General features: G+C 46.4%; 2 protein-coding genes and 1 long non-coding RNA gene across 3 annotated transcripts in view; all 3 read right to left on the bottom strand.

Annotated features, from left to right (window-relative positions):
* Positions 1-32,964: 32,964 nt before the first annotated feature.
* Positions 32,965-36,254, bottom strand: LOC114909711 (cyclin-dependent kinase 6-like). The gene is made up of 6 exons (XM_029249528.1): positions 35,979-36,254; positions 35,203-35,335; positions 34,310-34,477; positions 33,978-34,087; positions 33,832-33,882; positions 32,965-33,625 (listed from the first exon to the last, which is right to left on the bottom strand). The coding sequence occupies exons 1-6, from the start codon at positions 36,191-36,193 to the stop codon at positions 33,454-33,456; spliced, it is 849 nt and encodes a 282-aa protein (XP_029105361.1). The 5' UTR covers positions 36,194-36,254; the 3' UTR covers positions 32,965-33,453.
* A 23,971-nt stretch (positions 36,255-60,225) lies between these two features.
* LOC114909704 (uncharacterized) lies at positions 60,226-65,784 on the bottom strand. The gene is made up of 3 exons (XR_003797368.1): positions 65,024-65,784; positions 64,793-64,930; positions 60,226-60,694 (listed from the first exon to the last, which is right to left on the bottom strand). It is a non-coding gene; the product is annotated as an uncharacterized LOC114909704 (long non-coding RNA).
* A 707-nt stretch (positions 65,785-66,491) lies between these two features.
* LOC114909705 (plexin-B2-like) overlaps positions 66,492-72,089 on the bottom strand; it is a 6,121-nt gene continuing 523 nt past the window's right edge. The window contains exons 2-13 of the mRNA XM_029249527.1: positions 72,065-72,089; positions 71,751-71,897; positions 71,341-71,497; positions 71,067-71,155; positions 70,820-70,904; positions 70,584-70,735; positions 69,828-69,985; positions 68,526-68,673; positions 68,325-68,389; positions 68,140-68,215; positions 67,698-67,772; positions 66,492-67,585 (exon numbers count right to left, since the gene is read on the bottom strand). The exon at positions 72,065-72,089 is cut by the window's right edge and continues 42 nt beyond it. Coding sequence (XP_029105360.1) covers positions 67,481-67,585; positions 67,698-67,772; positions 68,140-68,215; positions 68,325-68,389; positions 68,526-68,673; positions 69,828-69,985; positions 70,584-70,735; positions 70,820-70,904; positions 71,067-71,155; positions 71,341-71,497; positions 71,751-71,897; positions 72,065-72,089 — 1,282 coding nt within the window. The 3' untranslated portion in view covers positions 66,492-67,480. The remainder of the gene's footprint in view (positions 67,586-67,697; positions 67,773-68,139; positions 68,216-68,324; positions 68,390-68,525; positions 68,674-69,827; positions 69,986-70,583; positions 70,736-70,819; positions 70,905-71,066; positions 71,156-71,340; positions 71,498-71,750; positions 71,898-72,064) is intronic.

A 72,089-nucleotide genomic window follows, 5' to 3' on the forward strand; every position in this document is an offset into this window, starting at 1 on the left:
TCAGTGTAACAATTCACTCACATCCCTGCTTCTCTCAACACATTGATGACATTACCTGGCCCTGCAGATACATTTATTCACTTAGCAGATGCTTTTCTCCAAAGCAACTTACAATGAACTCTGTGTAGTGTTACTAGGCCACACACCTAATTCACCACTGTGATGTACACTGCTAGATACACTACTACAATAGGGCGCTGATCCATACATCAGTGAAACACACTCTCTCTGGGTGTCATTCATACACTGTGGGGAAACCTGAACAGCATGTCTTTGGACTGTGGGAGGAAACCCACACAGACACGGGGAGAACATGCAAACTCCACAGAGACTGAGCGGGGATCGAACGCTGTTTTTCTCACACCACCCACGCACTGTGAAACAGCAGCACTACTTGTTGTGCCACCATGCTGCCATAATGCACCCCTCTGTCACAACAAACTACACAACTCCTTGTCCAGGCCATGGTCCAGGCCATTTTATGCCTCGGCGACTGCAACTCTGTCCTGTCTGGCCTTCCAACCTCTGTCATCAAATATTTCCAGCTGATACAGAATGCTGCTGCACAAGTCATGTCTCACCTGCCTAAGCGTTTCCATGTATCTCTCCTCCTTTTCTCTCTACAGTATCTTCTTGACGCTGCCCACATAAAATTCAAGACTCTGGTTGCAGGCTACAAAATGAATATTGGATCTGCTCCCTAATATCTAGACTTAAACACTTGGTAAACCCTAACCAGATGGTTCTGCTCCTCCACCTCTGCCCACTTGGTGGTCCCACACACAAAAGTCCAAAACCAAATGCAGATTTTTGCTTCTGTCTCAATGTGCTGCACTGACCTCTCCCTCTCACTCAGAACTGCTGAATCTCTCTCTACATTTAAGAAGAGTCTCAAAACTCCGCTCTTGCGGACTCACTTCTCCCCAATTTGCTTGATAAATATGTACGATGTTACCCAGCCATCCATTTGCAATATGCACTTGTCCTGGTCAGGAGTCTATCCCAGAAGATGCAAGGCTGAGTGGGGTACACCCTGGACAGGATACTAGTCCATCATAGAGTAATCACACACGCATTTCCTCACACTCGACAGGCAATTTTAACACCAGCAGTTTACCTGACCTGTGTGTCTTTGAACTGTAGGAAGAAACCAGGGCCCTCAGAGGAAACCCAAGCAGTTGCAGTGAGAAGATGCAAATTCCACACAGACTGAGCAGAGATCAAATCCACATTCTCTTGCACCACCCAGGTGCTGTGAGGCAGCAGTGCTATTTGCTGTGCCACCATGCTGCCCTGTACAATGTGATATTTTAAATATTAAAAAAGAAACCTCTGTATGAAGCTACTCATATAATCTGTATAGATTTATACAGTGGTAAGAGACAAACTGACTGTACTCAAGAGTCACGTTTCTACATCTAGATCTCTCCTGTTGGTGTAATGCACTTCTGTATTGTTCTTGGAGATGTACGTCGCTTTGGAAAATCTGTGAAATGAAAAAATGGAAATTTAATGTCCATTCTGTCCTTGGGGGTCTGAGGGGAAGGGTAAGAGATGTTTACTTAGGAATTCTCTCACTCACACACCTATAAATAAAGAGGCAACTGACAGGTTCTCTGTGAGAGGGTAGGTGGACCAGCAGTTTTTTTTTTTTTTTTTTTTTTTTTTCCCCTGTGGATCTGTATTGCTAGACTTTGGATTTCTAGTCTCTCTCTCTCTCTTTCTTTTCTTCTTTCTTTCTCTGTTTCTTAATTCACTCAAAGTTTTCTTGTCACACAAACCACAAGCACCTCCCAGAGGTGAGACCATCACACCTGAACAACATTTAGACAGAGCATAAATAGGAGAGGTCTACAATGGGAAGCTGTGGAATGTCATCAGAACTTAAATGCCTTATCTCATGCTTCCTTGATAAACGAAACCCTTTGAGACCCAGGAATCCATCCAATTCTGTCTTTTGACTACGGCCTTGTCTCAGTGTATCCCAACCAGTTCAGTTTATGACCACGTTTTATCGGGCCCAGTGCTTTCTGTCCTGACTTTGACCCTGCCTGTCCCATGACCACAAATTTTGTCCAACCCTGAAGATCCCATTCCCAGTTTTGACCCAACATGTCCCCGACCACGATCTTGCCCATGCCTGCTATGACCTTTCTAGTATCGACCTCATTTCTGTTCCAAGACTTCAAGCTGACTCTACTCTTGTCCAATAAAAACTCAGCAATTGGATCCATCCTCGTATAAGCCTGCAAATATATTGCAAAATATATTACATGATTAGCAGATTTACATGCAATAATACACAGGGAAAGATGTTCAACCCCTCGTGCCAAAATCAAGGGGGGCTGGACACTAAAAATCACCCCACATCATGCGCAAGCACCATCCTCCTTGCCGGGAGCCACCATGAGCACTTCGTTGCGGTTGTCAAGTGGGCACCTTCTTTTGTTGATGTTTCATTGAATTGAGCCCATGACACCTCCAGAAGGCTCAACGGTGGGATCTGGTATCCCAGACCCACCCCCCTCCATGCCCGCAGTGCCATCCCAGTGAATCCACCCACCAAAGGACCTCCCACCCCAGCCATACATTAACCACCAACAAACCAACCAACACACCACATCAGCATATGGAGGTGACAACAAAACTCGAACCATTTGATGTTCACATAGGCTAGTACTCCCCACTCAAGTGTGCTTCCCCCAAACACAGTTCATGCTTCGCGGTCATCATGTGGTGTAAGGACGACGATGACGTCTGTCCAGGATGTGGTCAGGTCAGGGGCAATAGACACGTTCGAATTGAACTGTCGCCGCCGTTCTCCGGTGATGAGACGCAGAGCTTTCTATGCTGGGCGTGTCAGTTCAAGGTCGCGGTCAGGGCGCTCACGGAGGGAGACGGCGGTGCTTCGTATAATTACGAATTGGCGAGGATTTTACCAACGTGTTTGAGCAACGCAGCCTTTCTTTCTTCTGTGGGACAGCCTCCCTGCTACAGTTCAGACTGATTACAAGGCTGTGAAAGAAAGACTTAAAAAGACTTTTGGCCAGAAACAGTTTATGGATCACTTCAGAGCCAGTCTATCAGCCTGCCCTCGTGCTCCACGAGAGAGTTTGGTGGTGTATGCTGCCAAGATCTGCAGGTTGGTGGACGAGGCTTTTCCTGATTATGGAGATAATGCTCAAAGGGAAGAGAAATTCCTGGCGGGTCTGGATCCAGTGCTTCAAGCGAAATGTTATGAACAAGGCTCGACGGATTTGGAGGAGGCTGTGATAATTGCAGGTCGATGTGAGAATGTGAGAGATGCAGTGAACACTGATTACAGGTCTCTCAGTGCTGCTCACTGTGACAGTGCTGGGGGCCAGTTGCTGCTGTTCACTCTGTGGCTAATGATGGAGGTCTGTACAGAGCAATAGACAGACTGACAGAGGAAATGAGGGACATGAAAACAGAGCTGAGACGCATGGGTGACAAAAACCGAAGACTGAAGGCCAGAGTGAGTTCTGGTGGTATGGACGAGTGGGGTGGAGGCCGCTCTCTGTCGAATGGTTTGCACCAATGCTGCGGTGGCTGCGGATGCCATTCGCTTACTTTTGATGGAGTGCAGAGAGGTCGTTCACCGGAGAGGAGGATGTTTCAGCACAGAGATGATTGTGAGTCATTTGGGGGAATTCGGGATCATAATGACTCATATACTGCTCGATCTCCTGCTAAACGCAGCCCCAGCCCAAGCTCTCACAGGCGGAACAGCTATGAGGAGGATCGGAAGAAGCGTGGGGTGCATTTTATGTCTCCTAGCGGACAGGGCTGTCACGGTGGGCGGGGAAACGGTCTGTAGCTGATGTTGCGGCCCAAACACCAGCTGTGCTGCCCAAGGGCCCTCAAACTGACACCACTAATGACAGTAATTCAATATCAGAGGACATTAAGGATGAGGTGGGCACTAGCCAGGAACTGCTGGTGTCATATGTGAAAGGAGTAATTGAAGGTGTGGCGGTTCCAGTATTGGTGGACTCTGGTTCCAGCGTACCTCTCATGAGCGCAGATTTTCGCATGTCAATTTCTGCACTTTGTAACCGCCCATTAAGAAAGGACTATGTGGCGGCCCGTGCCGTGAATGGACAGATGCTGGATACTTTGGGCACCATTACAGTTACATTCCAGCTGGGGACGAGCTCATGGTAGCATGCCTTTCATGTCATAAGAGAGACCACACAGACTGTGTTGTTGGGGTGGGACTTTCTGTTGAAAATCATGCTTTGTTGGACATCAGCAATGCACAGCTGCGGCTCTGGGACATTTCTGTTCCTCTTCTTACTAGCAAAGACTTTGTTCCAGTGTGAGGTAATGTGTCTCTGGCCACAACTACGAACTTAAGACCCCTCAGCGAGTCAATTGTGCCAGTTCAGCTTTGTGTACCCAACACGGCTCAGTTGCCGAGTGACTTTGTTGGTTATTTAGAGCCGAATGTACCCGATTCTGCCAGTCTAGTGGTTGCTCACACTGTCACCGAAGTGCGCAACGGACTGACGAGGACCCGGATTTTGAATCCTACCGGACAGGACATCACATTGAGACAAGGAATGCACCTGGGTGAGTTTTACTCAGTCAGTGAGTCTGACGTCCAGCCTCTCCTGCATGCTCCAGTTGGCGTGGCAGTCACATCCTCCTCTAGAATAGGGTCTCCTGTATTGCTGGAGGAGTCACCTGTTTCTGTATCCGAAAGGGCTGCACTTGCTGTTTAAGTACAATGATGTCTTTAGCTCCTCTAAACGGAATGTTGGTTGATGCACCCTGGTGAAGCATTACACCAGAACTGGGGAGCAGGCTCCTATCAAACAGCATGCATATCATACATCTCCTGAGAAACGTGTTGAAATAGAGAGACAAGTAGCTGACCTGTTAGCTGACGGTATCATTGAGGAGAGCTGTAGTCCCTGGGCCTCGCCTGTTGTGCTTGTGAGAAAGAAATGTGGTACTTGGCGATTCTGTGTGGACTACAGGCGCTTGAACAGTGTGACTTAAGGACTCTCAGCCTCTGCCCCGTGTGGATGATACCCTGGATGCGTTGGCAGGCTCTGTATAGTTCAGCACATTGGACTTTTCTAACAGCTATTGGCAGGTGGAAGTTGCCGAGGAGGACAGAGAAAAAAACAGCATTTACAACTGGGCAGAGGCTCTATCAGTGGCATTCCATGCCGATGGGCCTGTCAAACTCTCCCGCCACATTCCAGCGTTTAATGGAGCTAGTGCTCAGAGGGCTCCCTTGGCATGTCTGCATGGTATATCTCAACGACATTTTGATTTACAGCAAGACGTTTGAGGAACACCTGTCTAGTCTAAATGAGGTGTTTGCAAGAATTCAGTCTGCAGGTTTGAAATTGAATTCGAAAAAGTGCCACCTTGCGCAAGATCATGTGGTTTTTCTTGGACATGTCGTCTCTTGGCAGGGTCTCCAACCTGACCCCAAGAACATTGAGAAAGTGAGGGACTGTCTCCTTCTGAGGTCAGGGCATTCGTGGGGCTCTGTTCTTATTATCGACGGTTCGTGAAAGACTTTTCAAAGCATGCTGCTCCACTTAATCAGCTTGTTGGAAAGAACATTCCTTTTGTATGGATGACTGAGTGTGGAATTGCATTTGACTATTTGAAAACGGTGCTGTCTTCTGCCCCAATTGTGCCATTGCCCAATTTCAGTGTCCCTTTTAAAATCTACGCTGATGCCTCTAAATGGGCTGTTGGTGCAGTGCTCGCCCAGGACAAAGATGGACTTGAGCATGTGGTTGCGTATGCCAGCCGGGCATTGAACCCTGCGCAGAGGCGTTGGTCCAGTTTTGATCATGAGCTGTGGACCATTGTGTGGGCAATAAGAGAATTCCGGCACTACATTGGACTTGCTTCATTTACTATGATCATGGACCATCGACCACTCTTGGCGCTTCGGCGTATGTTTGTTGATGACGACCCTACAGGCAGGTGAGGCAGATGAATTCTGGAGCTGGATCCTCTTAATTGGACTATTGTACGTAAGAAGGGCCATCAACACAAAAACGTGGACGCACTTTCTTGTCGCCCTGTGACACCTGGCGTGGATGACATAGAGCCCAGCGGCAAGGAAGTGTTGGAGGTGAATGTGGTGAGCTCTCAGCGGGCGAATGTTGACATTCTGAGTGCCTCTGAGGTGGCAGACCCTTCAGAGGAAGTGACTGTTGCAAAGACACAGGGGAGTTCAGACAGCATGTTTCCCCTACATGCTTTATCACACAATGCCTCTGACATCAGGGCTATGCAGGAGGCTGACCCTGATATTAACGCCGTGTTGAGCTGGGTGGAGCAGTCACACAGGCCATCCAGGAAACAGTTAAAGGGAGCCTTTCGGTGCTTACGTTTGGACTGATTTTAACCATCTTGCGATCATTGATGGACTGTTGTGTCGCTCTGTTGTCTGTTCACTCACGGGTAATCCTATCACCCAAATAATCATTCCTTCGGCACTAGTACTGGCCATTCTTTCACAGCTGCATGGTGCTCCAGCCTCTGCCCATTTCTCCTCTGAGCGTGTGTGGGGGCAGGCGAGACGATTATGCTACTGGCCTTCCATGTTCAGAGACATAAAAACATGGTGTGAGCAGTGTAGGGCATGTCAGACTCGCTGGAGTCCTGTTCCAAACCACCAAGCACCTATGGGTGGGTTCCAGACAGTATGGCCATTTGAGAGGGTGGCTATGGACATCTTGGAGCTGCCGGTGACCACCAAAGGGAGTCGGTATGTGCTGGTAATCAAGGACTATTTCACCAAATTTGTCAACTTGTATGCTCTGCCTAACCAATCTGCGCAGACAGTTGCACATTGCCTGTTTGAGGACAATATATTGGTTCATGGCATTCCGGAGACTTTGCACTCTGACCAGGGCCGTCAGTTCAAAGCAGAGGTGGTTCAGACCCTTTGCCGGCTGCTGGGAATTAAGAAGACGCGTATCACTCCCTACCATCTGAAATCGGATGGGATGAATGTTTTAATAGGACTCTAGTGGATCAACTGGCTAAGACTCTCTTGACCTATGGTGGGGAATGGGACGATTATGTGAAGCATGTGGCTTTCGCTTACAACACCATGCCCCACTCATTTCACACCATACTTTTTGACCCATGGACGAGAAGCACTGGTCTCTGCTGAGATATTGATTCCCGCTCGTGCTCTGAACTTACAGATGTCCGGGTCTCATGCTGAGTTTGTTTCCTCAGTGTTAACAAAATTGAACTCTGCGTTCTGTAGTGCACGGAGGCACAGTGAGGAAGCTCATGAGCGTCAGAAACTGTACCATGACAAAGGACTGCGGCACCAGCCCTATGCTGTGGGTGCCATGGTGTGGCTCAGCAACCCAGTGGAGAGCCGCATGAAGCTGGCACCCCATTGGAAGGGATTGTATGAGATTGTGCAGGTTATGGATTTGGGTGGTGAATCTGGGCTGATTTATCATATTACTAATCCATTTGACTCTGAGGAGAGAGGGCAGGTAGTGCATTATAATAGACTGAGGCCTTATACACTGCCTGTTTCTCCCCTGTTGTGAAGCCATGTGTGGCATTCCTGAATCATTGCCAAGTTCCCCATCTCTTGTGTCATGTCTGGGGGTGCAGAGTGCATTTCTCCCCAGGAAGAACTGAGCACTTCACCTGAGACGAACTGTTCATCTGAGAGGCCTGCTGGGTTAGACCCGCGTGTGAGTCGGACGGGGAGGATTTTGAAACCGCCTGGCTATCTGAGTGACTTTTTGACTTACTAAATTCCTAGTGACTCTGTTTTTGGGTTCCCCTCCTAATTAATTTAGAATGAAAAAAAAAATTTGTGATGGCAAGTGTTCTGTTGCAGGGCTGTTGTGATTTCATTGCCTTCTGTTGTATACTTCCTGTTTTCCTTGAGCTTTTGTGGTTGTTTGTTTATGTTTTTTTTTTCTGGGGTTATTGTTCTTGAATAAACGTGGACGTTTCTTCTGGACAGAGGGGACATATGTAAAAGATTTAATTTTGAATGTGGTGACACTAGGAGACTGTTCACTAGTGGTACATATGTGTGTATGATGAGTCTTTTCTCCCCTCGGGGTTTGCTATAGGCTGGACTCTGTACATGCACACTGGAGTGCATCAGCAAGTCTTCTTGTAAGTTATACACGTGTGGCATCCAATAAAGATTTTGAAGATGTTGGAAACCAACCCGGACGGGTACCATTTATTATTTTCTGGAGCCCTAAGGGTCTAGGCGAACCCGACAAGAACGCTCGGTTACACTACTAACTTCCAGTCTTGAACTTCACCCCACTTAAAACTTGTACCGCCGCGTCCATGCGCGTGACATGCAACGCTCTCCCCCTCCCGCACAAAAGAAATTACCTTATTTCTCCCGCAACGCGGGAGAGAATTGACTTCAACCCGCTTGTTCTCCAACAAATATGTCAAGGATTTTAGCACTTCATTATGCCTCCAAGTATATCTTCCCTGAGATGAACTAACCTTACATGCAGACAAAATATGCCTCAAAGAGGCTATACACAAGCTGCAAGTCAGCTCTGCACCTACCCAGCGATTAAGATTCTGTGGAGTAGGGAGAACATCGTAGGTGGCTCCAATGAGATACTTAATACGACCGGCGTCCATCACCCACAGATCATGCCAGCTGATCTTCCGTTTCTCCACATGCTCCCAAGCCAAACATTGCCCTTGCACACCATGTGACATCGCAGTTACCTGCCTCATCCCCCCCCTTCCTGTTCGCGGATAAAACTAATCACCATCTTTCTCCTCTCCAGCAACTTAGCTTTACTCCACAACTTTATTCGACTACCGGCACCGAGCCCCGCCCTACCTACCTGCACCTGACCGACCACATCTCTGTGCTCAAGCGCTGTCTACGCATGTGCAACAGCTTCCCGCGATTTCACTTACGTCCTCTTTTTAAACTTACAAGGAACCGATCTCACCATTGGGTCTCTTGTGCTTGACAATGTTAATTCCAAGCCAACCTTGGCACACTTGAATTCTTCTACAAGACTAGTCAGTGGTAATTCCAAAACCCCCTTTCCATACAAAGCCACACTACTCAAACAATGAGGAACTCCCAACCATCTCCTAATAGCTTTGCTCATAACCCTTTCCAGTCTTTCAACCCCTGACATAGGAACCTAGTTAGTTAGCGGCCATCTAATATTAGGCAATAAACCAGACTGCAGGCACCAAACCTTCAGCTTCCCTGGTAAAAAAGATTTATCAATCCTATTAATTGCCTGCACTACATCCTCCCTTAATCTTTTAACCTGCTCCCTGTCGCTTAGTGAGGAATCATACCATTGACCCAAGCTCTTAATTGGCCTTTCAGCCACTGATGGAATCTTTTCCCCATCAATCTGGAAATTCTCCTGCGATAACTTTCCTTTAACTATTGACAAGCTCCTACACTTGCTAGGTGTAATTTTGAATCCGGCCAACTTTAGATTGCCATTCAACTTTGTTAATAAGCAACAAGTACACGGGACAGTAGTAGTAAGCACAGTCATATCATCCATATACGTTCTGATTGGCAGAAGGCGAGAACTGTCCTTCAGCCTCATACCCCGAACCACCCATCTCGAAGCCCTTATTATCACCTCCATAGCCATGCTAAAAGCCAGAGGTGAGATTGTGCATCCAGCCATTATGCCAATCCCCAACCACTGCCAAGATGTGGTGTATTGTTTGGTACAAAAATAAAACTGGATGTCTTTAAAATACACCTTAACCAGTCTCATAAGACACTCTGGGATTTTAAAAAAATCAAATGCCCTCCACAACAAAACATGCGGCACTGAACCAAAGACATTCGCCAAGTCCAAAAAAATCACGTTTAGGTCTTCACCTTCCATCTTGGCCTCCTTTATCTGGTGCCAGATCATACTACAATGCTCTAAACAGCCTGAAAAACCAGCAATTTTTGCTTTCCGCACAAATGTGTCAATTAAATTGTTGGCTAATAAATATGCAGACAACCTCTGCGCCACAACATTAAAAAATATTTTCCCTTCAACATTAAGAAGGCATATTGGCCTGAATTGCCCTATTTCTACCGTATCTTTCTCTTTGGGTATAAATACCCCTCCTGCTCGCCGCCATTCTTTTGGAATGATACTTTTTCCATACAACCACCATCTGCTTCCACAAAAACTTTAAGACATCTGGGGCACCTTTATAAACCCGGTAAGGAACCCCATTGGTTCCTGGAGCAAAAAGTTGATTTGTGTAATAAAATATGGATAAAGAATAAACTCAGGATAATTAAAGGAATTTTATTGTATTGTAACGACCCCGTGTTACTGTTTTAGGAGGTAAACTCCTAAATGTAAATAGTTGAATTATGGGGAATAATGTTAAATGTGGGTGTGCAACCACTGGGGGCACTTCTGGAAAAAATGATGGGGTGACCATGTCTGCCAGTCTATTGGAAAAAGAGCCTGGGGGTGCTAAGCAGGCTGGGAAGGCTGGCGACTGAACACTGAGCAGCAAGAAAGAGGAAACGGCGTGACGCCAAAAGCCAGCGGGACAGAAGAACGGCGTCCGGCAGAAAAAAGATAGTCAGAAGCTAAAATATAATCCAGGCGACTTTGTGCTTCTCTACTATTAGACCAGGTAATGTCCGGATGATTGGGGTTACATACTCTAAAACCATCAGAAAGACCAAATCTGAGTATAAAATTCTTAAAATGTTTGATGCTAACATTCTCTTTACCCTCCAGATATATATTAAAATCCCCACCAATTTTTAAATGTCTATTACAGACACAAAAGGGGGCCAACTCTTCTAAAAAAGATATGCAGGATGCGGCCTCTACCGGAGCATAGACGCACATTGCACGGATGCGCTGTCCCCTCCAGGTGGCGTCCACTCCCAGTACTCTACCTTGTGTAACAGTTAATATGCTTACATAAAACTTTGTTCACCAAAGAGAATGCCAACACCTGTTGAGTGGACGCCACCCACACTCCAGTATGATCTACCTTTCCTCCAACCCGAAGAGAAAATGACCACATCCCGCTGATCTCGAAGGTGGACTTCCTGTAAAAAACATAACTGCAAGGCAGAGGCTGCCAGCCTGTCAAACATCGCTGCTCTTTTCAAAACATTCTTCAGTCCTCTGACATTTAAGGTTAAAATTTTAAAATCAGCCATAAAAGGGAGCAAATTAGCAAATGTTATTGTTGCAATCCAGATATGATTTCTTTAGTAGGGGCCTAATAATGGCAATTTTAATAGCTCTTGGAACACAGCTATTAGTAACGATGTATTAACAATATTAACAATACGTTCTGCAAGCACGGAAACTGCAGCTTTCAGTAATATAGTGGGGATTGGGTCTAAAGAACAGGTAGTACCTTTCATAGAGTGAATTAGCACAGTAACTTCCTCTACAGTTATTATTAGTGTAGCCCACCCACTCGATTCTGATTTTTTTTTTTTTTTTTTTATTACTAGCATGGGAGGTGAATCGGTGGTGTCTACAACACAACTTTGGGATGCGTGTACTGTTGCTCCCCCAATTGCGGGGTATGGCTCTCGCTAGGGTGAGGAGAGGCCCAGTTAGCGTCGTGCAGCTATACTGTTATACTACAGTCGTACAAACCTCCCATGCTTTACACACAGCAACCTCAGCTCCGCCTTCCTTTCCCCAAAAAAAACATTCACACCTACACAGGGACTGTCACAACATTCAGGTGAAATAAACCCAACAAACATTTAATATAAAATGTCCACACAAATAAACATTATAATTCACACCACCAAAGAAAACGAACACGTTTTTTTTCCTTTTATGACAGTCTCTGGTACCGGCGTCGTCTCGTTGGCGTGCTTTAGTCTGGAGCTCCTTGTCCACCACCGAGGGAAATTCCCGCCGTTACTCACGGTTTTCGTGCAGTGCAGGAAACCGACAGCGACCTGTCCTCACAGCCACCCTCTCTCGTGGAGCGATGATGGCGAGTCCTGGCGACCCTCTCTCTCCGGGTCTAGTCGCGCTGGCCAAACCCTATCTTCCAATCCCCAACTCCGAAAAAAAAAACTCGGTCAACGCGGTGTCTCCCACACGTACTCTGTTCCCCCTCTATCCCTTAAACTCCTCAAAAAAAACCTAACTGACTCCCCGCGGGCTGGTTGTCGCTCGCGCCGGTTTTTTTCACAACCCCCCTGAGTGAGAACGAACCCAAAACTGCTCGTTCTCCTCGCCCGGTCTCAAAAAAAAACAACTCCCCTTTCTCCCCACGTGGTGTTCCAACCCTCTTCCTCCTCCGTCTTCTCCCCCTTCTCCCCCGGACATCCCGCCCCAAACATCCAACTACGCGAGAACAAGTTGCGTAGGGGCTACACTATTATTATTTTTATTTTTTATAGAGCGCTCTTCTCAAGCAGTGACACAGAGAACTTTAACACAAGGATACAGCAAGAAAAATTGATACAAACAAAGAAGATAGTCAACTAATGGCTATCATAATGAATAACTTATTATAGAGCTATAAGTATACCTACTGGCCACCGGGGAAAGGAACAAAAACTCCCAACTGAAGGCTGAGGGAGGAAAAAAAAACCTCTGGGGGGTCCATGGGCCAGTGGTTGCCCACCCCTCCTGGGCATTCTAGAAAGTAACGATTTGTAAGTCAGTGTTTAACAAGTAATTACGTCGAAGCTACTTAGATGGTGCGGACAATATTATCATCGTCAGAAGCGCTTATGCCAGCTAAAACTGAGCTAGAGGGCACTACGGATTTGCAGATATTCTCTAATTTATCACTGAAAAATGACATAAATTCATCATTAGTAATGGTATGATGCAATGCAGAATTGCATGGTTTATCTTTGTGTTTACCAGTTAAGCAAGTGAAAAAGTGCTTTTTGTATTTTTTTAGACAATCGGGCCAGGCTACATAATAAACGTTTAGTTTAGCTGAACGCCATTTACATTTTAATGTATGACATTCTGCAAGGGGGTGCGGTGGCGCAGTGGGTTGGACCACGGTCCTGCTGTCCGGTGGGTCTGGGGTTCGAGTCTCGCTTGGGGTGCCTTGCGACGGACTGGCGTCCCGTCCTGGGTGTGTCCCCTCCCCCTCTGGCCTTACGCCCTGTGTTGCTGGGTAGGCTCCGGTTCCCCGTGACCCCGTATGGGACGAGCGGTTCTGAAAATGTGTGTGTGTGTGTGTGTGTATGACATTCTAACTTTATTGCACGAGTTGATTTGTTGAACCAGGGTGAGTTTCTTACAGTTCGAATAAGTTTAGTTTTTGGTCCAGCCGCAGAGTCTAGGGCAAATTTTACCACCAAATTATAATCTAGAGCCATTTGATCAACATATCTACACTCGTTCCAAAATCTGAGCTTCTAATATGATCAACAATTTTAGCAGTAGTATTTTCATCAATATGCTGCACGATTTTAGTTTTACTATTGTCAGATGACACCGGCAGGTATAGATCAAAGGTTAATCATAATCAAAGGATGATCATAATAGCCTCGTTTAAAGGAATAATATTAACATAATGAACATCTACGCCATAGGTTATGATGAGATCAAGCATATGGTTAGGGGAATTAGTAGGACCGTTAACAACTTGAGCAAAACCGACGGAGTTTAGGAGAGACGTAAAACTATTAGCGAAAGTATCCGATGACACGTCTGTAATGTTTGTGGTTTTAATGAGCAGAACACACGTGGCTGACTTAAGGTAGCTTCTTTATTTCGCCATCTTACATGATTTTAATGAGCAGAACACACGTGGCTGACTTAAGGTAGCTTCTTTATTTCGCCATCTTACATGATTTTAATGAGCAGAACACACGTGGCTGACTTAAGGTAGCTTCTTTATTTCGCCATCTTACATGATTTTAATGAGCAGAACACACATGGCTGACTTAAGGTAGCTTCTTTATTTCGCCATCTTACATGAATATATCACTAATACGTCTTGCTACGCAATCACGTTACTTACGTATTTTACATATTCTAATTCAACATATTACAACATCTATATGAATACTGAAATCACCCATCAACATTATTTTGTCATGTGTAATGACTAAATCAGTTATAAAGTTACTGAATTCCTCAAGAAAAGAGGAGCAGGTGGACAAGAGAGAAGTAATATAATAATATTGGGTTTTGACTTGAAATCTTGTTGTATAACCTCAAACAAGGTAAAATTATCATGATTTCTCGGTGTTATTTGTAATCTATTATTGAAAAGAACACTGACTCCATCTCAACGACGTACAGAACAAAATTTATGGAAATAATCATATCCGTCTGAAGGGGCTTCTATTAGTGGAATCATATCGGACTGAGCCAGGTTTCAGTAAGAAAGAATAGATAGGACTTGTAATTTAGTATTAAGTTGTTTAATAGAACAGTTTTACTTGTTACTGAATGAATATTTAACAGACAGCATATAATATTACAGTTTGGCTTCGGTGGTAAGTTGAGAATGTTTGTTTTAATGTATTTTAGGTTTCCGGTGCAAGCGTTCCTATCACTAAGTCTAGTTAAATGCAGTGCCCTTATAATAGTTTGTAGATAACTGCTTCATGATGGCGCCGCGAACGGCTGCCTCGGTGTGGAGCTCCACAGTTGTTTTACTGTTTTTGTTAGTTTGCCCTGTCTTTAGTTATACTCCGACAATCAGTTTTACCAGGGAAGAACTGCTGAACATTCGGCAGTACACACCACCCGACATTTTACCGGTTTTCGACTTTTCTGACGTTTTGCTGGACATTGTAGTCGGAGGTGCAGCGGCGCTGCTCAAGCGCTCCAAGACGCGCAAGCGTGGAAAACGAGCCGGCGCGCTTGCCAAGCTCCGAAAGCGCGGCTTTAGAACAGCGCTGCCTAGTATCCATCTGGCGAACCTCCGCTCCTTACCCAACAAAATGGACGAACTTTTCCTCCTGTCCCAAAGAAACAAGGACTTCTTAAACTCTGCTCTGTGTTTCACGGAAACCTGGCTGAATGAAGCCATCCCGGACAGCGCGCTACATCTGCCGGACTTCCAGCTGTTCAGAGCGGATCGCGACGCGGAATCAGCGGGGAAATCACGTGGCGGTAGGACATGCTTCTACATCAACGAAAGGTGGTGTACAGATGTAACAGCGTTGAAGAAGATGTGCTGCCCCGACCTAGAAGCGCTCTTCATCAACTGCAAGCCTTTCTACTCGCCGCGGGAGTTTTCCTCGTTCATCCTCGTAAGTGTTTACGTTCCACCGCAAGCGTGCGTGAACGCAGCGCTGCAACAGCTGGCGACCAGATCACTGACACAGAGCAACAACACCCGGACTCTGTTATAATCATTCTCAGGGACTTTAATAAAGCAAATCTCCATCGTGAACTGCCAAAATACAGACAGCATATTACATGTCCCACCAGAGGCAGTGATATTTTGGACCACTGCTACACCACAGTAAAGGATGCATATCACTCTGTTCCACGGGCAGCTTTGGGGCTCTCTGATCACTGTCTGGTTCATCTTATACCGACCTACAGGCAGAAACTGAAATCAGCTAAACCTGTAATATAAGGACTGTTAAAAGATGGACTGAGGAAGCAGAGCAGGACTTACAAGCCTGCTTCGAGTGCACTGATTGGAGTGTTTTTGAGGCTGCTGCTAGCGATCTAGATGAGCTCACAGACTCTGTAACATCATATGTCAGTTTCTGCGAGGATATGTGCATCCCTACCAGGACTCGTTTAACATACAACAATGACAAACCGTGGTTCACTGCAAAACTCAGACAGCTTCGTCAGGCCAAAGAAGACGCCTACAAGAACGGGGACGGAGTCTTGTATAAACAGGCCAAAAACACACTGGCAAAGGAGATCAGAGTGGCTAAGAGAAACTACTCTGAAAAGCTGAAGAAACAGTTTTCAGCCAACGATCCTGCATCAGTGTGGAAAGGCCTGAAAGACATCACAAATTACAAGACACCACCCCCCGGCACCATGTCAACTCAACAACTAGCCGACGATTTGAATGAGTTTTATTGCAGGTTTGATAAACCCTGTCTCACACCCTCTCTCCACGAATCAATTAACACCTCCAGTAACCCCCACCTTCCCCCCTCCTGCACCTTTGATCTGTGAAGAGGAGGTGCGTCGGGTCTTTGTCAAACAGAAGACAAGGAAAGCACCAGGCCCAGACGGTGTCTCACCGGCCTGCCTAAAAACCTGTGCTGACCAGCTGGCCCCTATCTTCACAAAGATCTTCAACAGATCACTGGAGATGTGCGAAGTTCCTTCCTGCTTCAAACGCTCCACCATCATCCCCATTCCAAAGAAACACAAAATCACAGGACTTAATGACTACAGACCTGTCGCCTTAACTTCTGTGGTCATGAAGTCACTTGAAAAACTGGTTTTGGACTACCTGAAGGACATCACTGGACCCTTGCTGGACCCCCTGCAGTTTGCTTATCGAGCAAACAGGTCTGTGGATGATGCAGTCAACATGGGACTGCACTACATTCTACAACATCTGGACAAACCAGGGACTTATGCGAGAATCCTGTTCGTGGACTTCAGCTCAGCCTTCAACACTGTCATCCCACACCTCCTCCTGTCCAAATTAACCCAACTCTCTGTGCCCGCCTCCATCTGTCGGTGGATCACCAACTTTCTGACAGACAGGCAGCAGATAGTGAGGCTGGGAAAATTCTCATCCAATACTCGCACGATCAGTACTGGCGCCCCCCAGGGATGTGTTCTCTCCCCACTGCTCTTCTCCCTGTACACCAACGACTGCACCGCTAAAGACCCCTCTGTCAAACTCCTGAAGTTTGCAGACGACACCACACTCATCGGCCTCATCCGGAATGGCGACAAGTCTGCTTACAGACAGGAGGTCCAAGAGCTGGCTGTCTGGTGCAGTCATCACAACCTGGAGCTGAACACGCTCAAAACAGTGGAGATGATCGTAGACTTCAGGAGAAACACCTCAGCATTATCCCCACTCACCATCATGAACAACACTGTGGCAACAGTGGAGTCATTCAGGTTCCTGGGCACCACCATCTCACAGGACCTGAAGTGGGAGCCCCACATAGACTCCATTGTGAAGAAGGCCCAGCAGAGGTTGTACTTCCTTCGCCAGCTGAGGAAGTTCAACCTGCCACAGGAGCTACTGATGCAATTCTACTCTGCAGTCGTCGAGTCTGTCCTCTGCACTTCTATAACTGTCTGGTTCGGCTCAGCTCCGAAATCAGACATCAGAAGACTGCAGCAGAAAGTTCGGACTGCTGGAAGAATCATCGGCACATCCCCCCCAGCTCTCCAAGAACTGCACTCGTCCAGAGTCAGTAAAAGGGCTAGCAAAATCATTGTAGACCCCTCACATCCAGGCCACTTCCTCTTCGAACCCTTGCCATCTGGCCGGCGCTACAGAGCACTGAGCACCAGGACAGCCAGGCATAAGAAAAGTTTCTTTCCTCAGGCCATTTACCTCATGAACACCTAAATCTCTCCCCTAGAGAGTAAACCGTGCAATACATAATGCTATTTATATTTATATTTATAACTATTTATCACATATCTCTTACTCACACTCCCTTGCATTTGTATCTAGTGACTATTTTTGTATATTGGGTACTTCATATTTTTAAATATTTTTTGTCCCTTGCTCACATACTCTATCTTCTCACCTGTCTTGTCACTGTCATTCTGTCTGTGCTGTGGTAGTTCCTGTCACCAAGACAAATTCCTTGTATGTGCGAACATACTTGGCAATAAAGCTCGTTCTGATTCTGATGTTTTGGCAGCACTTAATGTTTTTTTTTAAAGTTTTGAGGCACACACTGGACAAGGCACAAGAAATCCCATCACATGAGAAATGACCACTGGTACCAGAACGAGTAACAGACTCATCAATACACAGAGCTGCTAAAGGCTGAGTCAGTACTGCAGCTTGCAGGCCAAGTTCTAGGACAGAAAAATCGAACCCCTCCAGTTGAGGTGTACACCATCACACCTGAAGAACTTGGGCCTTTCCCAGAAATCATCCTAGTTATTAACAAATGATATACGATTAGAGCGGCACCACGTCTCCAACCACCTGTTAAAGGACACCAGTTTACTGTACATTATGTCCCCCATGAAGAGTTTGGGTAAAGGACCATACACTATTAGATTATAACATTTCCTTCTGGCCTTATTACAAAAGAAATAAAGTGGCTCTTTAACACCTCAGACTGATGATAACGAATATCATTACCACCAGCATGCACCATCATAGTCGACACGGCATTATCAGCCAGAGAACTGACACGAACCTCCATGTCGGACTCGCGTGAGCATGGGAAACACTTCACCTTGACAATTCGCATCCCAGGCCCCCGAGTTTTAACATTTCAGATAGCTGAATCCCCCAAAATAAGCACATTATTATTATTCTTATTATTATTATTAGGTGAACTGCTTAGAGCCGAATATCTATTTTGGGTTTGGACGAACCAGGAACCCGTGCCTTAGGCTTCGCTGTATTTGACTTACTCCAAAGAGTAACCCAGTCTCCGTGAGAGCGCTCCAGGGTACCTGGCTTCTCATCAGCTGTACTGGGGCCTGTAAGTGTCGATGCCAAGTTCCACACTATGGAGGCATCAGGATACACCAAGTCCAACCGAATCTCCGTTTCTCAGATAGAAATCAAATTCTTAATGCACTCTACTAAATCGCAGACCTTCTGCACCAAGTCATTATTTGTCATGCATTTCGAGCAAATGAAATGTTCAACAAAGTCAGCAGGTGCAACTAAGCAATACATATTACATGATACACAACACACAGGTGTGCCATCAGACGATAAATTCAGGATGGAACTTACGTCGAAGAGGGACTCCATTTTTTTGAAAGATGCCATCTCGGTTACCGCTTTTCGACTCCTTGCTCTGGATGCTCTGGACGCTCTGCCTCACTCATATGATCAGGACGAAGCATTGGTGTACTGCCCTTCCTCAGGTACAGCACTGTACTATCCCTATGTAAAGGATGTGCTGGGCCAGGTAAGGACACTAGCAGTATAGTCCATGTGGGTCGTGACAACATACTTCACTTAAATGAAATTACATTTAAACCCTTCCGAATGATTTGATGTGTTACCTGTATAGGCTGGTGCCTTAGCAGCGATGACTGCAGTGTACTTCTTTTTTGCACTGAATCAATGTCCTCCAGATCAGAAGTACTGAACATCCCCCCATCACTGACACACACACACACACACACACACACACACACACATTTTCAGAACCGCTTGTCCCTTACGGGGTCACGGGGAACCGGAGCCTACCCGGCAACACAGGGCGTAAGGCCGGAGGGGGAAGGGGACACACCCAGGACGGGACGCCAGTCCGCCGCAAGGCACCCCAAGCGGGACTGGAACCCCAGACCCACTGGACAGCAGGACTGCGGTCCAACCCACTGCGCCACCGCACCCCCCTACATCACTGACACACTTCAAAGAAATATAAATCCATGGTTACTGAAGGATATATTTCTTACTGATTCTGGAACAGGAGAGTGAGCTGTGTTTGTTGCTGTCTTCACTCAGTAATTGTACTAAACTACGGAGCACTATAACCACGCAGTGGACTGTGGCCAGTTTAATTCGCTATTAGATGTGCTCGTTTGGAGGATTCTAAGCTGCCACATCAGCTGGTGCAGTGGAGGTGCTTGGGACTCGACACCACTACATACCAGAGGACCCAGCTTTGCATCTGCATGCAAACAGAGCATCAGCACGTGACGTGCTTCTCCATCGCACCGCTCACGTTGATTGGACGGAGGATTAACACCCACATTAAACAGCAATACAGAATGTAGAAGAAATGGGCATTATAATGTATAATGTGATTTAAGCAGTAGGGGGGCGCGGTGGTGCAGTGGCGCAGTGGGTTGGACCGCAATCCTGCTCTCCAGTGGGTCTGGGGTTCGAGTCCCGCTTGGGGTGCCTTGCGATGGACTGGCGTCCCGTCCTGGGTGTGTCCCCTCCCCCTCCGGCCTTACGCCCTGTGTTGCCGGGTAGGCTCCGGTTCCCTGCGACCCCGTATGGGACAAGCGGTTCCGACAATGTGTGTGTGTGTGTGAGATTTAAGCATTACAACATTCAATTTAAGTTCATGTGAAAAAGTGTAATTAAATGAAACTAATAAAATATTGAAACACTTGAGTTATTAATGTTACTGTTCTACTATTAATAGTGTACTGTGCTCTTTACACTGCTGCTTGAGAAAATCATTCATTACATTGTTTTCTCAGGTTTTTCAAATATTTACAATATTGTTCCAGACCAGCGGTGGTGCAGTGGTGCAGTGGGTTGGACCGCAGTCCTGCTCTCCGGTGGGTCTGGGGTTCAAGTCCCGCTTGGGGTGCCTTGCGGCGGACTGGCGTCCCGTCCTGGGTGTGTCCCCTTCCCCTTCCGGCCTTACGCCCTGTGTTGCCGGGTAGGCTCCGGTTCCCCGTGACCCCGTAAGGGACAAGCGGTTCTGAAAATGTGTGTGTGTGTGTGTTCCAGACCATGCTGATGTGATAAGACCTAAGTAATTAGGTCTGCTCAGCTGCTCAACATGACACTGCTCAGCTGGCGACTTGCTTACCTGCTCTATTAGCAATCTGGTGTGTCCTTTATTCCTTTGTTTTGTGATAGTTATACTACTCTTCGGATTATCATTATGTTTGTTTGTGTAAATGCCGGTCGTGTGCGACGTTGCCAATATGGAGCGCCGGCGTAGGGCGATTAGTTATAGTTGAAACACACTCCTGGCTCTCCGGATCCCAATAGGACTGATAGACCAAGCAGCATCCAGGCTACTGGACAACATTCCGAATGATCTGAAACGACCGGGTCGACGGCTTTCGGTTGCGGCGAGCCCAGCAGATCAACAGCCCGGAGGAGAAAGCGCGACAGACGGGGAGGGATCAGGAGGAGACTCCGGTCCCGGGAATCCAGACCGGCACTACCTGCTATAATCCTGGCTAACCTGCGCTCCATTCAGAATTAAATGGAAGAGATGAGGACATATGCAAGGTATGCTTTTGAATTTCGAGAAGCTGCCCTCCTCTGTTTTACTGAAACTTGGCTGCAAGCGGCTGCCCCAGACTCTCTTTTTGATATAAACGGCTTTTCACTTGTACGAGCATACAGGAATGAAAATTCTGGAAAAAGCCGGGGAGGGGGGGTATTTGTGTACATAAATGAGCGGTGGTGTCGTCAATATTCTGTTAAACTGGTATTATGTAATAATGACTTTGAACTGCTGGGTATTGGGTTGAGACCATTTTACCTCCCTCGGGAATTTGGTTGCATCCTGCTGTTTGTTGTTTATGTTCCACCAAGCGGCAAAGTCCATCGGGCTGCTGCTTCAATAGCGGACAGTATGTGCAATTTACAACTACAATTTCCTGATGCTCCCACCATTGTCCTTAGTGATTTTAACACCTACAACCTGGAGAAAACTTTGCCAGGATTTCAACAGGTTGTAGCATGCGGAACGAGGAAGGATAACATACTGGACAAATGTTACATAAACATGAGTAATACCTACCAATCTAGAAGCAAACCCCCAATAGCTAATTCTGATCATAATGTGGTGCATCTTATTCCAACTTATCGGACCAAACTAAAAAGCAGTAAACCTTTGAAAAGGGTGGTAAGGCACTGGACGCAGGACAGCAAAGAGGCTTTGGGAGCCTGTTTTGACTGTACTGACTGGGAGTTGCTGAGGGAGGGCACTTTGGACTCAGCATGCTCAGTTACAACTGATTACATTAATTTCTGTGTTGAGTCTATTATTCCTATAAACAATTAAGGTGTACCCTAATAACATATCCTACATAACTAAAGATGTTAAATGTATAATGTATCAGAGGAAAATAGCCTTTAAAAATAAGGACAAACTGGAGCTGGAAAAGAGGGACAAGGAGGTGTGAGAGATAAAATTAGGAAGGCAAAGGATATTCATAAGAGATATCTCGAAGTCTTTTAAGGCTAATAACCCCAGAAAAATGCATGAGACCATGAAAAGCATGGCAGGTATGCCCAGCAAACAACAGAAGTCATTGGTAACAAATGACGAGGTGGCCTCTGTTGTAGAGCTGAATACTTTTTTCACCAGGTTTAAGACCTCTGGGACTGTAGAGAGTTGCAGTGATGTGCTGATGAGTACTTATAAGGCCTGATGATAGAGTGGAAATCTCAGTAGGACAAGTGGCCAACGCATTTAGAAATCTTAATGAACATAAGTCCACCGGCCCTGACAACATCAGTGCCTCTGTTTTGAAGAACTATAGGGAGGAGCTCGCCCCTGTGTGGCAGCCCATTTTCCAGCAATCGCTGGATACATACACGATCCCCACAACCTGGAAAACTTCCCATGTCATACAACTTCCTAAGAAAAAATGTCCTAAAGAGTGTAATGATTATCGACCTGTAGCTCTTACTTCTGTACTGATGAAATCTCCGGAAAAAATCATCTCCCATTTGCTCTCTGTCTATTCAGGGAAAATTAGACCCTTACCAGTTTGCTTACAAGCGTGAGCACAGCACTAAAGATGCAGTAGCCACCCTCATGCATCTTGTTTTAAAGCATTTGGATACACCAAAAAGCAAACCCTATGCCGGAGTATTGTTTATCGATTTTTCTTTGTCATTTAATACAATCAAACCAGACTTGCTGCTCTCCAAAATACACCAGTTGGGGATAAATTCATGTCTCATTCATTGGTAAAGTTCTTTTCTCACTAACAGACATCAGCTGGTTAAAATTAATAACACATACTCCCCCTTGCGTGTAACAAGCACTGGCTCTCCTCAAGGTTGTGTCAGTTCACCACTGTTATTTACTATTTACACCAATGATTGTGTTATCAGTATACCTAATCATTATCTCATCAAATTTTCTGATGACACAGCATTGGTAGCACTGATGACCGAGGGGGAGAAGCCGGACTCCTATTTTGACAGTGTGAACACAGTGGTCCAATGGTGTACCCAGAACGCCCTTGTTCTAAATCCCATCAAAACAGAGGAAATCCTTTTTTGGATCCACACAGTTCACACCAGTCCCAGTCACCATTCACAACAAACCTATAAAGCAGTCCTCAACTTTCAAATATCTGGGCGTGTATGTGGATAATGCCCTATCTTCGTCATATCATGTGGATTACATATGTAATAAAGTTCAACAGAGAATCTGCTTTCTGAGGAGACTCAGATGTTTTGGTGTCAGCAAGGAGATTATTTATTCTTTTGTTCTAAAATTTGCAGCATTCTGCTAAACGGAAGCCCGGTTTGGCTCTGTGGCCTCTCAGTTCAGCTGAAAAGCAGAATTTTAAGACTGCTGAACATTTGCTCAAAGATGGTGGGTCATTCTTTGGTAAATTCTTTCCTTGCACCAAGCATACCCTCAAATTGGCTGAGAAGATCAGTACAGACCATTCTCATGTTCTACATGAGGAGTTTCAGCTTCTGCCCTCTGGGAGGCATTTTAGGGTGCCAGACTGTAAGAGGAATAAGTACAAACATTCTTTTATTCCTCATTCCATCACATTACTGAATCAACAGAGCAGGTCAAGGAGGTAACCCCCCCTCTACCCTATGCACGCATATTTGCGCGCACACACACAAGCAGATACACCCCATTAGTTGTTTGGATTTTGATTGATGTACCTGCACTAAATGCAAATGCATATTTATTCATGCTGTTTCTGTGGATTTGTATTTATGTAATGGCTTTTTATTGTTCTGTGTGATATCTGAGGTAAATTGATTACTGAGCTGGTGAAGCAAGACAAATTTCTGTGCAAACAGACAATAAAGTATTATCTTATCTTATTACTAATGATTACCATGATTTTCACTTTAAAATACTGGTCCAATCGTGAGTAGTCCCTGAAGAACAGTGTGGAAACACTTGATTCATTACTAATGGGTTACAATGATTTTCTTAATTGTTAATGACAACCTAACCTTCAGTCATTATCTAATTTACTCATAAAGACTAATGAGGACAGCTCTCCAAAAGAAAACAGAGCTGGAAAATGTGGAATTTGTATAGTTTTTATGCGGTAAGTTGGCTAGTGATGATTTTCCACAAAATACAGTTAAGAGGGGGTTTGTTTCTTTCTGGTTAAAGAACACAACAGACCTATTTAAGTGACAGCAATACTCAATCTTAATGAGTTATTCAGTATAGTGATGCATGCATGCAGGGTGCTGAGTCAAACCAGACCTGGGCGACCACCTGCTTGGTTTTTCGAGCCAAATCAAGGGAGGAAGAGAGGTGGGTGCCAGGTCCTTCCTCTGCATCTGGGGGGGAGGAAAACCCAAGGACAGGAATGGCACCACCATGCACCACAAGAAGGACTTGAACCCCAGATCCACCACATAGTGAAGCACCAATCAAACCCATTGCACTGCCTCACCACCCTCCATCTGGTGATAGGGGACATACAAGGTTTAAAATGCTCTGACCAACCTCCTGATACTTCAGACTAATCTGAAAATTGTATTATTAATAATAAGCAGCATGATGTCTGTTTATTGTGATGGATAATTGTATGTGACTGTTGATGAGTAATTCATAATTCTATTTTATGAGTCTTAGTTAATGTGTAGTACTGCAGGAGGCATACAGTATTTAATAATTATTAATTACTAATAACTATCTAATTGTTAGTACTGCAGGATGTAATAGTAACTACTACATAACTAATAATTAACTGTTACCGCAAATGCTCCTCCCAAGCACATTGCTTATAGTGGCAGTGTAATTTACCATTCTCATTCTCTCGTTCTGAGTTCTCTGGCTGTCAGTTGGTGGTATTGTTATTACTGTTACCATTATTTATTGATGTTGCATTACTCATTGTCATTGTTTTGTTTGTGCAGTATTTCTATTGTCTCTGTCTTTGTCCATAGTTTGTGGAGAAGCATTCAGGAAGAATTTCAGATACTTGTACATGGTACTTATACCTATGACAATAAACTAAACTTGAAATGTTAACTACTGATTATTTAATCACTCTTCCTTATTAGTTATCAGTAGTAACTGCAATGTTAATGTAGCACTACCCATTAGTTCCTGCATAACTACCTATGAAGTATGGAGCAGTATTCTAAAGTGTTACCATCAACAGAAACTGTCTCAAGTTGAAGACCTGACTTCAATCACAGAACATCCCAAGGGGCCAAAAGTTGATGGAAAGACATACTCTTCTGGCATGAGAATGAAAGTATATGACTACATAAGTAATAAAGTACCCACCGCAAATGTGATACAGTGAAGCGTGACGGAATTGAACTCAGAAGTGTACCCTGAAGGACCACTGTTGAGATGATGGCCCAGGAATTAGGAGTGATTTCTCAACTGCAGACAGCTGAAATCATATTACTGATAGATAAAAGATCAGATACAATAACTGATCAATGTGTGGCCAATTGTGCCACCATCCGTCTCGTAAGCAGCCAGTGGGGAAAAACACTGAACGAGATGAGGTTTAAATATACAATTAAGGTTACTAATTCAGTAATTTGGACCAATTTATTTACTTGACACATGAAAACAGTTTTATTTTTTCTTTTGTAAATAATGAAAGCTTTTTATTAGCAGCTTTTAAAGTAGAGCTAAGGCAGGGACAGCTAGTTGTGTAGTGGTTAGAGCTTCTGCCTTTGGGTCCAAAGGTTGTAGGTTCAATTCCTGTCATGATGAACTCAGGGATTGAGCTGAGGGACTCAGGTGTGTGTTTATTCAGTAGGGAGAGGCAAGGGTTGCTCAGTCAATCTACAAATGTCATACAGTGGGACAAGAAGAAGTCATCAACATGTAAATACTGACATCCATGTATTTGTGATGTAGAATCCAGAACATGACCTGCTTCTCCTGCTCTCTTTTGTTGAGTTTCCTAACAAATGAAACTGTATTACATGATGTTTAAGAGTCTTGTAGCTGTTGAGGAGACATCCCATCCCCAAAGGTGTTGTACCAAATCCCAGGGCAGTAGGTGTTAATGGAACAAGATAGTCCCTCAGGTGTTTCCTGCAAGTGTATAAAGGGACATTGATCTGGTCCCAGGGTTGGCTCTTTTTGGCTGCTCCAACACTGCTCTTGGTGAACCATGTGAGGAACAGCACTGTGTAATGATTCATATGGTTATAGACAACAACAATGTTCTACACAACTGATATCGGTCTTCACACTGATTTAGGAAAAGGCTTCATGAGATTGTTGTTATCATTACACACAGAATAAACAAATATCTGGACATTTTCTACACAGAGGCTGCACTGGATTTTTATTTATTTGTTTTTAAACCAAAGACAAGACACAAAGTATTTGATGTTTCATACAAAATTAGTGGTGATAAAATGAGTTGAGACATGACAAAATGAACTCTTCCTGAGAACCAACTTAACAGTTTTTAACATTATTTTCAGTTTACTGTGTTCTGTTTACATTTTTCAGATTTCCACACTTTTCTCCTCACATCCCCTATAAGTTTATACTGGTAGTTTCCTCTGTTCATATGTGTACTAACATGTTTCAGATAGTTTGATTGTGTTTTCCTTCCCCTTGCTGGACTTACAGTGTATATATAATACCAGTTTATTGGGTTAATGATGTTTGAATTGTTTGCCTATCTTTGTATTTAACTTTTATATATCTTGCTACATTTGCTACATTAAATCAGGTAACAGGACTTCTTTGGTGTGGTAAATGGAAAATTAATTAGCAGCTTGTTAAAATTATACATATTAATAATATGGAAGAGAGCACCATTTTTTATGATTGCTCTAAAAGTTCAATATATCTTTTATTCACTTGAGGACAAAGCTGTGAAGTTCCTGAGAGATTAATTGAACAAGTTCAAGAGGAATCTGAGTCAGGATTACCCAGCATGCTTTGAGCCTCAGGATCACAATGATCACGACAGTGAATCTGAGATCCAGAAGATGTGTGGCAGAGAGGGGGCTTGAAGATCACACTGTACATTCTGAGGACCATGAACAAGAAGGATCTCACAGTTACCTTGGGGAAGAGTAAGAACTTTTTGTCTCTCTTTACAGTCTCGTGTGGCTTAAATATACCAAAAAAAGAGGAACATCTGAAGAAACATTTAATCACAAATATCTGGCCAAGATAGGCAATAATGCAAAAAAAAGGTCTGTAAAACAAAATGAATGATACAAAAATACAACAAAAACTATAATAAACATAACATTTATTTCCTTCTGTTTGCTTTAAATGGTCTGTAATACACTGCTAAAAAAAAATTAAAGGAACACTTTGAAAACACATCAGATCTCAATGGGGAAAAAAATCATGCTGGATATCTATACTGATATGGACTGGGTAATATGTTAGGAACGAAAGGATGCCACATCGTTTGATGGAAATGAAAATTATCAACCTACAGAGGGCTGAATTCAAGGACACCCCAAAAATCAAAGTGAAAAAATGATTTGGCAGGCTATTCCATTTTGCTGAAATTTCATTGCAGCAACTCAAAATGGTACTCAGTAGTTTGTATGGCCCCCACGTGCTTGTATGCATGCCTGACAACGTCGGGGCATGCTCCTAATGAGACTACGGATGGTGTCCTGCGGTATTCCCTCCCAGATCTGGACCAGGGCATCACTGAGCTCCTGGACAGTCTGAGGTGCAACCTGGCGGCGTCGGATGGACCGAAGCATAACGTCCCAGAGGTGTTCTATTGGATTTAGGTCAGGCGAGTGTGGGGGCCATTCAATGGTATCAATTCCTTCATCCTCCAGGAACTGCCTGCATACTCTTGCCACATGAGGCCGGGCATTGTCGTGCACCAGGAGGAACCCAGGACCCACTGCACCAACATAGGGTCTGACAATGGGTCCAAGGATTTCATCCCAATATCTAATGGCAGTCAGGGTGCCATTGTCTAGCCTGTAGAGATCTGTGTGTCCCTCCATGGATATGCCTCCCCAGACCATCACTGACCCACCACCAAACCGGTCATGCTGAACGATGTTACAGGCAGCATAGTGTTCTCCGCGGCTTCTCCAGACCCTTTCATGTCTGTCACATGTGCTCAGGGTGAACTGCTCTCATCTGTGAAAAGCACAGGGCGCCAGTGGCGGACCTGCCAATTCTGGTGTTCTATGGCAAATGCCAATTGAGCTCCATGGTGCCGGGCAGTGAGCACAGGGCCCACTAGAGGACGTCAGGCCCTCAGGCCACCCTCATGAAGTCTGTTTGGTCAGAGACATTCACACCAGTGGCCTGCTGGAGGTCATTTTGTAGGGCTCTGGCAGTGCTCATCCTGTTCCTCCTTGCACAAAGGAGCAGATACCGGTCCTGCTGATGGGTTAAGGACCTTCTACGGCCCTGTCCGGCTCTCCTAGAGTAACTGCCTGTCTCCTGGAATCTCCTCCATGCTCTTGAGACTGTGCTGGGAGACACAGCAAACTGGCAATGGCACGTGTTGATGTGCCATCCTGGAGGAGTTGGACTGCCTGTGCAACCTCTGTAGGGTCCAGGTATCGCCTCATGCTACCAGTAGTGACACTGACCATAGCCAAATGCAAAACTAGTGAAAAACAGTCAGAAAAGATGAGGAGGGGAAAAAATGTCAGTGGCCTCCACCTGTAAAACCATTCCTGTTTTGGGGGTCGTCTCATTGTTGCCCCTCTAGTGCACCTGTTGTTAATTTCATTAACACCAAAGCAGCTGAAACTGATTAACGAAGATCTGGAAGAGTGTGACATTGATGTCAGTGAAGCTTCAGTGTACTCTGGAGTGTGTACAGAAATCTTCAAAGAGGAGTGTGGGTTAAACCAGAGGAAGGTTTACTGCTTTGTGCATCTGAGTGTTCAGGAGTATTTTGCTGTTTTGTTTCTGTATAAACAGAAACAAAAAAACCCAGTGTTTTTGAACAAACTGCAAACCAAAGAGAAACTTGGTCTGAATTTCTGAACAATTCAGTGGATCAGGCCTTACAGAGCAAGAAGGGACACTTCGACCTCTATCGCCACTTCCTTTTTAACCTTTCAATGGATTCCAGTCAGAGTCTGTTACAAGGGCTATTTACAAAGAGAAGAATCAGATCATTTGATACTGACAAGACAGTACAGTACATCAAGAAGAGGAGAACCATCAATCTACTCCACTGTCTTAATGAACTCAATGACAATTGTCTAGTGGAGGAAGTCCAAGGTTACCTGAGCTCAGGAAATCTTTCAGCCAAACACCTCTCACCTGAACAGTGGTCAGCTCTGGCCTTTGTGTTACTGATGTCAGACAAGGAACCGGATGTGTTTGATCTGAAGAAATACGTCAGATCAGAGGAAGGCCTTCTGAGGCTGCTGCCAGTGGTCAAGGTCTCCAGAACAGCTCTGTAAGTACTCTGGTCTAATGGTAGTTCAGATTAGTCATAAGGAACTAACAGTAAAATACAAATCCATTTCTTTGTAAATGAATGCAGTACTTTCTTTCCCAAAAATGTCATCTTTTTTTTAATGTTTCTAATTGTCAATGTTAAATTTTGGAACTTAATTTTCTGAAAGTGAATGTTTAAATTAAGTCAAGTCAAGTCAAGCTTTATTGTCATTCCACTACATGTGTGGACATACAGTGGGACGAAATGTCGTGTCTCGCAGGACCACGGTGCTGTGTAAAATAAGCATAAATATAAACATGCAACACTAGACCTAAGGACAGCTTTTAGACTTACATAACTAATTTACTAAGTCGATAATCTGAAATTAGTGCAAATATACATATACTATAAACAGTTAACTATACAATACAAGTACTTACATAATAACTGTGCAGTAGAGGTACTTAAGAAGGAATAGTGCAATATGATTTGTAGTGCATTCACAAGTACATGATATTTGTGCAGTAGAGGTACTTAAGAAGGAATAGTGCAATATGATTTGTAGTGCATTCACAAGTACATGATATTTGTGCAACAGAGGTATTTAAGAAGGAATAGTGCAATATGATTTGTAGTGCATTCACAAGTAAACATTTGTGTTATCTTGTTAAGTCCTTGTAACATTGGAGGTTTTATAAGAAAGTGTCTGGTGCATATAGAGAAAAGAAAAAACAGTTGGTTTGCATATGGAAAGGAAAAGTGTGTTTCCACAGGAGGTATCCAACAGTTTACATGTGGTGCGTGTGATGTGGTGGGTTGGGGGGGGGGGGAGAGTGGATCCTGGTTTCAGGAGCTAAGGTTGTGGATGAGGTTTCAGAGGGTGGCAAGGTGATTGCAATTGAGGGCTCTCACAGCCTGGGGGAAAAAGCTGTTGAGCAGTCTGGCAGAGTGGGCTCTGATGCTCCGATACCGTCTTCCTGATGGCAAGAGCTGGAAGAGACTGTGAGAGGGATGAGTGGGGTCTTTCACGATACTGGTGGCCTTTCTGGAGCATCGTGCAAGGAAAATGTCCAGAATGGAGGGGAGAGGGGCACCGATGATCTTTGCAGCTGTGTTCACTGTCCGCTGTAGGGTCTTGCGGTCTGCTGCACTGCAGTTCCCGTACCAGACAGTGATGCAGCTGGTTAGCACACTCTCAATTGTTCCCCTATAGAATGTGGTGAGGATTGGAGGAGGGAGACTTGCTCTTTTAAGTCGGCGCAGGAAGTGGAGCCGCTGTTGCGCCTTCTTGGAGAGTGATGTAGTGTTGGTGGTCCAGGTGAGGTCTTCTGTAATGTGCACTCCCAGGAATTTAGTGCTGCTGACTCTCTCCACAGTCGAGCTGTCGATGGTCAGTGGGGGGTGGTCAACTTCCTGAAGTCCATCACAACCTCCTTTGTCTTACTCACATTGAGGGACAGGTTGTTTGCACCACACCATTCAACTAGTGTTAAGGAAACAGTATAACATAACGAGGCACCTTGCAGATGTGTAAACTTCCAATACTTCATAAATTAAATATTTTTGGCATAAAATATCTGTCCAAATATTGTCTTGTTAAGGCTGAACCAGTGTGGACTGACAGAGCGATCCTGTTAAGCTCTGGCCTCTGTTCTCACCGCAAACTCCTGTTCACACCTGAGTGACAATGACCTGCAAGATTCAGGAGTGAAGATACTCTCTGCTGGACTTGGGGGAACAAACACTGTAAACTGGAGATACTAAGGTCAGAACTACTGGGAAATAAACAGTGTAAATGACCATTGAAGTGTGTATCAGGGAGAATGCAGTGTTTAATGTGTATGTGTGTCTCTCTACAGACTCTCTGGCTGTTGTGTCACAGAGAGAGGCTGCGCTTCTTTGGCTTCAGCTCTGCGTTCAAACCCCTGTTCACACCTGAGAGAACTGGATCTGAGCTACAATCACCCAGGAGACTCAGGAGTGAAGCTGCTCTCTGATCTACTGGAGGATGAGCAACTGAAGTCTGTGTGTGTGTGTGTGTGTGTGTGTGTGTGTGTGTGTGTGTGTGTGTGTGTGTGTGTGTTGCAAGTCAGCAGCAACAATAACACTTCTGTGCAGCAATAACATTTGTATGCTTAAGCTACAACTCCCATTTAAGTGCAAAAGAAAAATGACTGATGCAAAATAAATAACGGCATAAAACTTGAGGAGATGCGAAAAACTAACTTTTCACCCTGCTGCAGACAGGGAAGCATTTTTGCTTCCTGAAGGCCAACACAGAGAGAATGAGGAGGAGCTTCTTCCCGCAGGCCATCCGGGCTCTTGACCAGGAAAGCACCATGGAGTAGAGACTGGACTTGAATAAACAATAATCACTACCTCAGCCGAATATTGCATAGCATTTTTTTCCACAACATTGCACACGTACTTTTTTCTGATTTAATCTTTAATATTGGAGTTTAGGGGGTGCGGTGGTGCAGTGGGTTGGACTGCAGTCCTGCTCTCCGGTGGGTCTGGGGTTCGAGTCCTGCTTGGGGTGCTTTGTGGCGGACTGGCGTCCCGTCCTGGGTGTGTCCCCTCCCCCTCCGGCCTTACGCCCTGTGTTACCGGGTAGGCTCCGGTTCCCCGTGACCCCGTAAGGGACAAGCGGTTCTGAAAATGTGTGTGTGTGTGTGTGTATTGGAGTTTACATTCACTTTGTTCACATACTTGAATACATCTGTTTTGTATATGTCCCCTCATACATATTATTATTCTTCTGTTCATTTCTATTATATTTTCATTATATTTCTTTTTTTCCTGTAGTATGATTTTAATTGCTATTTTATTTGGGGGGGGGCACGGTGGAACTGTGTGTGTGTGTATTTTTATCTTACTATGAGTATGTACCATGGACAGTCGGAAAAGCATTTCACTGCACGTTGTACTAAGTATGGTTGTGTACGTGACAAAACTTGAATTTGACAGTTTTTGGGATTTATTTATTCAATAAAGAATTTAGTAACCGGAAATGATGAAGAAATTTTTACCTGTTGAGTTGGACAGTGTGTGGAGCCAGACACCTTCGGTGGGCTAGTAATCCGTTCTGATCCATAGGAAAATGAAAGAAAAAATCTCTCACTGCCTGTTGGTGTTCCAATAAACGTTCCGAATGAACTCCTTCTGTGCGCCCTTCTTTGCCCCATCCATACCCAGAGCACAGCATGCTACAATGTCATCTTAAGAAATGTTGGGCTATTTCAGAAAATCTAAGTTGGTACCTCTGATCAGTAAGACCCCAGTAGACGGGCACACCTTTAGATATTGAGCACCTAAACTCTGGAACAGTACCAGTTACCGTCATGTTGCACATCTCTGAGATGAACACAGGTAGGATGTGAATCTTCTGCCCTCAAGTAAAAACTGAGACATTCACAAAGGAAATAACACTTTTATTGAAGTGAACAACTGGCAACAGTCCTCATCTCCTTCGAGCGAAGGTACCGCCGTGAATTAACCGCTATTCCGCCAGCTCTTCAGCAGCCATAGGGTCCCTGGGTAGCGGTGCTACTGCTCAGCCAGGAAGGTGTCTCAAAGCCTCAAAGGCTGAGACACGCTTGGATGGGTTAAAGGCCAGAAACTGCTGTGGGCACACCGACAAAACACAGTCAATCCCCTGTTCCAACACACCCCTACAAAGAAACCTGTATCCCTGCAGTGGTCCTCAAGCCTGTTTCTCGTGGCTTACAGTACATCAGGATCTCCAGTCCAGAACTTAGGCCCTCGATCAAATGGACTGTTACCAACTTAGCCTTTTCTCACAGCGCTGGGCTAGTGAGGTATTCCAGCTGCCTTTAAACTGGTTCCCCCCATCACACCCTGGCAGGAAAGGGCTGTGAATTCTGATTTAGAAACAAAGTCATTCTCATTAACTCAGAATCCAACAGGGCATTTCACCAACATCCCAAGGAGTGTAGATGCGGATATGCCAATCCCAAAGTACCGTCAATCAGTGACCAATTCACTAATAGGAAGACCATTGCTCTGATTTCCAAAAAAAAAAATACTTCCATCTCCTACTTTACACACTATTGCAAGACTCGCACCCATTAAAACTTACTAAGAGCAAGTCCCTCTCTTCCTGGTGCAAGTTCGGCAGCAGCTGATTTAAGGTATTACCACTCTTCCAGTTGGCAGGGTACGGGATGGGGCTCTCGGTAGGCCAGTCCTCCTGTGCAGGCAGGCCGATCACACTGAGGACCAACAAGGAGGAGTTACACACTCGAGCTATCTGGGAACACCTAATTTGACTCTAACCTTAACGCAATGTGACTCTTAACCTTAACCCAATTTAACCCTAAGTTACTCTGTCAGCATTGATACCCCCAGCCTGCAAAGCTACAAAGCATCGCTGACCATGAAACCATCTCACTATGAAAGAGGACATGTAGTGACTTACTCTATGATTTTCTGGAGCTGCTGTATGTCAGAATAGCCGCAAAACAAGGGTCTGCCAAAAAGAAGTGCAGCCAGATGTGTGTTACACGCAAGCGTGTCTCCGTGATGCAGCGGGGGGTGTACAGTGGTTTACTGTGCTCTCCCTACCTGAGGAGGAAGAGCTCAGCGAAGATGCAGCCAGTGCTCCACATGTCCACGGAGGACATGTAGCCGGAGTGTAGCAGGACCTCCGGAGCTCTGTACCACAGGGTCACCACCTGAGGAGCACATACCCACAGGAAGTGATGTCATCATCTAGAGAACAGCAAAGAATGTGTCAGGCTGCATAAGACCACAGGACTTTGTTATGAATTTATTACAGGGTGATGGGTTTAGGAGGCAGAATGCTTAGTTTAGTTTCTGTCCAGTGACATATTCACTTGTACAAATTGTTAGGGTTAAAACACTAGCATGTCAGGATCCAGTCAGTGCAGACTTACGATGGGCGTGAGAGCCATGTGGTGGCTGTAGATCCGCGCCAGACCAAAATCCGCAATCTTGATCTCACCGTGGCTGCTGACCAGCACATTTTGCGGCTTCAGGTCCCGGTGCACCAGCATGTTGGTGTGAAGGAAGTCTAGGCCTCGCAGCAGCTGTAACATTATGTCCTGCGAGGACAGGAGGAGATACATGGGGACACCTTTTTCTTTTACAGAAAGGAGGAAACTGGAGGGACACCTGTACCAGCTGACAGGCTGATCCAAACCTGTGCAGTAAATCAAATCATAGCCATGTAAGTGCATGAGTGTGTAAGCTTTTTTTGTTTTTAAAAATGAAATGTGTATAAATGAGTAAATGAGTAGTGTAACGATCCGGCTAAGCTAATGAGTTAGCCCAGATCCTCACGTGGATTCCAGAAAGGCGTAAAATTATATAAATCCAGATGGACACGGACAAAAGGAAGCTCTTCTTTTTAATATCTTGTGGGCAACTATGGATGACATATTTCACACAGCTGTCCTTACAATAAAATAAACAACATTAAAGTAATCTCCAAAACGTGCGAGGCACAAAAGGTGTACACGGCCAAGTATATCAGCCTGCGCGCCCGGGAGCGAGCATCGAGGGGGCGGAGCAACCCCTTACTCTCCACCATGATACGTCATCATTACAGTAGCTTAGTATGAAAACCTCAGTCACTTTGGAGAAAAGCATCAGCTAAATGAAAAAATACAACAGTATTAACATAACGGAGACTGAATTCACATAACATAATGGTTTTCAGAAAATTACATGGGTACATTACATTACATTACATTAATGACATACACTATTGTGGATCAAAGGTTTAACAGTTGATATTGCATGGACTATGACAAAAAGGACATCTCACCTTAATTTTCCACCTGCTGAGACCAGTCTCTGCTACCGAGGCAAGAAATGCACACAAATCTTGATCAACATATTCAAACACTAAAGTCAGCTCTGAGGTCTGATTTTGGACTTCAACTGAAACATCTAATAACCTAGAAAACAAGTAAAATGAATTAATAAATTTAGAACTCAGTCTTACCCTGAATAAACAAATAGAAAAGAGTTCTACTTACACTCAGAGATCAACAGCTGGTTTTAACTGTCCAGAAACAGGGCAGTAATACTTTGCTGTATTATTACTATACTGTACTATAATATTATCCATAATGACTTGTAATATGTATACACTGATACAGCACTTATGTATTTTTGCAGGTCAGTTCAGAGTAAATACTTTGATCAAGAGTACTGCAGCAATAGCACCAAGTGGGGCTTGAACAAACAACCTACAGGTTACAACAGGGTTCACATAACCTGCAAATATAACCCAGAAAATGGTAATGTGTGGTGAGCAGGTCATGTAATTGCTAGGGCCGTTTCCCTGCAATGCTAAGGTCCCAGGTCCGAATCAATTCTCCTGCTTTAATAGGCTCGACCAAGGTACCTACCCTGAATGAACCAAGAATTCCTAGCTGTGTAAATGAATCAAGTTGGATTATTCAACATTGTAAATCACACGGAGCAGAAGTTAAATGATAAATAATGAAAATTATTTATATTCTTCTTCTTATTATTATTATTATTAACAATAAACATGACAATAAAAACATCTATGAGGAGGGTTTTTCGATTTACTTGACCACGTTGGGGTGGTCGAAGGCCTCCAACTTGCGCAGCAGTGCCACCTCGCGGATCACGAAGGCAGGCACGCCTTCCTCCATCTGCTCGAGGACCCTGACCTTCTCGAGGGCCACGCGGCGCTGGCAGCCGCCAGTCTCGCGTGCCTTGAACACGCGTCCGGAGGCGCCCTCACCCACAGCAGCCAGGACCTCGTAGTGGCCGGCCTCCATGCTGTACCCTTACACCTCGGCATGGGGTCACAAGCACATTAGTATTACTCCACATTACTGAGTGCACAAATTGTACTTTTTGTAAGAGGTATAAGGGGGTGCGGTGGTGCAGTGGGTTGGGCCACAGTCCTGCTCTCCGGTGGGTCTGGGGTTCAAGTCCCACTTGGGGTGCCTTGCGACGGACTGGCGTCCCGTCCTGGGTGTGTCCCCGCCCCCTCCGGCCTTACGCCCTGTGTTCCCGGGTAGGCTCCGGTTCCCCGTGACCCCGTATGGGACAAGCGGTTCTGAAAATGTGTGTGTGTGTGTGTGTAAGAGGTATGTTGCTGTGAAGAAAAGCTCCTGCTAAATGAATTAAATTCTCAACTTGTTCCCAAGATTGCACCAGTGACTGTACTTGAATCTGAAGTTCAACAGTTTAACAAATAAGCAATCAGGGCTGCACACATTAATATTTTAATACAAACTACCTAGGTTTTCCACTCAATTTTAAACATCTCAGCCTGACAAAAAAATTACCACTGGTAAACAGACTGAGGCTAACCCAAGAAAAACAACCGGGAAGAGTCAAAACTGGTAAGCATTTGCTATCTTTTGTTCTGAAACAGCTGTAGAGTACTAAAATGACAAATTTACTGCATGTTTTGATGGCAAGGCAGCACCTGGGAACTATAACATAACAGGATAAATAAGACTTAATATGGCCTAGCAGTCAAACATCTAGATGAAGTCATTTTTTTTTTTTTTTTTAATTAAACCTTATTTAATAAAGTGATCAATAAAATACACAACCAAAAACAAACATCAAAAAATCCACAGTCAAACAAACCCAAAACCATTTTTCCTACAGTTGGTCAACAAAACTTACTAAATAGCCATTACATAAAATACATTATCAAGACAGTGACAAAGTCTTTCCCATAACAATCCCCCTTCCTGGTTTCAAAAAATATAACTGACCTATGTCTTCCCCACACAAACATATCCACGAAAGGACTGTCCCCCAATACCAGCTCAACCCAAGTCATCATGTCACATAAATCCTTCAAAACACATAAAACACTTCTAAGTTGCAGTATAAAACTTCATGTCTTTTTTTTTTCCAAACTTTATTTAATAAAGTTATCAATAATAATAATACACACAACCAAAACAATACATTAAAAATCCACAATCAAACAAACCCAACACTATTTTCCTACAGTAGGTCAACAAAATCACTAAGCAACCATTACATAAAATACATTGTCAAGACAAAGTCTTTCCCATAACAATCCCCTTTCTGGCTTCAAAAAAATATAACCGACCCATGTCTTCTCCACACCAACAGACTTAAAACGACTGTCCCCCAACTTCATGTCTTTTGAGTAGTTTTAACAAAGACACCACAAACAGTACCGCTTAACACTGGAGAGTCCCCCTAAATCACTCCGAGGGCCCCTGCCACCCCCGACGGTTGAGGTGCCACCTCTAAAACCCCCCAGAATCCCCCTCGTGGCAAACTGCACTTAAACGATAAGACAACCAATCATAACAGAATACCACACTATGTACAGACATGAACAGTAGTAATAACTATTTACACAGAGCTATTTAAGCTCCCCTTGGTCCTATTACAGCATATTTATAATACATTTTTATTATATTTTTGTTATTCTACATTTTTAGATCACTATATTTTTATTTTACTATTATACTTTTATCTTACTTTATGTATGTTATACTAGGGGCCTGGTGGTGCAGTGGGCTGGACCGGGTCCTGCTCTTCAGTGGGTCTGGGGTTCGAGTCCTGTTTGGGGTGCCTTGCGACGGACTGGCGTCCTGTCCTGGGTGTGTCCCCTCCCCCGCTGGCCCTATGCCCTGAGTTGCCGGGTTAGGCTCCGGTTCCCCGCGACGCCACATGGGACAAGCGGTTCAGAAAGTGTGTGTGTGTTATTAGTCTGTATTACGGACAGTCGGAAAAAAGCATTTCACTGCACGTCGTACTAAGGATAGTTGTATGTATGTGACAAGTGAAACTTGACTTTCAATAAATGCAAATATATTATTATTATTTATCACACGCTCCCAGGCCAGTGCGCTTATTTGACCCCACTTTGCGCCGGCACGTGTGTCAAAAAGTTCTGGAAGCGCTGCAGAGACCTCTGCAGTAATTGCGTTTCACTTGTAAAGTACTTCTCGTATATGAATGGGCAATAAAAGCGAACTAAAGTAGTAGTACAAGTGCAATAACCAGTGGTAAAGTAGCTGTCTCTTGGCCCAGTTTGACTGTATGCTGCATTTTTCTACTCACGTTTAATTCGTGTCACTCGTGCTGCGCTCACTTTCTTTCCAACGAAGGTCAAGCCATCGAATGACACCGTTTATGAACGTGGGGTGCACACGTGCGGTGCAAGCTCACATGGCCGGACACTCCCGCTCTGCGAGGAATACACACACACACACATTTTCAGAACCGCTTGTCCCATACAGGGTCACGGGGAACCGGAGCCTACCCGGTAATACAGGGCGTAAGGCCGGAGGGGGAGGGGACACACCCAGGACAGGGCGCCAGTCCATCGCAAGGCACCCCAAGCGGGACTCGAACCCCAGACCCACCGGAGAGCAGGACTGCGGTCTAACCCACTGCACCACCGCACCAACCACACCCCCCCCGCGAGGAATAATGAAGAAAAAAATAATAAAGAAATTAAATAAATAAATTAACAGCGCAAATAAAAAATGTGCACTGTGTGTCAGTGTGCGCAAAGCTCCACACACTTACATGAGTTATATGCATCACACACGTAAGGCTGCTTCGGCATTGGCGCCTTTAATTATTATACATGAATTACAGCCAGGTGCTGTCATTGTTGTCTCCATCCAAATGTATGGACTGTAACCTTCTGCAAATTCGTTACCTTCATGCAGGGGCTCCGTGGTGCCTGAAGAGTAAGGACACACCCTCATGCCAGCCGAGGTGGCAAATGACTGCTCCTCACACACTGAGCGCACAACAGTAGGCTACAGCGTGCAGAATCATATTCTTTAAAATGGACAGAAGTGGACCATTTCCACCCTGGATGGGACACAAGGCAATCACACACATGTAGGGCAATGTAGAGACATCAGTTGAGCTGAAACACATCTTTGGAGTGATAGAGGAAACCAGAGCACCCAGAGAAAACTTAAAGGAATATGGGGAGAACACGCAAAATCCACACACACTGAGCTTGAGTCAAAGAGCTGGGTCAATGCTACAAGGTGCTGTGCCTCTCTTTCTCCATATACTTTTTTTTTCCCTTTCTCAGATTAAAACGTTTGACTAAAGCCAGGCGGAAAATGGGTTTGTGGAGGACAATGTGCCTCTCCTTAATAGGGAAAACATTTGTGCTGAAGGTGGACATCCTCTCCACGTTGCTCTACCTTGTGCAGGTGCACCCCTTGCCTCGCACAATACAGAAAGCCCTTACAAAGGACATTTTCAAAAGTTATTTAACCGACTGGCAGCTCCGATCCAGCATCCCCACCAGTACTTTGTGCGTCTTTGGTTGGCCCTTCCGATGCAAGTTGATGAAGTCCTGGTCCAACACCAGGCCAAATGCCGCGACATGGACCGCTCATTACAGCCATGCTGTAAAGTGGAGTAAGACCACGGCGGCCAGGGTCGAGGCAGAGACCCTCCTTAAGCACAGGGCCTTGTATAAGGCCTTGGTCAAGAGAAGAGGAACTCGAGTTCTTCTGGGGCTCGACAAAGATCTGACAGCTGGTCCAGGATGACGCTGGGACCTACTCAGCTGTCCATGAACTTAGGGCAAAGCCTGCGTTTCCTCCGGGGGTTGTAGACCCACACTTGATCTCCTGGGGCCAGGGGGCACCCGTGATACTGTATGTTGTATGCCCACTTCTGCCGCCCCCCGCTTCTGTCAGATGGCACCTTGTGAAAGTGTGCAGGGTTGCAGTTGCTGCAGTTGCCAAAGGTACTCCGGGCTTGGTTCACCCCTCATCTCAGGCTCCAGGGGGCTGCTGAAAGCTAAGTCCAACAGAGTCCTCAGCTCGCATCCGAACATAAGCAGGGCGGGGGGGTGCAGCCAGTAGACTCCTCGACGGCAGAGTGGCATGTCCACAGGACCAGAGGCAAGTGTCTTTCGCAGTCACGCTGATGTCGGGAGGTGAGCGCAGACAACTATGTGATGAACGTCCAGTTGAAACGCTCCACCAGACCATCGCTCTGCAGGTGAAGGGGCATGGTGCACGTCTTCTGCACCCCCCCAGCCGATCACACACCTCTTTCATGACCTGTGACTCAAAGTTTCTGCCCTGGTCATTGTGCAGCTCCTCCGGTGCTCTGAAATGGCAGAACATCTCTTCCCCCAACCACTCTGCCGAGGTTGTAGCACTCTGGTCCCGGGACTGCGTATGCCTCAGGCCACTTGATAAAATAGTCGAGGGCCACGAGCACGTAGCGGTTCCCCTGATCAGTGCAGGGAAGGGGTCCCAGCAAGTCTATGCCCACCCACTCCATCGGGGCGCCCAACCGAAGCTGTTACAGGGGGGCGTGCGACCGGTTGCTGGGGCCCTTACGCAACAGTGCACGAACAGCTCCACATCTTGACGGCACCCCACCCAGTGAAACTGCTGGCACAGCCGGTGCAGTGTCTTCGCCACACCAAAGTGCCCCACGCCGGCAGGTCCATGCACTCCCTGTAACACAGGACTTGGCTGTGCACCGGCCCCTCCCAACGCCAATACAACAACCCCCCTCTCAAGGCGAGGCTGTCCCACTGTGAGCAGTATGACTTGACGGTGGGGCCGTGCGGGATCACAGCAGTCCAGGGCAGGCGTTGCCCCGACTGTAGGAAGACCCACACCCCCGCCATCTCTGGATCGGCTTCCTGGGCCTGGCAGAACAGCTCCATGTCATCAGCGGACCCCCCCCCCATTGCTCACCATGTCTGGCGCCAGCGGGGTGCAGGTCTCGTCCGTGGTCCCCTGCCACTCCTCCAGCCGATCAAAAATCAAATCAAATCAAGGAAAGGAAAGAAAGGTTCAAGATGGCGCCGAGGATGGCTGCCGTGTTGCATGCTCCTGCACAGCAATGCAGTTTTTTGTTCATTTTAACTATTTTAGCTATTTATTTATTGTTTTTAGTAGTAGAAGTAGTTAGTTTAATAATGTATGACAGAGATACACTTATAAGAATAGGCCATTCGGTTGCTCACCGTAAACCAGACTTGAATTTCCTAAACGCCGACGCTCTGTTTACAAACAATGGAGCAGAGCCCTCTGTCTGGGAGACCCGGCGGCGCTGACAGAAACGCAGCCGGAGAAGGGGGAAGAGAGCCGGCGTCCTCGTACGACTGAGACAGCGGGCCTTCCGTCCTCCATTACCCACCATTCTGCTGGCCAACTGTAATGATGACGTATCATGGTGGAGACTAAGGGGTTGCTCCTCCCCCTCGGCCCTCGCTCCCGCACGCGCAGGCTGATATACTTGGCCGTGTACACGTTTTGTGCCTCGCACGTTTTGGAGATTACTTTAATGTTGTTTATTTTATTGTAAGGACAGCTGTGTGAAATATGTCATCCATAGTTGCCTACAAGATATTAAAAAGAAGAGCCTCCTTTTGTCCGTGTCCGTCTGGATTTATATAATTATACGCCTTTCTGGAATCCACGTGAGGATCTGGGCTAACTCATTAGCCGGATCGTTACACAACGTACAGTCTCTGGAGAACAAGCTCGACGAACTGGGGGCGCGGATTAGTTACCAGCGAGAGACGAGGGACTGCTGTGTGATCTGTCTCACAGAGACCTGGCTGTCCGGAGAGGTTCCGGACTCGGCCATCGAGCCCGTGGGCTTCTCGGCGCACCGGATGAGAGAGCTCTCGGGGAAGAGTAGAGGTGTGTGTTTCATGGTGAACAACTCGTGGTGTGACCGGAGGAACATACATCTCATAAAGTCCTTCTGCTCCCCTGACCTGGAATACCTCATGCTCCTGTGTCGGCCATATTGGTTACCGAGGGAGTTTACGGCGGTTATCATCACAGCTGTCTACATCCCCCCCAGGCCGACACGGAGCAGGCGCTCAAGGAGCTGTACGGGAGGATCAGCGAGCAGGAAACCGCGCACCCTGAGGCCGCGTTTATTGTTACTGGGGACTTTAATAGAGCTGACCTCAGAACAATAGCGCCCAAACTTCACCAGCACGTAACCTGCAACACACGGGAGGACCGGGTCCTAGACCGCTGCTATTCCCCCTTCCCGAACGGCTACAAGTCCCTGTCCCACCCACCCTTCGGCAAATCAGACCACTGCTCTGTGCTGCTCCTCCCTGCCTACAGGCAGAAGCTGAAGCGAGAAGCGCCCACCCTCAGGACGATCCACTGCTTGTCAGACCAGTCAGACTCTGTGTTACAGGACTGTTTTGATCACGTCGACTGGGAGATGTTCAGGTCCACTTCCGACGGTGACGTCGACACCTACGCAGATACTGTCGCGTGTTTCATCCGGAAGTGCATAGACGACGTGGTCCCGACCAAAACAATTTGGGATTACCCGAAGCAGAAACCGTGGTTCAATAGCGAGGTCCGGGCAGCTTTAAGAGCGCGAACCTCAGCATTCAGCTCTGGAAGTGTGGAGGGGTACAAACGAGCTAGCTACACCCTCCGCTCAATCATCAGATCCGCCAAACACCAGTAAAGAGTCAAAGTAGAGGGATATTTCAACTTCAACAATGCCAGAAGTCTGTGGCAGGGGCTTAACAACATCACATATTTTAAAAAGAAAAATAACCACCCTGCGGACACTGCTGCCTCTTTACCTGACGAGCTGAACGCTTTCTATGCTCGTTTTGAGGCGGGCAATACCATCAGCACAGAGAGAGCTCCCGCAACTGCAGAAGTTAGTCCACTTTCTGTCTCTGTAGCTGATGTAGCCCGATTCTTCCGTTGGGTGAAGACTCGTAAAGCTGCGGGTCCAGACGGCATTCCGGGCCAAGTGCTCAGAGCATGTGCGGTCCAGTTAGCGGGTGTGTTTACGGACATTTTTAACCTCTCCCTCTGTTGTCCCACTGTGTTTTAAAACATCAACCATTGTGCCTGTCCCAAAACAATCAAAAATTACATGTTTAAATGACTGGCACCCTGTTGCTCTGACCTCCATAGTCAGTAAGTGCCTGGAGAGATTGATTAGAGACTATATCTGCTCTGTGCTGCCTGCCTCATTAGACCCTCTCCAGTTTGTCTACAGGAACAACCGCTCCACAAACAATGCCATTGCCTTCACTCTCCACACTGTTCTTTCCCACTTGGAGAAAACGAACACTTACGTGAGAATGTTCTTCGTAGATTACAGTTCAGCATTTAACACCATTGTTCCCTCCAAGCACAGTGTGAAGCTCCAGGCTTTGGGTCTGAACAACTCCCTGTGCAGCTGGATACTGGACTTTTTAACTGGCAGGCGTCAGGTGGTCAGAATAGGCTGCAACATCTCCTCTCCAGTGCCCCACAGTGCTGCGTTCTGAGCCCTCTCCTATACTCCCTCTACACTCATGACTGTGTAGCTACGCACAGCTCCAATGCCATCGTGAAGTTTGCTGATGACACGACGGTTGTAGGCCTGATCACTGACAGTGATGAAGCGGCCTACAGGGAGGAGGTGCACACTGACACATTTGTGTCAGGAGAACCACCTCTTACTCAACACCACCAAGACCAAGGAGGTCATCGTGGACTTCAGGAGACAGGAGAGGGAACACACCCCCAACACCATCAGCGGGACACCGGTGGAGCAGGTCACCAGCTTTAAGTTTCTCGGTGTCCATATCACCGAGGATCTCACATGGACCAGTCACACTGATGCAGTGGTAAAGAAGGCCCATCAGCGCCTCTTCTTCCTCAGACAGCTGAGGAAGTTGAGGATGAACAAAACATCCTCAAAGCCTTCTACACCTGCGCAGTGGAGAGCATTATTACTGGCTGTATCACCTCCTGGTATGGTAACAGCACTGGCCTCAACCGCAGGTCTCTCCAGAGGGTGGTGAGGGCAGCCAGACACATTGTGGGGGTTGAGCTTCCCTCCCTCCAGGATATCTACAACAGGCGGTGTGTGAGGAAGGCACATAAGATCATTAACGACCCCAGCCACCCTAGTCACGGACTGTTCTACCTACTCCCCTCAGGTAGATGACACCGGAGCATCCAGTCCCGCACAAGTCGGCTGAGGGACAGTTTCTTTCCTCGGGCCATTAGACTGTTAAATACGCAGGACTGAGAGCAAAAATCAAATCCGCTGTTTTATTTCTCTGTATTTTTTGTACATACATATAGATAGTTTATGTTCATTATTTATTTATTTATTTATGTTTCTGTTGTATATTTTGCGAATACAATTTGTATATATACTGTGTTTTAACGTAACTTATGACATACTCTCAGTACCGCATTTTCTGGAGCTGCACTAAAGATTTTCACTCTTCTCTACATGTTATGTTGACGATGATGTGACAATAAAGCTTGATTTGATTTGATTTGTCTGTGTCCACAATGAAAGCCTTCCCCGGGATCGGGAGAGACAGGATGGGGGCAGACGTCAGAGCCTCCCTCAGGTGAAAAGCGGCTGCGCACTCGGAGGTCCACTCGAACGGGGTGCCCTTAGCGGACGGCAGTGAAAAACCTCCTTCAAATTCACCAGCGCGGACTCAAAGGAGGAGGCGTGCACCAGCAGGTCGTCAAGGTAGAAAATGCACTGGCTCCTCTGCACATCCGACAGGACCTGCTCTATCAGCCGCTTGAAGGTGGCAACCGCGTTACAGAGGCCGAAAGGCATGACCATGAAGTGCCAGAGGCCCCATCCGGGATGAACACCGTCTTCTCCTGGGCCTCTGGCGCCAAAGCGACCTGCCAGTAGCCATTCCACAGGTCCAGGGAGCTGAACCACTGTGACCCCGCGATGCAGTTCAACGCATCATCAATGCGCAGCAGGGGGTAGGAGTCCTGCTTGGTTACTGCATTTATGCGACGATAATCAACGCAGAACCACCAGCTGCCATCTTTCTTCTGCACCAGGACCGCCGGCGCTGGCCAGGGGCTACTAGAGAGCTCGATGATGCCTGCAGCTCCACGATCTGCCTCTTCGCCAGTGCCAGGTGATGCGGCCGCAGGCAGATGGGGGCCGCGCCACCTGTCTCAATGCAGGTGCAGTCTTCATATCTGGCTGCGAAGATGTCTACGGAAGCATCCAGGAGCTCCCAACTGCTCTTGCTGATACTCTTCTAACTCCATCCCTTCGGAGGACGGCGCGCCGTTCCACGCAGCACCCCGGTGCGGATGATCGAGATCGTATACCCCATGTCCAGGAGGGTTTTGCAGGGCACGCCGTCTATTAGGAGTTTCCTTAGGCGTTCCACTGGGAAGGAGGGTACGCCCTGAGAGGGGGTGGAGTCACAGGGCAAAACTCCCTTTGCAGCGTCACCCCTCTGCCGTTTCCCTGAGACGAGGCAGGGGGAGCTCCCTGCAGTGACGTGCCTGGTGACCTCGCTTACCACAATGCCAGCTGATGATAGGCGGCTATTGGCGTGGGGTCGGTGCCTCGACTTGGCACACAACTTCTCCTTTCAGAATCGTCATCAGTGACATCCTCCAGAGAGCGGCAAGAATGTGCGGGCTCCTTCGCGTCCCTCAGGATGGCTTCCATGCTGTGCCGCGTCCAGGTTAGCCAGGGCGGCAAGCCTGACATGTTGCTGCAGGCGTTCTGTGGCGAGCACCCGGAGGAATGCCTGTAGCGCCAAGTCTTCTTGGATGGCTGCGGGGTATTGCGGGTACGCCTGCCACACCAGGAGCTGGATATCTGCAGCCAGTGCTACAAGGGCTTCCTCTCTGCTGCGTTGCCTGGCTGTGAGCTGCCCACAGTAATAGTCCGCTGTTTCTTGTTGGCTGAAACAGCGTCTCAGGGCAGCCGTGAGCGCAGGCAGCTCGTGATGTTGGTCCGCTCTCACTTCCAGCAGGACGGTCAGTGTGTGTAGCCCCTTAAATTCTGTCTCTTAGCACTCTCCTCCAAGGCTAGCCCCAGTTGTGGTGCTGTAGTTGCCACATCCCAGCCGTTGTGCCGCTCTGTTAAGCGGAGCTGTGCCCCGTAAGCTTCCACTCCACAGGTGTGCTGAACCCATCATTGATCCAAGAAAGTGAACACGTTCTCAAAAAAAAAAAAGCATTAACATACAGAAATAACTTTGTTAATGTTCATCCCTTTCTTCTTTTGAGTCCCAAATGTATTCAAGAAGTGCTTGTAGTATGTACTTAACGGAGAAAAATAATTAAATATCTTCAAATATGTGTACTTGCTTTTTTAAATGTTGAAGCAAGTGCATGACGTGTAAATGTATAATACAATTAATGAATACTTAGTACAGCATCTGTTCATTTATAAACTTTTTCTCTATCACTGCCCCAATCACTCTTGTTGTAGTCATTCTTTACCGCTCTCCTGGCCCTCTCGGCTGCTTCTTGGATGACCCTGACATCTTGTTGAGCTCTGTGCCAGGGGGCAACACTCCGTTGATTCTCATGGGTGACTTCAACTGGCGTGACGATGACATTCATGCAAGCAGCCTTCTGTTGCTCCTACAGTCCTTTGACCTCTCCCTGTCCCAGTCCCATGCTACTCACAAAGCAGGCATATGCCTTGACCTTGTATTTTCCCATAACTGTGGCTGTCCCATCCTCTCTGTCACTCTGCTGCATGTTTCTGATCACTTCTTCATTTCCTTCCAACTCCGCCTCACCAGTAATCCTTCGCCTTTTTCTGCACCCATTGTCACCTTCCACTGCAACTTAAAATCTCTCTCACCTTCCTGCTTTGCCTCTCTCATGTTGTCTGCTCTCCCTTCTGCTCCACAATTTTCTGATCTATCTACAGACGATGCTACTAGCATTTTCCTCTCTGCCTCACTATCTTCCAGACCAGCACGCCTCAGTACCACCCCATGGCTCTCTAGAGCCAGTGGCCTGTGATCAACTATCTGAATTCCTCACCCCGAACTATCTGCTTGATGGATATCATGACTCACTTCAACCGTGATCGCTCAAGCTCATGTATGGTGTAAATGTTCATGCACCGTGACTTTATGATCATGCCCAGATTAGCCTTTACACAGCCGCTACTTCTGTACTGCATGTAAATGCTTCTGTATCTTTAAAAAAAAAAAAAGAAAAAAGAAAAACAAAAAAAAAAACCTGGAGAAAGGTGATCAGGATTAGTCTATCCTGAGTTTTGCACACCTGCTCGCGCGATGCATCAATAGAACTGCTCCCAGCTATTTACAAGACTTAATCAACTGTTACACCCCAGCCAGGCCCCTTCACTCGTCTACTTCTGCTCGGTTGGTGGTCCCACACACAAAAGGTAAAGCTTGGAGGTTCTCGGTTCTGTGTCCGTTGTGGCGGAATGACCTTCCTCTGTCACTCAGAACTGCGGAAACTCTGTCTGTATTCAAGAAGGGTCTGAAAACTCACCTTTTCTAGATCCACTTCGCCCAAGATCTCTCCAGCTCGTTTATGGTGTAACTTTTCACTCATCGTAATTCCATAAGCATCCCCAGATACAATCTTTATTCAGCCACCACTCTGGCATTGTACTTGCTTATTTGTATCTTATAATATTTAAGAAAAAAAATTGATGGGAGGGTATCAGGATTTGTCTATCCTGTGTTTTATGCACCTACTTGAACAATGAACCTTGGTGCACCAAGTGGTAGGTAACAAATTGGGTTTGCTTGAGTCTTTCATGTCTGCAGCCATGTTTCCTTCTCTTAATATAATGCATAAATTGTACTTTTGCTGAGATGTATGTCGCTTTGGACAAAAGCATCTGCTAAATGAATAAATGTAGATGTAAATGTAAACTAGGTTTACTTAAGAATCACATGTCTGCATCTACGTGTCCCTTTCTCCTACTGTAATACACAAATTGTATTTTCTCTGAGATGTACATCGCTTTGGAGAAAAGCATCTGCTAAATGAATACAGGTAAATGTAATTAAATTTTGGTATAACATCTCTAGGCTTCTAACACCCAATTTTCAGTTTCCGGAAAGAAATATCAGTATGATGAAATCTATCAGAAGCAAGTGCAAAAAAATTTTAAACGTTATGCATCGATCAGATGAGACAGAAGCACAGTAATGTACTGTAGTTGTACCATCAGCTCTTACCAGTTGCTTCCCTGTCTCGTGTTCACTTTGCTTCAATGCTTTTGCGCAGTGGCAGTGTAAGAATGACTGCCAAGGCTTCTCCCTCCTCCAGCCACCATGATGCATGACATATAAGTGCATGGCACTTGCCCAGGGTCACGGTATGAGTACAGACCATGAAAATGGGGCCTCACAATCCTTCTGGCTTTTTGGATTTCAAGCAAGAGGGTATTTCATCCAGGGTGTACCCCTCCTAGCTTAGTGTCCTGTAACTCCAGGATAGGTTTCTGACAACCAGCCCATTACAGGGTAGCCTCACAAACACCATGGACAATTTAGAATCACCGATTCGCCTGAAACCTATGTCTTCAAACTGTGGGAGGAAACCCACTCAAACACAGGGGAAACATATAAACTCCACACAGACATTTCAATTTGAACTCACACCCAAACCCACATCCCAGGAGTCACCCACTGAATGACAAGAGCACAGGAAACATGACACCACAGTCACTCACTGGTCAGGTAGAGGTTCTTCAGTGGGGAAACTTCTATGTACACAGGCCACATGCAAGTTCCTATTCAGTTCTGTTGCCAGTTAGGGGTGCTCTTGCCATCAGTCACCCTCCTAAAAGCAACTATGACAGCATAAGAGGTGTTTTGTCAGGCAGAACCTGCTGGAATTACATCATCTAAACTGCAGAGTCGGTTGAATCACCCCTCACATCTGGAGAGCAAGTTCCAGCTTGTATGTCTGAGTGTGGAAATCCAGCTTTTCTCATTTACTGGTCGATGGGACTCCAGCGATAGCAGCATGGTGGCACTAGGTGGAGACATGGTCTTTTCAGTTTGATGCTCCAGCAGTGGAACTTTCATTCACGTTCTTGGAAGTTTCTGGTACAAGTTGATGATCTTCCATGGCAGAACATATTAGGCCATATGCGACTTGATCTTTAAGGAGCTTCTTTCAACTTTCAAATTTGGCAACATGTAAAGAAATTCACGAACAATGACCTAAAAATCTATGAGACGGTACCATCACATGGTGATGTGATTGCATTTTTCAGGTCTAATACTGGGATTTGCCCTGTGGTCATACGGGATGTCCTATCGCAAGGTGAAGTACTTGTCTTTCCCAGGTGAACTGTTTATGTGAATGTATGATGACAGTTTAGTTATTGAATTACCCTAGGTGTGAACTCATTTTGCTATTCACATAATATGCAATGTGAAAGACAACATTATTATAAAATAATGAAGAGCAGGGAAAGTTGATCCATCTTTTATTAGTATTCATTCTTATAGTACCTACCCTTTCTATCTGAACCCAAACAATGAATAAAATTACATGTACAATATAGTAATATGGACAGTTTAATGCTGATTATAGATATGTAAAACCAATGACAAAGCAGTATTGCTTGTGTGACCTTGAGCAATACTACATTTGCATTTCATGTAAATGCTTTGACTAAGTCATGCTTCCTTCAGTTAAGAAACATTACGGTGATTCCTATGTACACAGAATGCTTAGAAACTGGTTCATGCTTTTGTTTCAAACAGGGTGGACTATTGTAATGCTTTATTATCGGGTTGTCCATACCAATCTGTATCCAGGCTACAGTTGGTACAAAATATTGCTGTGAGAATTGCCACTAGAACTAGGAAGTACGACCATATAACACCGGTACCTAAATCATTACATTGGCTCTCGGTTGCATTTAGAGTTGATTATAAAATCCCACTTTTGACATATAAGGCAGTACATGGCATTGCTTACCTTTATGAGATTATTGATTCTTATATCCCAGGACTATAACATCCACATTCATCGGATGCAGGTTATATTAAAGTACCTGTGATCAATAAGACCTTAGGAAGAGGTCACGTCTTTAGCTACAGAGCACCTAAACAGTTTACAATTTGCTAACTCTTTTCTTTCTTCTTGTTGAGCATTGTCTCGCTACACAAGACTTGAGGAGGCCGGCTGGCGGCGACAGACGAATCCCATGCTGACTGAAGATGATGACCAACTGGCATGATGGACGAGACGTACCATTCTGAGCTGGGGATTCAAGATACCATATATCAACAAAATCATTTTTACTTGTTACCTGGTTTAGAATTGTTACTAATCTGGAATGCCCAGGAGGGGTGGGCAGCCACCGGCCCTTGGACCCCCAGAGGTTTTTTTTTTTTTTTCACCCTCGATTTTCAATTAGGAGTTTTTGTTCCTTTCCTCCGTGGCCAGTAGGCATAATTATCTCTATAAAAGTACTATATTATGGTAATCATTATTCAACTGTCTTCTTTGTTTCTTATCTGATATATCTGTTTTTCTTGCCTTATGCCTGTGTTAAAGCTCTCTGTGTCACTGCATGAGAAGAGCGCTCTATAAAAGTAAATTGAATTGAATAAAAAATAAATTGAACACTGCTGTCCTGATGCTCCAATCACACGTACATGTTGTTCATTGGTGGGGACTCTTGCCACCTTCTTTCTCATCAGGGTGGACCGGCACCCCTATGCCAGCATCACACCTTCGGGGCAGTTCCAAGCATTCTTTCTTCTAGTGGCCAGATTTGTCACAGTTATAGCGCTTTCCATTTCCAAGAGAACCTCCACGTCCATTCCCAGCAACACCACTTCTTCCTCATCCACGTCCCCGGCTTTGTGCCTGCAGGGATTGATACTGAAATAGGAAAGCTGAGTGGACATCCGGTTTGTATACTTTTTCTCTATCTGCTCTCTCAGGTTCCTCTCAGCATGATTGGCATATGGATGCAGCTCACTCAGTTCGGCTTCCTCCCGTTCCAGGAAGTCTTCACTCAAATCTCAACCCCATCACAAAGTAATGATGAAGTTGCTGTGTTTCTCTCATCCCCTTCTCTAATGCTTGAGTTGTTGGTTATTAATTCTTGTAGCCTGTGTTCCCATTCACTCACCGTTTCGTTCTCTTTTGTCCAATCAGTTTGTCTCCTATATTTTTATTCGATGTGAGTTTTAAGGTCCTGCCATTCAATTGTCCAATTCTGATGATCACGGTTTCTTGCATTCCACCCTTCTCTCAGTCCATTCCAATCCCCCTTTAGCTTTCTCCTGAGCACCTGGGTCCACTCACCTCCACTGGGATGCTAGATGTTGTCCGGGTCTCCTTAGTGGCTTCCCAGAACCTTTGTCCGCCCACCTGTTCAGGATCTGGCAGGCTATTATAGACATCAATCTGTTCCTGAATGTCCCATTTCCTCTGGATCAATGGCAACTGGCGGTGAGGGCCTCCCAGGGCTGTTTCGCACTCTCTGCTCTTTGTCTGCGTGCAGCCACAGGAAGTTCCTCCTCCCCTTCCTTCGCCTCCTCCCGCTGCTCCTTCATCAACACCATCACAAGGAGGAGGGGCTGCACGTAACACAGAATAAAGAGGAGATTCTTCTTTTACCTTTTCTGGGTGACGCTGACCCATCTGTGGAGGATCCACTGTCTTCGAGACCAAGGTCATCACTGCAGCCTGTGCTTCAGCTTTTGCTTGTTCTGTCTTCAGTTTTAGGGCAAGATCGTTCACATGCATCTGGGCAACTTCTAATACTTTCTCCCTTACTAAATCCTCCCATTTCTCACACTTATACTTGTTATATCCTCTTGCACCACGACAACATCCCCCAGTTTGTCTTTCTGAAGCATATCGATCATTCCTCAACACAACAGGATCAAAAGTACCTTGTTTAGGCCATTTCCCTCTAGTCTGCTTATGCCACTTTCTACATTCCTTTTTATATGACTGATCTGTTTGGCCTTCAGGGGGCACAGTGGCGCAGTGGGTTTGGCTGGGTCCTGCTCTCCGGTGGGTCTGGGGTTTGAATCCTGCTTGGGGTGCCTTGCTGTGGACTGGAGTCCCATCCTGGGTGTGTCCCCTCCCCGTCCAGCCTTACACCCTATGTTGCCGGGTTAGGCTCCGGCTCCCTGTGACCCCGCATGGGACAAGAGGTTTCAGAAAATGTCTGTGTCTGTGTGTGTGTGTGTGTGTGTGTGTGTGTGTGTGTGTGTGTGTGTGTGTGTGTGTTTTGCCTTCTAGGACTACACTTTTTCCCACTCTGCAACTGCTTCCCATTTCCCTTGTTATGTTCCCGCATGAATGTCTCAAACTCTGTCGGATCAGAGATGGGGTCAGGAGTAATGGGTTTACTGTCAGTTTCCCATTGTTATTTTCTTTTACCATCCAGGTCCTGCAACTTACTCTTTAATGCTTTCAATTGCTATGCAGTCACATAGACACATAGTCAGTGAAAGGTTCTCACTTGGGAAAAGAGTCAAAAAAACAAAGAGTTTTCTTCAGCTGTTTCTCAGGGCTGAATAATTTACTGAATTGATCCATTTTCTTGTATGCGGCTGCTCAGGGGCTTTTGTTCCATCATTCCTAGATTCAATCATGAATTTTCAACACATTTTTACAAAATAAACAATGTAGAGTGTTAACCCCCACCTTCCTTGTCTCTCTACCACGATTTCTGATCCTATGGTTAGGCTGAGGAGAGTTATGGGCTTTGTACACACAGTTGTGTTTCAGTTGCTCTGGCAACAATGTGTTCTCCTCCAGGTTGTAACATGTCCCTTTTGTTTTAGGTGTGTTTCTGCGTGGTGGAGTGATGCTGGTGACTGAAGCATTGCTGGGAGGTGTGTAAAGGTGTTGTGTGCGTGTTTGCCTATGGGTTGGGGTTGGGGTTTGGGTTAGGGTTGTCTTTGCTTGGTTCACCTTACCTTTCATTGAGCCCCTCGGGAGTTCATGTGCGGAGGGCATGAATCCACTTTTGTTCCGCTCTACACCTGTCCCCGGTTAGCTTCTAGACCTGTTATGTTTAGGCTGTCTAACCCGTGGTCTATGAAGTGGTTAATAAGTGCAGTGGTCCTAGTTCTATGGGAGATGCTATATAAGTGTTTTTTTCAGCCTGGTCTTCCCTACCAGCCTTGTTTGGCACCTGTTGCAGGTGATCAGGTACACTGTGTTTTTTGTGGACAGTGTGACTGATTGTCGGCCAGATTGTCCCCCTCCTACGTGTATGACGTATGACGTATACACACACAAAAGGTGTATACCCAAAACACTGAAACACTGGTGTAAAAAGGATTGCCAACCCTAACAGAATGTGTATTGTGCGTTGATGACCACATAAAAAGAAGCAAAGGAAAGTACAAGTCCCGCCTTCAAGTTTTGTGCTGGTGGTGTTGATAACCGTGCTGGAGAGTGTTAATGCTTCCTTTTGGTTTCACACCATGTAACTTCTGTTTATAATAAGTTTAGGCTTGGGTTTAATTGTTGTTTTTCCCTGCCAAGGAACACCGAGGGTATGTGCACAAATGCCATCAACGGTCATGTCCGTAGTGTCGAGGAATGTAGTTTTATCACTGGCAAAAGTGGGTGCCTTCGCGACTTGGGTTTGCGGTTGTGCCGGGACCTCCACGTGAACAAGGTAACTTCTGCGGCCCTTTCTCCAAAACAATTTTTCACAGCACTGCGCAGCTATAGTCGGTCTGTCGATTATGAAACTACCGCAGCAACTGCTGCGAATATAAAAACTGGCAGGAAGTGTAAATCACTGCACAGACATTCTAAAAGATGAATATCTGCAGAACAAAAAATGGAACCATGGTGGGAAAAGTGTCTATAATAATGTAAAGCATGTAAGTGTGGATTTTAGCATTACTTTGAGCTTTTAATCTTGCATTCATCTCCCAGTGTCTGGGATGGTGTCCTTAATGTGTCCCAGCACCAGCCTCTCAAAGCATTTCATTGCAATGGGGGTCAGTGCCATTGGGCGATAGTCATTAAGGCAGCTCACTTTGTTTTTCTTAGGAATGGGGATAATGGTGGTGTTTTTGAAACAGGTGGGTACAGCCGAGCTTTTTAAGGAGCTGTTAAATATATCCATGAAGACAGCAGCCAGTTGTTAACTGCATGTTTTTAAAACTCGCCCTGAAATTCCATCCAGACCAGCGGCTTTGCGGATGTTGACTCGGCTAAAAGTTTTTCTCACTTGTGCTACAGAGATGGTGAGACTGGGGTCATTCAGCGCTATAGGGATTCGCACTGGGGGGTCTTTGTTTGCGAGCTCAAAGTGGCCATAACCCTTTTTTAACTGTACATATACAAGCACACATCTACCAATTTCTGGTATCAGTAGGTCTGTTAGTGGACACTGTCACCAATAAGAAAAATATAGTTTGTCTATCTTAGTGACCTTGATGGTTCTCCATAAAGTGTAATCCAAGCTAATGCCGGTGGTGTGGCGATCGCTGCTGGTATTTGTTTACAGTCAAGCTTGAGGTGACTGCATGTAATACCAATGCTTAGAAGGTCAAGACAGCTACACACTAAGCGTGCTGCAACTTTACCGTCCGAAATGACAAAGAAAACGACACAACAGAGAACGTTTACAGGAGTACCAAGCTGCTGCGCCCATACATAATGCTGCTTACAATGATTCGCCTGTTTACAGAACAGGACATTCTCACTCAGTTCGTAGCAAGGCTACTGTAGTGCTCAGAGGTTTCAAACCAGGGGCCTTCATCTTACAAGGTTAGGGTTAGTCATAACCAATGTAACTACTTGCTAAAAATGTTCCACAATAAATGTCACACCACACACACACACACACACACTTTCTGAACCGCTTGTCCCATACGGGGTCGCGGGGAACCGAAGCCTACCCAGCAACACAGGGCGTCCATTTTAAAATAAATCTTCAGGGTGTGAATTCATGTGATTGGCACTTGGAGGGAAAGAAATGCATATTTAAGAAGATTCCAGTGGGTGAATTCATACATTAGAACAATACTACTGAAGTTTTGCTTTTTAGGATTTATTTATCGAATAAAAATTGTAATTGTCGGAAATGATGGAGAAATTTTCAAAAACAAGTTTGGAGGGGACATATCAGTCCTGAAACAAATTAGGCTAGAGGTTATTCTCGGTCCCCACTTGGAGCATGCCCACAGGTGGTAAGGAGTAAGTGGGTGGAGCCAATGCTGGTTGGGCCAATGCTGGTTGGGCCTGCTGCTCAGCCCCATTGTTCCCCTTCTGGGCTTCCATGGAGGACTTGTAGTGGCTCTGAATATGTGTCTTGCGGTGGCCAGAAGTGGGAAAACGTAGCTCACAGGAGGGGCACTTGAAGGGCTTGGAGCCCGTATGCAGGCGCATGCCCTTCGTCGAGAAGAACGTGTTGCACATGTAGCAGCTGAACAGCTTTATACCTGCAGAAACCCGTCAGGAGCATCAAGTCCATGAAGCAAAAGTGACTATGATTGTGGCCTGTGAACAATGAAGCAAAATTAAGAGAATCCTTAGAAAACTGTTTCACAAAATCATTGCCATTGTTGAATACTATCAAGTGCCATATGCGAATGTTAAATAAACACTATGTGAAGATGGATGAATGCCATGAGAGAAAAAAGATCCCAGTATACCCTTTTTCTCAGTCATTCATATCTGATGGTGAAATGCAAATCAAAGAAAGCAATTAAAGATCTCTGCAAGATAAGCCATAAATGTGCCATTTACCTTTCCACTCAGTTATAAAAGCTCAAAAACTGGCTGCTTATATATCCCCTCACTGAGGATACATATTGCTGCCCGGACATTAAACTATTAGCAGTAATTCTTCGTCCATATTACTTGCCCAGAGAACTTTCTCAGGCCATTGTTATTGTTGTATACATTTCGCCTGTGGTGAATGCGTCATCACCTCCGTGACTGCTAGATTACAAACAGTGCACCCAAATGCCTTCATAGCGATCTCAGGAGATTTTAACCATGTCACATTGACAAGAACTCTGCCCACTTTTAAACAGTTTGTGGATTGCAAAACCAGAGAAAACAAAACACTGGGCTTGCTGTATGCTAATGTTAAGGATGCATACAGCTCCACAACCCTTCCTCCTCTGGGCAGATCAGATCACAACCTAGTTTACCTTAAGCTTCTGTATAAACCAGTAGTCCAGCAGCACCCAATTATCACCAGAACTGTCTGGATGTGGTCACAGGAAGTAGAAGAGACTCTCCGTGGTTGCTTTGAGGTGACAGACTGGGATGTTCTCTGTAATGCATATGGGAATGACATGGATGGACTCACGGACTGCATAACAGGTTATGTAAATTTTTGTACAGACAGCGTGATCCCCACCAAGACGATACGCTGTTTTCCCAATAATGAACCCTGGGTGACTAAGGATATCAAGGCATCGCTGAACAGGAAGAAGGCGGCCTTCAGGAGTGGAGACAAGGAGGAGATGAGGAAAGCACGGATAGAGCTGAGGGAAAAGATGAAAGAGGGGAAGGAGGGTTACAGGAGGAAGCCTGAGAGGAAACTTCAGCAGAAGAACAGCAGGGAGGTGTGGAGTGGCATGAGAGCAATTACCAGCCATGGGAAGAAGAACGATCAGGGGAGGGATGGAGACTTGGATGATGCCAATGAGTTAAACCTGTATTTTAACAGGTTTGATGAGTTGGCTTCTGCTCATCCTCCACCCAGCTTCTCCATAGTTCCCCCCCCACCATGACTTCCTCTCACCACCACTTACCTCAACACCCCGTCCCTGACTCCCCTCCTTCTGTACCCTCACCCCATCATCTCTCCTCAGTGACTCTGTTGGCTTCTGTCTGCGCACCTCAGCCTGGCTCCCCTCCCTTATCAGGGCTTTTTAACAGCTCTCCAGGGCCAGTCGTTACCATAACCAAGGAAGATGTCAGAGGAGAGTTCAGCAGACTACGCCCAGGCAAAAGGCTGCAGGGCCTGATAGTCTCAGTCCCAGAGTGTTCAGAGGATGTGCTAGTCAGTTGTGTGGGATTTTCTAGTACATCTTTAGTCTGAGCCTGAGACTGATGACTGTCCCTGTTCTGTGGAAGACGTCATGCCTGGTCCTTGTCCCCAAGAAAAAACATCCAAATACTTTCAGTGACTACAGACTGGTGGCCTTGACTTCATATGCTATGAAGTCACTAGAGAGGCTAGTCCTGAAGCACTTCCGTTCACTAGTAGAGCTGTCACTTGACCCTTTGCAGTTTGCTTACCAGCCTCGCATTGGAGTGGAAGATGCCATTCTTTTTCTGCTGGACAGGGCTTACGCTCACCTGGATGAGGCAGGCAGTTATGTGAGAGTCATGTTTTTGACTTCTCAAGTGCTTTTAACACCATACGACCTGCCCTGCTCAGGACTTAGCTGCTGGACATGCAGGTGGATGCTCCACTAGTGGCCTGGATTACCAACTATCTCACAAGTCAGCCACAGTATGTGCGGCTGCGGAGCTATGTGTCAGATACAATAGTGAGCAACACGGGGGTACCTCAGGGGACGGTCCCGTCTCCCTTTCTGTTCAGACTCTAAACATCAGATTTTAGATACTATTCACAGTCCTGGCATCTGCAGAAGTTTTCTGATGACTCTGCCATTGTTGGTTTTATTAGTAGCGGACAGGAGGCTGAGTATAGGAGTGTGGTGGACAGTTTTGTGGAGTGGTTCGAATTAAATCACCTGCAACTCAACATAACAAAGACCAAGGAGTTGGTGGTAGATTTGAGGAAGCAAAAGATCTGTCCGAATCCTGTTAGCATCCGAGGAACAGAGGCTGACATTGTTGAGGACTATAGGTATATGGGTGTTCACATAGATAATAAGATGAAGTCATGAAGTCACTTGAAAAACTGGTGTTGGACTACCTGAAGGACATCACTGGACCCTTGCTGGACCCCCTGCAGTTTGCTTATCGAGCAAACAGGTCTGTGGATGATGCAGTCAACATGGGACTGCACTACATCCTGCAACATCTGGACAAACCAGGGACTTATGCGAGAATCCTGTTCGTGGACTTCAGCTCAGCCTTCAACACCATCATCCCACACCTCCTCCTGTCCAAATTAACCCAACTCTCTGTGCCCGCCTCCATCTGTCAGTGGATCACCAACTTTCTGACAGACAGGCAGCAGATAGTGAGGCTGGGAAAATTCTCATCCAATACTCGCACAATCAGTACTGGAGCCCCCCAGGGATGTGTGCTCTCCCCACTGCTCTTCTCCCTGTACACCAACGACTGCACCGCAAAAGACCCCTCTGTCAAACTCCTGAGGTTTGCAGACGACACAACACTCATTGGCCTCATCCGGGATGGTGACGAGTCTGCTTACAGACAGGAGATCCAAGAGCTGGCTGTCTGGTGCAGTCATAACAACCTGGAGCTGAACACCCTCAAAACAGTGGAGATGATTGTGGACTTTAAGAGAAACACCTCAGCATTATCCCCACTCACCATCATGAACAGCACTGTGGCAACAGTGGAGTCATTCAGGTTCCTGGGCACCACCATCTCACAGGACCTGAAGTGGGAGCCCCACATAGACTCCATTGTGAAGAAGGCCCAGCAGAGGTTGTACTTCCTTCGCCAGCTGAGGAAGTTCAACCTGCCACAGGAGCTACTGATGCAATTCTACTCCGCAGTCATTGAGTCTGTCCTCTGCACCTCTATAACTGTCTGGTTCGGCTCAGCTACGAAGTCAGACATCAGAAGACTGCAGCAGAAAGTTCGGACTGCTGGAAGAATCATCGGCACATCCCCCCCAGCTCTCCAAGAACTGCACTCGTCCAGAGTCAGTAAAAGGGCTAGCAAAATCATTCTAGACCCCTCACATCCAGGCCACTTCCTCTTCGAACCCTTGCCATCTGGCCGGCGCTACAGAGCACTGAGCACCAGGACAGCCAGGCATAAGAAAAGTTTCTTTCCTCAGGCCATCTACCTCATGAACACCTAAATCTCTCCCCTAGAGAGTAAACCAGTGCAATACATAATGCTATTTATAACTATTTATCACATCATATCTCTTACTCACACTCCCTTGCATTTGTATCTAGTGACTATTTTTGTATATTGGGTACTTTATATTTTTAAATATTTTTTGTCCCTTGTTCACATACTCTATCTTCTCACCTGTCTTGTCACTGTCATTCTGTCCGTGCTGTGGTAGTTCCTGTCACCAAGACAAATTCCTTGTATGTGTGAACATACTTGGCAATAAAGCTCGTTCTGATTCTGATTCTGATTAAGACGGACTGGACTAAAAACGCTGAGGTTTTGTACAAGAGAGGTTTAAGCCGCTTGTATTTTCTCAGGAGACTTCGATCTTTCAATGTCTGCAGAACCATGCTGCAAATGTTCTATCACTCAGCGGTGGCCAGTGTTATCTTCTACGCTGTAGTGTGCTGGGGCAGCAGGATGAAGGCAGCCGATGCCAATAGACTCAATAAGCTCATCAGGATAGCTGGCTCTGTCCTGGGGGTGGAACTGGAGTCTTTGGTGGAGGTGTTAGAGAGGAGGATGCTGAGGAAACTACTCAGTATTATGGATAATGCTTCTCATCCCCTGCATGCCACATTGGAAGCACAGCGGAGCAGCTTCAGCCATAGATTAAGACCACCGAGGTGTACCACAGAACGCCATAAGAGGTCTTTTATACCAGTGGCCATCAATTTGTATAACTCTTCCCCCTTCTGTAGGGAGTAAAGTGGTAACATCGAGACATCGAGTATAGTTGTATAATTATTATGTGCAATATCATTACTTCTTTCAACATTACTAGCAATATAACCATTTAATATCATGTGCAATTGTTTTAAATTATTTAAAATTTTAATATAATAATGTAATATAAGGTTTAATACCATGTGTTGTGTCACTTTCTACCTTCCACTTTGCTTTCTTACTTTTTTTTTTTTTACTTTTATATTTAATTGTTGTGGTTAATCTGTTTGAGCAATCTCTGGCACAAGAATTTCCAACCTATCTATCTATCTATGTATCTGTCTAATAGAGTGGCAGTTAAGGACAGCTTCATTTCATGATTTTTTTCAGTCTGTGAACACATTTGAAGAAAAAAATAGGATAACTGCAGCGCCTCATAAAATGGTTACAAACTGTTAAAGGCATTCACTTAAAGGAATTCAGTGCGATAATAGGAGCAGGCTTCCTTAATGTACTATAGAATTAAAATTTAGAAGGAGCATGGACCAAATCCAATTCTGATCTCAGATCTGACTAATCTAGCAGCATGCACAGTGTGTTTCTCAAGTTAAGAACATAGGGCTCATGAACCTACAGTTTCATCTTTGCATGTAGCATGCAGTGAAGAGGAAGAAGTGAAGGAGACAGACACAGGCCTATCAGACAAAATAAGAGAGAAGCTAGACATGCAGCCCTAAATGAGTCTTGACGTGGTGGTCCAAGGTGGACTTCACTGTGACACTCTTGCCACATTCGCTGCGCTTGATGGGGCTCTCTCCTGCGTGGATCCGGATGTGTCTACAAGAAGGACAGAAATGGAAATGAGGGAACCAAACTCACAGGTCATCAACACTTTCTTCCGAGGATAGATATACTTGCTTAGTTCATACTGGGTTCATACCAGCAACAATAAATAACCATATGCCTTATGTTTACGGTATTAAGTCTTTTCAATGAGGCCACATGTCAACTTATATTAAGTAACTCTTACAGAATATTTAAAAACTACACAACACTGCCGAACGAAAAAATACTTGAAAGGGCAGATCAGTCACTGGGTTTTCCATCACCTTTCAGGAAAGCAGCTGTAATAATGCACCACCCCTTATGAAAATTACAGATAATGAAGAATTAGTGGACTTCCATGTCTTTTATGTTTGTTTTTCTGCATAATTCAACATCCATCCATCTTCCTCCGCTTTTATCCGGGACCGGGTCGCGGGGGCAGCAGTCCGAGCAGAGTCCTCCAGACTTCCCTCTCCCCGCACACCTCCTCCAGTTCCTCTGGGGGAACCCCAAGGCGTTCCCAGGCCAGCCGGGAGACATAGTCTCTCCAAAGTGTCCTGGGTCTGCCCCGAGGCCTCCTCCCAGTGGGACAAGCCCGGAACACCTCCCCAGGGAGGCGTCCAGGAGGCATCCGGAACAGATGCCCGAGCCACCTCAACTGGCTCCTCTCGATGCGGAGGAGCAGCGGCTCTACTCCGAGTTCCTCCCGGGTGACTGAGCTCCTCACCCTATCCCTAAGGGTGCGCCCAGCCACTCTGCGGAGGAAACTCATTTCTGCCGCTTGTATCCGCGATCTCATTCTTTCGGTCATGATCCAGAGTTCATGACCATAGGTGAGGGTAGGAACGTAGATCGACCGGTAAATTGAGAGCTTCGCCTTACGACTCAGCTCCCTCTTCACCACAACAGACCGGTACAATGACCGCATTACTGCGGACACCGCACCGATCCGTCTGTCAACCTGCCGCTCCATTTTTCCCTCACTCGTGAACAAGACCCCGAGATACTTAAACTCCTCCACTTGAGGGAGCAACTCCCCCCTAACCCGGAGGGGGCAATCCACCTTTTTCCGACTGAGAACCATGGCCTCGGATTTGGAGGTGCTGATTCTCATCCCCGCCGCTTCGCACTCGGCTGCAAACCTCCCCAGTGCACGCTGCAAGTCTTGACTTGATGAAGCCAACAGGACCACATCGTCCGCAAAAAGCAGAGACGAGATCTCGCGGCCACCAAAACAGACACCCTCCGTTCCCTGGCTGCGCCTAGAAATTCTGTCCGTAAAGATAATGAACAGAATCGGTGACAAAGGGCAGCCCTGGCGGAGTCCAACATGCACCGGGAACAGGTCTGACTTACTGCCGGCAATGCGAACCAAGCTCCTGCTCCGGTCATACAGGGAACGAACAGCCCGTAGCAACGAGCCCCGAACCCCATAATCCCGAAGTACCCCCCACAGGATGCCACGAGGGACACGGTCGAATACCTTCTCCAGGTCCACAAAACACATATGGACTGGTTGGGCAAACTCCCACGAACCCTCCAGCACCCTAGTGAGGGTATAGAGCTGGTCCAGTGTTCCACGGCCAGGGCGAAAACCGCATTGCTCCTCCAGAATCCGAGGTTCGACTATCGGTCGGATTCTCCTTTCCAGTACCCTGGCACAGACTTTCCCAGGGAGGCTAAGGAGTGTGATCCCCCTGTAGTTGGAACACAATCTCCGGTCCCCCTTCTTAAAAAGAGGGACCACCACCCCAGTCTGCCAGTCCAGAGGCACCGTTCCCGAACTCCACGCGATGCTGCAGAGACGTGTCAGCCAAGACAGCCCCACAACATCCAGAGACTTGAGAAACTCGGGGCGGATCTCATCCACCCCCGGAGCCTTGCCACCGAGGAGTTTTTTGACTACCTCAGCAACTTCAGCCAGGGTAATGGACGAGTCCCCCTCCAAGTCCCCAGCCTCAGCTTCCTCTACGGAAGGCGTGTCGGAGGGATTGAGGAGATCCTCAAAGTACTCCTTCCACCGCCCGAGAACATCCTCAGCTGAGGTCAGCAGCGCACCACTTCCACTGTAAACAGTGTTCGTGGAACACCGCTTCCCCCCTCTGAGTCGCCGGACGGTTTGCCAGAATCTCTTTGAGGCCGACCTGAAAGTCTTCCTCCATGGCCTCACCGAACTCCTCCCAAGCCCGAGTTTTTGCCGCGGCGACTGCCAGAGCCATGCTCCGTTTGGCCCGTCAGTACCTGTCAGCTGCTTCAGGAGTCCCATGAGCCAACCAGGCCCGATAGAACTCCTTCTTCAGCTTGACGGCATCCCTTACTTCCGGTGTCCACCACCGTGTTCGGGGATTGCCACCGCGACAGGCACCGGAGACCTTATGGCCGCAGCTCCGAACCGCCTGCCCCGAGCAATGGAGGCGCGGAACATAGTCCATTCAGACTCGATGTCCCCCACCTCCCTCGGGACCTGGTTGAAGCTCTGTCGGAGGTGGGAGTTGAAGACCTCTCTGACAGGGGCCTCCGCCAAACGTTCCCAACAGACCCTCACTATGCGTTTGGGCCTGCCAGGTCTGTCCAGTTTTTTCCCCCGCCATCGAATCCAACTCACCACCAGGTGGTGATCAGCTCAGCCCCTCTCTTCACCCGAGTGTCCAAGACATATGGCCGAAGGTCAGAAGAAACGACTACAAAGTCGATCATCGACCTCCGACCTAGGGTGTCCTGGTGCCAAGTGCACTGATGGACACCCTTATGCATGAACATGGTGTTTGTTATGGATAAACCGCGACTAGCGCAGAAATCCAATAACAACTCACCGCTCGGGTTCAGATCAGGGAGGCCGTTCCTCCCAATCACGCCCCTCCAGGTATCACTGTCGCTGCCCACGTGGGCGTTGAAGTCCCCCAGTAGAACGACAGAGTCCCCAGTGGGAGCGCTTTCCAGCACGCCCCCCAGGGACTCTAAAAAGGCCGGGTACTCTACACTGCTGCTAGGCGCATAAGCACAAACGACAGTAAGAGACCGTTCCCTGACCCGAAGGCATAGGGAGACAACCCTCTCATTCACCGGGGTAGACTCCAACACATGGCGGCTGAACTGGGGGGCTATTAATAAGCCCACACCAGCCCGCCGCCTCTCACCTTGGGCAACGCCAGAATAGTGGAGAGTCCACCCTCGATCGAGAAGAGTGGTTCCAGAACCCAAGCTGTGAGTGGAAGTGAGCCCGACTATATCTAGACGGTATCTCTCAACTTCCCGCACCAGCTCAGGCTCCTTCCCCGCCAGTGAGGTGACATTCCAAGTCCCAAAAACCAGAGTTGGCGCCCGAGGTTGGGTCAGCAGGGCACTCGGCCCCGACCACCGCCCAAATCACAATGCACCGGCCCCTTACGGTTTCTCCGGCAGGTGGTGAGCCCACCGAAGAGCGGCTCCACGTCATGGCTTCGGGCTGAGCCCGGCCAGGCCCCGTGGGCATAGACCTGGCCACCAGGCGCTCGCATGCGAGCCCCCCCCCCAGGCCTGGCTCCAGGGTGGGGCCCTGGTGACCCCATACCGGGCGGGGTAAACGAAAGCCTTGATTTTTTCTTCATAAGGGGTTTTTGAACCGCGCTTTGTCTCGTCTGTCATCCAGGACCTGTCTGCCATGGGAGACCCTACCAGGGGCATATAGCCCCAGACAAGATAGCTCCTGGACTCATTCAGGCACTCAAACCCCTCCACCACGGTAAGGTGGCGGTTCACGGAGGAGCATAATTCAACATGACACATTTAAATGACAAGTTTGTTTAATTCAGCAAAACTGCATATAATTCTGATACAAAGCTATCTGTGACAAAGGTGCCACGCCCACGTCATCGGCATAACCGGATACACCTGGGGCTTGACAGGTTAAAAGGCAGAAGCGAACGATGAGTGTCGCGGAACCTTGTTCGCCGACTGCTCACTCGCTGTGAGTCAGCCTACCTGCTGCCTTTGTACCCTGCTCCTCACTCCTAGCTCCCCTTCCCTTCGCCCGTTTCCTGAGACCGCTCCCGTCCTGAAACCTGACCCGCGTACTAGTGTTCTGACCTACTGCCTGTTTCTCCGACTCCGATACTGGATTTCCTGGTGTACCTCATTTGCAGTCCGTAGGGTCGGATCGCAGGCGGACTAAAAAGCGTCTCCGTCCAGTCCAGATCCCCAGAAGGTCCCGGTCTTCCTCATGTCCGGGGAAGACGTCGGCAAAATCCCCCAGGAAAGCTGCCACGACGTCTGCCGACACAAATGGACTGTCACAACTCTTCTATCTGTCCTTCAGAGTGGCTCCATGGAGTAGGGGAGCAGCTTGGAATGCATTGCACTCACCCTATAGTCTCCAACACCCTCTGATAACATTCATCGGTCGCCAGCGTGACATCGAAAAAGGACAATGACCTGGTTCTCTGGTTGCAGACAATGTCCTCTGCTGGAAGTCCCAGAGTCTGAAGACGATCTCACGAACAAAAGAAATGCGCTCGTATTCTTCAAAGCCTGTATCCTTCCAGCCATCATCCTCACTGCCAGTGATGGTCTCTCGCCCTCCCCAGGGGCTGCCGACGTCTTCAAGGAAAAGCCTATTCTGGACTATCTGGTATAAAACAATTTGAAACAAAATCTCTGCATCACCCTGCAGGGATGGCAGATAAGCCACCAAAAACCCTGCACCTTCCTGTTTCTTAAACGGTACGATCAAACAGATCTACAGAGAAAGTTATTCTCCACAGCCAAAAAAACAAAGTGAGGTAAAACTCATAGCCATTTAGTCCAATACCATTTTTGCAAGCATACATTACACAAAGAGTTGTGTAAAGAATTTGGGGAGTACATTTTTTTAAAAATGTCCACATTTCTGGAGCAAATAAAATTAGTAGAGAAATGGATCTGGAAGAGATGGATTTTGTGGAGTGACTCCCTAGATCTTGAGGGAGAGAAAAAAAGTTAATTCCACCATATTGATACACAGACAAAGAACCTTTAGACTTCTGATTTTGGACTTTTCCTGGCAGGACTATGAAGTGGCTAGAGTTGGAGAAGCATAAGAATCTGGCTGTGCTATTGAAAGTGATCATGTTCTTGAGGTATCTGGGAGCAAATCCACTGATGGTCTTGTAGGCAAGCACCAGAGATTTAAACTTGAACCCAGCAGCTACAGGAAGCCAACAGAGAACGACAAAGAACGATTCATGGGAATACCTTGGCAAGTCAAATACAATTCATGCAGGGGTTCTTGATCAGCTGGAGAGACTCGCTGGTAGAGGCCAGAAGAGCAGACACAAGGGATATGCAGTAGTGTAGGTAGGATATTACAATGGCCTGGACCAGGAAGAAGCTGCATAGAGTGTGTTGTAAGCCAAATGTTTATTCAGCTGAAGTTGTGCAGGATGTATCTGCTGGACTAGGTTATGCCTTCAGTGAGCTGAAAGAAGAACATACCTGAGTCAGAGCTGGATATCATCGACATAGGACTGATGGGAGAGTCAATGAGACTCGATGACAGTCAAGGGAGAACATGTGGATAGAGAAGAGTAAGGGGCCCAGCACTGAGACCTGGGCAACAGCAGTCGAGAGAGACTAAAGGGTAGACAGGGAACCGCACCAAATCACCTGGTAAGAGCTACCTGATTCACAAGACTCAGTAAAATAATTGGTTAGCAATAATACATTTTACGGTACCAGTTTACTGAAGATTAGAAATGCAACAATTTACAAGCATTTAGTCAGAGAAAAACAGAACTAAGTATGTCATCGTCATCAGAAAGGATATGGCTCATACCGAAACAGGCTGGCGACAATGTGAAAGACTTCTAACATTTTTCAGAATGTCAGTATGACTCCTTTAAACTTTGAAGTAGACATTGGAAAAAGAGCCGAGAGCAACAACAGCTGTCGCAAAGATAATAATGATAAAGTAACAATAAAAAAGTGAGATCTAATCATGAATAGATACATCTACTCCACCGAAAATGAGAGATGGGGGTGTCCGCAGAGTGACAGAGGTGCCTCTTATGACAGTATGGTTAACTGCGATATGTGCTCTCCCATGCTGCAGTGCTGTTTTCTGCACAACCCCCTTGTACAGGGGATGAGGACAAGAAGGCCCAACAGGCAAGGAAATGAACACATTGGTCACTGGCGGTCCAATACACAGATTCCAGACCCTTAACTTTATATCTCACTTCAAAACAGAGGTCCCATCCTTCCCATCATTGAACAACTGGAGAACATTTATCAGGCACAAAAATATGACATATCAAAAACAAAAAATGTAAATATATAAGGCTTTCTGGGTAAAAAATGCACAATAAAAACTATAAACTTAATTCTTAATCTTATTCTAATATTCTGTACTATTCTTAAACTTTTTTTATACTGGAAGAAATTGAACATTTAACTGAACAACAACAACTAACAACAGCTGAACAGATAAAGCCTGCAATTAAGGAAGGGCTTATTTCAAAGGCCGGGCTGCAATGGTCACATGTCTCATCATTGAGAACGTCTGGTGTGGTGTCTCCTGCAGATCCCTCGGCCCCTTGGCACGTGTTGTATGATCTGGACCAGCACAGGGAGGGGGATCGACTTTGAGAACCGTTAGGGAATTGTGACACCGTTTCAGACACAACAAACATTTAAGATGGGGGGGGGAGCTTCCTCGGAACAGCCCCATTCCTTCCCTTCCCCACGTCTTTGCTATTCCACTCAGGACTCAGGCCATATGAAATAAACTCCGCTTTAATTTCTGGCCCCACAGTACCAAAACCGGCCCCCGCCCTCCTACAGAGGTTAGGGGTCTGTCACTTTGTTCTCCAGTACAGCCACTATCTGCTGCAGTCTCAGAGCAAGCTGTTTATTCTGGGCAGCGGGGTCCTCGTCAAAGGAGGTGATGATCTGGAAGGAAGGCAAGAACAGATTCCGTTAGAGAAGATGCACAGCGTCGTGTTCGATCTCAGATCCTTGTGTTCATATGTGTCTGACAGGAAAGGGAGAGTGAGTCACATACCACATCATAGTACTTGTTTGCATACTGGTACAGCTGATGCAGAGCCACTTGGGTGCTGAGTTTGCCTGTGTGAGACTGCGAGACAAAGAACAACTTGAAGTAAGGAACTTCTAGGACTGACCAAAACCAGCCGAAGCAGCCATATCTACACCCCCTTTGAAGGTAAGATCTTCTGGCTCCTCACTGTGTCCACATAAGACATAACATCACAACCTCACAGAAGTATCTATTCTGCACTTACGTGAGCGATGAACATCGGTGCATCAGGTGGATAGTAACAAACTAGGTTTACTTAATTACATGTCTACAGCCATGTCTCCTTCTCTTAATGTAACGCACAAATTGTATTTTTGCTGAGATGTATGTCACTTTGGAGAAAAGCGTCTGCTAAATGAATAAATGTAAATGTAAGTACAAGGGCAATAGTGGAAGACTCACTCACCCGTGACACCTTCGCTAAGTGGGTGTTCATATGCTGGTTGCTGACGGGCACCATCTCCCTGATGCCCTTGTAGTAACTATGGACAAATACAAGCCGAGACAGGTCATCTTGATTAAAGGCAAAGGGATTTTTGCAGATGGTAGGAAATGGTGAGATTACCAAGTGGTAGCCCTGACAGTACTTACTCCTCCACCATCTTCTTGTATGTGGAGATTTCCTTTGCATAGAGTAATTTGTGATTCGGGGAATCCTGTAAGGAATAAAGCCAAAGGAAAATGGTTACAGAGGGATCATGGGCTGGAGAAAAAAATGAAGTCCTGGCTCATGGATCCTTCCCTTTGCTTAACATCAACAATGGCGTAATGTCAAGGCGCTCCCAGGCTCACCCTGCTCAACTTGCGCTCGCTCTTGGTGCAGGCATCCATGAAGGTCTGGACAATAACAAACAAGGAGGCGTCCACCACTTCGTTCACGTGAATGTCGAAGATGAAGTGGGGGTTCCTCAGGATGTTCACCCAGAACCTCAAAGGCAAGCTGTGGAGACACAAGCCTTTTCAAGAAACACACACTAGCACTCACACTCATTCCATGCAAATATAACTGTGGCCTCATCTTTAACCCTGTTTCTGCATGTTATTCCTGTTCTCAGCTCTCATATGTCCCAATGAATACTCCCACAATTAATCAGAGTTAGAATCTGGCTGCAATTCACTTTGCCTTATCAACTGAGTACCGAGGCACACGATACAGGGATCATACAAATGCATTATTATGTTGCAGATTAATTTTAAAAATGCAGAAAATAGACACTTCTTCCCCCAGATTTATTTAAGAGTTGAGGCATCTGAGCCAAATAAGTTTGGAATTCATCTCTGATTTAATACCCAGAGAGATGTTCCAAACAAATGAACAGAAAGAAGTGGATTTAATAAATTAGCAGGGGACATAATTATGCTGTCTGTTCAGCATTTAATAGTACACAAATTCATCAGTAAGCCAAAAGTGTTGTAATTACACTGTTCATCACTCATTCTCACAATACCAACACTTCTAGTCTATGCTGCCAGAAGAACCTGTCACACACACACACACACACACACATTTTCAGAACCGCTTGTCCCTTACGGGGTCACGGGGAACCGGAGCCTACCCAGCACCACAGGGCGTAAGGCCAGAGAGGGAAGGGGACACACCCAGGACGGGACGCCAGTCCGCCACAAGGCACCCCAAGCGGGACTTGAACCCCAGACCCACCGGAGAGCAGGACTGCGGTCCAACCCACTGCACCACCGCACCCCCAAGAACCTGTCAATCAAAGATAAATGTATATGACGCAGATGGTTTACTGCGGTATAAATTCCACATCAACTTATCCAGTGTGTACGGAGCTCTCAGTAGGAATTTTAAACGAAAAATACAGTGTCAAGCACGCACACGCGCACGCACTGTCTGAAGCTGCTCGTCCCGAGCAGGGTTGCGGCGAGCCGGAGTCTAATCCGGCAACACAGGGCGCAGGGCTGGAGGGGACACACCAAGACGGGATGCCCAGTCTGTCGCAAGAAACCCCAAGCAGTACCCCCACGCCCTTGCGCCTCCCCTCACCGTGAAGCATTTGTCTCTGAAAACTGACAGCTCCAGCGCTGCTTTCTCGGGAATTCTCTCTGCCAGAGACGGCAAGAGCACTCTACCTGCTGGTCTTCCAGATGTCAATGGTCTGGTCATCCACGTTGTCATGCTTCTGTGCCTGTTCGTCCAGGAAGTCAAAAAAGTACTTGACTGCTGGAGGCCCAACGGATGAACAGAGGACACTGCGGAAGAAGTCGTCCACAAACTGTTGTAGAGTGCCCTGAAACAAACACATTTGCGCATATGTAAGCAAGTCCAGGTGAGGAGGAGCTGTTTTCAAAAGCATAGCAATCCTGTATTTCTGTCATGAAATCTGATAAATATATTGTAATGACCTGCGTTACAGTTTTGAGGGGGAAATATGCTTATTGTCATGGGTTAGCGTTTGGTGACGTGCGGGGGATATAAGGGGCTGATTGCGTCTGCCAGGGGAGAAAGAGGAGTGAGCCTGGGGGTGCTAAGCAGGGTGGGAAGGCTGGCGAGACGCGCAGGTCCTGGAGGAAACGGGGTCCCTGGTGCCGGTGTTCAATAAAATGTTCGAGATGAACGGTACCTCTGCGTCCTTCTTCGCCCAAACCAAGCCCACGGCGCTGCGTGCCACAATATGATATCCAAATACTAATCCAAATATTTCACTTTGCATTCCAAATACAGATTTAATTATTAGAACTATCTTTTACATATTCAGGGCTAGAATCTAGAAGTATGATTGGATTCTTAGCAATGCACAACCAAATTGCTGCATATTAATGTATTGTAGGCTTCACCAGCCCAGTGTATTTAGCATTCTAACTGCAGCAGGCTATTAACAAACCAACCTTGACAGACAGCAACCGCATCAAATAAAGCTCTGTGATGGCTTTGGTCATCGACTTGTCCTTCATGTTGCCCCTCTTGGATTTGACCTCATCCACCTCCTCTGCTGGCCGCACCAGGTGGAACACCTTGTCCTCTTCAAGCAGAGCATTTCCTGAAGGAGTAGGTAGAGTAGGGTTGTCAGCAAGACCATGGGAACACTACGGAAGGCAAGAAGTAGTACAGGAGCACCACTCACTCTCTTCATGACTGTCCTGGTGCTGGTCATAAGACTGCAGAGGATGCAGGACCCTAGACAGGACGAGAGTGGCGTTGTCTCGCACCTGAAACACAAGAACTGTGTTCAGCCCGAGCTGGATACAGTCTGACAGATTTCAGGTCTGGAGCAGACACGACACAGACATTTGGTCACCACGTAAGGGGCAAGCCGTGACTCAACCTGTACCGTTAGAATCGATGCGTCCATTTCTTAAGCTGTAACTCACGTCATAGTGGGCCAAAGTGTTCATGCGCTTCCATCTGCCCTCCTTTTGCGATGTCAAGTCAAGGTCCGACAGAATCTGCCCAGCAGATTCTACAGAGCAGAAAGATTATTTCAACATTCATTTTATATCCCAATCATATGCAGACTGGTGCAATCCAAGCAAGGAAACCCTTGCCTATAAAACAGAAATAATGTCATACCTACTTCAGTAATAAACAATTCATGTCATGAACCGTTATATTATGCAACTGTGCTCCAGCTCAGTTGGTCCTTACCGAGAGTGATGCTTTCCACCTTGGGCCTCTGAGAATAGGGCACATTTTTGTACACTTGCTCAAGGATCTTCTCCTTCACTTGGGAGATGGTGTCACAGTTGAGTACCTTGACCAAAGTGACACCTGGCCCTTCCCCGTGAACGAGGACCTGCAGAGTCTAAGGCGAAAAGGGCGGTTAGCACTTGGCCTTCTGTGCATGCATCCAGTTCCCACACTGTAGATTTAACGTGCATCTTCAAAAACTGTCATAGATCACAAGGATTCTGCTGATCACGAAAGTGTCCACCGGTATTGTCTTCTTCCCATTTCTTGGAGTTCATTTAGCACCACAGATAATCCTTTCAAAATGAAGCATTCATACCCCAAGCGACCGCCGACGTGTGATCGGGTTCAGCCTACATAATACTCACCAGCATACAGTACTCCACGTCGTCCCCCAGCAGGTCAGTGTCATTCAGCGTGTACTTGGCCTTTTTCATGACAGCATCCACTGGGCCTTTCTCCAGTTGGTGTTTGACGGCTTTGAACAGCTTGTACAAAGGCTCTCCTGCCGAGTCCTGCCCGCACAAGAATTCACCATCAAGCTTCTTTCAGAACAAAAACCGTTCCTGTCACTAAAGCAAAAACCTTCATTTTGTCAAACAAAGATCTGAACCAGTAGAAAATAGATTAATCCACAGAGTGGAATCAAATGAGATTAATTTTGTGTCACAAAAGATGATACCTTCAAGAACTGATAGAGACAGATA

Source organism: Scleropages formosus, unplaced genomic scaffold (assembly GCF_900964775.1).
Source record: "Scleropages formosus unplaced genomic scaffold, fSclFor1.1, whole genome shotgun sequence".
NCBI lineage: Eukaryota > Metazoa > Chordata > Actinopteri > Osteoglossiformes > Osteoglossidae > Scleropages > Scleropages formosus.

Bases quoted from the DNA above. Each gene is read 5' to 3' on its own strand.
- LOC114909711 (XM_029249528.1), bottom strand. From the start codon at position 36,193: ATGGAGGCCGGCCACTACGAGGTCCTGGCTGCTGTGGGTGAGGGCGCC. The intron at 35,336-35,978 runs GTAAATCGAAAA...CTTGTTTTCTAG, and splicing joins GACCACCCCAACGTGGTCAA to GTTATTAGATGTTTCAGTTG. The intron at 34,478-35,202 runs GTGAGATGTCCT...CTGTCCTCGCAG, and splicing joins TCAGCAGGTGGAAAATTAAG to GACATAATGTTACAGCTGCT.